A 72,089-nucleotide genomic window follows, 5' to 3' on the forward strand; every position below is an offset into this window, starting at 1 on the left:
ATTCACTTGTCCAAAGCCCCAGGGACCCGGGCTTCCCATAGACTTGTTTCCATAGCCACATTCATGCAGATTTGCTTAATTGGGGAGGTGGAACGGATGCCTGGTAAAGTACAGCAGACGCACCAGAGCTCAGCCAGAGCTCCCACACATTGGATGAACAACTAAGCAGAATTCAGCATGATGCTGGCATTAAACTGAGTTGTGTTTCAATACAGTAGGCCCAGATAATGTAAGGATGACAATAATGCATGACAAATATGCTGCTAGGACCGGGGCTTCCCCCAGACTGGTTTTTATAGCCGGGCTTATGCAGGTTTTCTTGAAAGTGGCAGGTAAGACGGGTGACTGGTAAAGTATAACAGATGCACCAGAGCTCAGCCAGAACTCCCACAAGCGGATTTAAGAAAGCTGGGCTTTCTTAATTTTAAGTTTTTTAAAAACTTACAGTGCATCCAAGACTAAGATTTGATCACTATTTATAATCCCTGAGAATCAAACTCGGAACCCTTTGCGCTTCTAGCACCTGAGCTACAGGTTTCATCAAAGGTACTCATTAGCCTCTTTCGCACGGTAATTTCGGTAAATCACAATGAATTTACCAATAAATACAAAAATGTGCTGTGAAGTTGCATCTTTTTAACAGTAAGATATCATTCACACAGCGAGTTCAGTGTTGTATTTGTAAACAATGGCGGGACATGACTTCATATCCACAGTCCATATTTTGTTGTTTTCACATTTGTAACAAGCGCTGACGGTGGCGAAGTTACTCGTAACAAAACAACATTTAATTAGGTGACGTTAAATGAAACCACAGTACTGTTTGCACATAAGGCTTCAAAGAGAATGTGCTATGGATGTCAGCAATTCGGCAAATAGATGGTAAGCTGTTTTATACAACTTTGGTGAAAGAAATGTGGACATTAAGCAGCGTGATGTTAAAGCAGCGTGTGTGGAAACGTCTGTAAACAGTGCAGGGGTAAACGTGTAAATGTTGTTAATATGTTATGTATGTTTGTATCATGTATGTACACATCTATGGTGGAAACAAATTTCCTCTTGAGGATAAATAAATTAATCGAATCATAAATCTTGTGTTAAAGTGCTGTTAAATCGTATGAATGGACGCTGTCATGTAAAAATGAGGCATGTTGAAGATGTTTTACTGTATATCTAGCTTTTATATAAAGCTTTTTTCTGAAAACAAAGGCAAGATACACACACTTGCCACAGGCAGCTCCCATTTTCTGTCTCATTAAAAGCTCAAACAACAGCAAGATGAAAAGTGTCTCGCCCACATATCTGAGTGACCTCAAAGTCCATCTCTTTGTGTTGATGGGCCACACTGTAACAGCTAAGAAAGCAGTTTTGTCCCATTCCAGAGTGAACTCCCCATCCAGGCCAGACCCTTTGTTTCAGATACACTAAAGACAGTCATTAGCCACACACATGCTAATGGATCTCTATTCTGACGGGAAAGGTGGAAAATGTTTTGCCTCCTTCTGCCGGTATGTTGTTCCCTAGCCGAACCAAAGGTATGAAAACGCTTTTTATTCTATTGAACAGCGAGCCCTATAAACGCCCTACATTTGATTAGAGGGCCTGCTGCTGTCCTGTCCCCAATGCACTCCAAAAGAGACACTTAATAGAGATACTCAATACAAGAATCTGTTCATGTTTTGTAGTCCACATCCTACAGTACATATTTTCACAGAAATTTGTTATTTTACATGTGGGGCACACAAAACATTGTTCATTGATTCTCTCTCTTACTTCTAGTTTTTGAATAAAGGTGAACATTTTTGGCTGACTGGTTCCTGCTGAGACATTGAACAGCAGGCTCTCTGCGAGGTGGTTGTTGTTGAAATGCTCTGATTATGTGCTGGGAGATTACCGGGAATTCTGATTTACTGTGTTTGTTTTAACATCCCACTATGCAGCAGCTCTGTGTGCATGGAAGATAAAACCATATAACATTTCTGAAGGACAAAAATCTTAAAGATAAAACTAAAGCTTGTTGAATTTTTATGTGCATTTAATTGGACAGGGTGCCGTAGAGAGACAGAAAATCAAAGGGTAAAATGTTTCAAAGTAGAAATGCACGGATATATCGGTGTCAGCCAGTAGTCATGCCGATGTATTCTGTCATTCAAAAGAGAAGAGGAAAATGCAATCAATTTTAGTTCTGTGTATAGAAAATGTAAAGCAAGTTTAATGTTGTTCAATATTAATGGTCATTATATGAAGGAATGCTATTCAAAATGTAGTTAACACAAGTTAATATACAGGTAACTATCGGTATTGGTATATTAGTGCATCTCAACTTTGAAGAGATCTTAACATGACAGGCTAGACTTGCAATAAAATGCCATTTACAGGTAAAAAACCCTAAAAAATGTGTAAACATTGCAATTTCTCAGAGTAGACGGAGCTTAGCTGGAGGCAAATAGAGGTGCGGACGCAATGCTGACAAGTGAAGCTAGCAAGTTTTAGGAGGGATTAATTAAAAATGGATGCAGAAGACGGTTCGGAACTGTCCAAATATGAACAGTCACTGACTCTGCGGGAGTTAATTGTAAACTAACTGTGAAGTATCTTGTTCTCATTGGAAACATTTTAACCAGGTTTTGGATATTTCCTCGACAACATATGAACTACTTTCAGCTGGTTTGGGGAATATTGTCAAGACTTATGTATAATGTATCCTATCGCTGGACTAACTATGATTAGCAATGTGGATTATTTTAGAAGACACATCTATTGCTGTTTGTTTAACATTTAAGCTAGCTAGTGCGCTGAAGGTTGGCGACTTATAACCTATAAAACAGAAACTTGCTAATTTGTACTAGATAAACCAACACAAAAGTACATATGCATAGATTATTTTACCTGATATGAATTGTGCACTGAAAACACGAGAACCCTTCTAAGGCCGGGAAGTGGCTATGAAGACCATAGGGTCAAAATCTATTTAAGTCCACATGGAGCAGATGTTCTGCTAAGGCAGGCGTTGAGCTTGGGGAAATGAAGACTCCACCCTCACGTGGGGGAGCAAGTCTGGCTCAGGTTCAGCCAAGCGAAAGCTGACCTGTTTGCAATTCAGAAGAAATCACATTGTACTCTTTGGTTTTCTCTCTTTCACCCAGTCCCACTCAGGCTGGATGCAAATGACACATGAAGGGCCTTAGGGACTCCGGTGTGTTTTTCACTAATCGCTCTGCTCCCTGGAGTTCTGCAGAAGGTCTGGCAGCACAGGTGCAGCTTTTGCTCGTAGCCTCTTGTGGGCCGACTGGAGAATGGTTTTCGGACCTGGTCTCCCTTCTAGACGGCTCCCCATTTCATGGGCTAATCTGGAATCTGGAGGGCCACTGTGTTTTACCCCTGCCTAGAGTTTTTGGGTCTGGCCCATGTATGTATGCTTGGGTTCGGCCCGGAATGGGTTCCCGGAACCCACCAAGCAGAGTTTAAACCGAATCTATCCCATGTGCTTATGAAGCCTCTTGACTGCCCTTTCCTTTAAATGTCAGGGCACATTCAATTCGAGGTATGGCAGCATATAGGGCCCTGTGGGCAGGGGCCTCGATCCAGGATATCTGTGATGCGGCAGGCAGGTCCTCACTGCTCACTTTTCTACACTTTTGAGTTGGATCTTAACTTTACTCTTGGGGATCGTGTGCTTTGGTCTCAGTTGTGCTTTCTACACACAGACAGTCACTTAGGTAGTCTGATGGATTGGGTATAACGTTCCCCATAGCGTCAGCTCTGATGCATCGTTGAAGTTCCCTCAAAAAGGAATGTCTCAGGTTACGTATGTAACCCTTGTTCCCTGAGAAGGGAATGAGACGCTGCGTCTTCCTGGTCATACTTTCAGCGTTCCTTCAGCATATGCCAGATAAAGTGGGCGTTCCTTTCTGCCATATTTATGATATCTGGCTTCCGTCTATGATGTCGTGCCCAACAATTGGTCAAATTTTATAAACATACTCAGACAGCATCATGCTGTAGGCATTCCCAATAGTGTCAGCTCTGATGCAGCGTTGAAGTTCCATTCTCAGGTAACAGTTTTTAAATGGTTGGTAGGGTACTCTGTTTAGTTGCTAGGGAGTGAAATGGCATCCATAAATAAGTATACTCTAAGCCACAAATGAAATGAGACCACCCCTGTGTCTCTACAGTGTTCTGATCTCTGTTTGCTTGCTAAGGAGTGAATTGGCATCTGACAATGATTATACTCCAAGCCACCGGGGAAATCACCCAACCTTGTTTCTTTACGATGAGAGAAAGAGAGAGAGAGAGAGAGAGAGAGAGAGAGAGAGAGAGAGAGAGAGAGAGAGAGAGAGAGAGAGAGAGAGAGAGAGAGAGAGAGAGAGAGAGAGAGAGAGAGAGAGAGAGAGGTGTATCTGAAGTGAACAAGTGGTTTATTGTAAGTGACTCGTGGACTCTGTATATAAATAGCTGTCACATCAAACAGAAATCATCAGATGATCTTCACCTGAAGTTTATCAGACTACACTCATTCAAGTAAGTGAACTTAATGAGCTATATTTCTGGTTTAATGTTATTTAGTTTTTGTTATGCATTTCTCTTTTATCATTCAATTTCTTGGCCATTTCTGATGTTAATTTGTGATTATATTTCTCAGATCTTTTCGCTTTGAAAATGTCAACAACTCTGTGTTTAATCGGTGGTCATGGAGGTCATGAGTTTTCCTTCACCGGTAAGAGTAATGGTGCCAGTTTAGAGAGGATCTGGGTATGGGTTGGAGGATCACAGGTGAAGGCGGTCAGGGCCTGGCTTACAGATGGCAGTGAAGAAACCTTTGGTAAACCGGAGGGATCGTATGAAGAGTATGTGTTTCAGACCGGTGAACTCATCACATCATTGTCTCTGTGGGGAAACGGAGCAGGAACGCGTCTCGGAGCCATCAAATTTGAAACCAATTATGGAGGAAAATTCTTTGTGAAAATGACAAGCTGGGGATTGAAGACAGAATATCCTATGAATGTCGGCTCTGGATTTTGTCTGGGAATTGTGGGAAGATGCGGATGGGACATCGACCAGATGGGTTTTTTGTTTCTCAAAAAAATACAATCAGTAGTTCTCACCAATGTCAAGTATCCCACTCTTTCCCAGATGACACCGTATGTCGCACTGGAAGAAATCAAATCTAGTACCTATAAGAATGAAACCTCCGTCAATCAAGAGCAAACCATTGAAAGCTCAAAGACAATAATCAAATCGTCCTCTTGGTCTACGAAAGAAAGTGTTACCAGAGCATTCTCTATGGAGGTGAAAGCCGGGGTTCCCGGGATTGTAGAAGTTTCTGCTGGATTCAGTTTTACAGTAGGAACAGAAAACACTTACAGTAGAGAACAGAAGGATGAAAGAACCCAAACCGAATCATTTAAAATAGATGTGCCACCGAAGAAGAAAGTGGATGTCCATATTACCATAGGCAGGTGTAGTTTTGATGTTCCTTACAGCGGGACAATAAAGGTCACGACTGATGATGGTGCAGTGTTAACATATGAAACCAAGGGAAAATACAGAGGAGTGACTTACACTAAAATAAGAGTAAACACCAAGGAATCTAATCTGTGATACGAAGACTACATACAGAAATTAATTTCTTCATTTGATTAATCAATCTTTCTTCGTGTCATTTCTTAGTGTTTCTTAGAGATTCATTTTGTTTGATTTGATGTTTTAATGTTTTCAAGTTCAAATTTAAAAGGGTGTTATTTTAACTTTCTGCTAGAATGCTTTTGATCAAATTATAAATGAATCACCTGTCATCTTTTGCTTTAAGTTGTGATTTTATTATGCAAAAAAAAACATGTAAATCAAATGTGTTTGATGATAATTCACTTCACTGTTAATGAGCTGTGTATTATGAAAACCTAACATGAATAAAGTTTTTTTTACATCAGTCGCTTGCTTCAGTTTCTCTTTTATTTTTGTGCCAATGAAGGCTAAACTTTAATTCAACATATTAAAGTGATAGTTCGGCCAAAAATTATAGTAAACCCATGATTTACTCACCCCCAAGCTGTCCGAGTTGCATATGTACAGCTTTTTTCAGACAAACACATTTTCGGATATTTTAGAAAATATTTTAGATCTTTCAGTTGATTAAATGTAATGTTACGGGGTCCACCCATAGTCCACGACCTTCAAGTCCAAAAAAAGTGCGTCCATCCTTCACAAATTAAATCCAAACGGCTCCAGGATGATAAACAAAGATCTTCTGAGGGTAATGTAGAAATATCCATATTTAAAACTTTATTAACGTAAATAAATACCTTCCGGTAGCGCCGCCATCTTATCGCGTCTGCATTCAGGATGAGAGCTTACGCAGCCTACGGAGGCTACTCTGCTGCTGCTCTGTGCCCCCGCAGTCCGAATTTGTCATACGTCACTAAGAAAAGTTCGTACACAACGCTAATACTCTCTCCTGAATGTGGACGCAACTAAGATGGCGGCGCTACCGGAAGGTATTTACTTTCGTAAATACAGTTTTAAATATGGATATTTCTACAACAACACCGCGCGGATTACCCTCAGAAGATCTTTGTTTATCATCCTGGAGCTGTTTGGATTTGATTTGTGAAGGATGGACGCACTTTTTTTGGACTTGAAGGTCGTGGACTATGGCTGGACCCCGTAACATTACATTTAATCAACTGAAAGATCTAAAATATTTTCTAAAAAATACGAAAATGTTTTTGTCTGAAAAACGATGGACATATGCAACTCGGACAGCTTGGGGGTGAGTAAATCATGGGTTTAATATCATTTTTGGCTGAACTATCCCTTTAACCTTGAAACCATAAACTGACAGCACTTATGTTGGGCAAGAGACATGCGTCTGCTCGCTTGATCCAGCATAAGCTTCAGTGCACACTACAATACAGAGCAGTGGGAGATGAGATGATGCAATGATTGACATGAGTCTGACAGAGAAAAAACTCAGCTTTCTAACAAAAAGGTTTTGTTAATAAACAATTATTTTGTGTTTCATATTAGCAAGTTTGTCATTGTAGGACTTTACTGGTTCTCTAAAAATATTTTTTTTACCCTGTAAGAAATCATTTATGCACAAATCATTTAAGCACGGTTATTAAACATGTTTTTCCCCCATTACTTTTCTATTTTTATCAAAGTTAACAAATGGATCATACTTATGTTCAAATTTAATTCTTCACCTGTTTGTCCTTGTTCCCTAGTTTAGTTCTCCCCTATTTAATGCCCTTGTGTCTACTGTCTTGTGCTGGATCATTGTTCTTCTTACGATGACGTTGTGTGTTCCTGTCTCGTCTCGTCCTCCACCGCTAAGTGTCACGTTATATTATTTGGGTCATTGTTTGCCCCCTCAAGGGTGTTTCTGTTAATAATAAAAGTCTTTTTGTTCAAGAGCTGTCTGCAAATGGGTTCTGTCTCCCCCCACATCATGTTTTTATGATCTGAAAACTAAAATAAAGTGTAGAGGACTTACAAGATATACAAACAGTTTGTTAACTTGATTATTTTGATAGTCAGCTCCCCACATGATGCTATCATGCACACCCATGCAAAGTGTCTGAACAGAATCAGCAGCCCTCAAGTTTGATCTGTTCTGAAATGACGTTGATACACAGAACAAAGTCAAGTTTATTATTACAATCACTTTAAAATTCATTTGCATGCCAGTTTCGCTAAGCTGAAAACATTGGACGTGATAGCCGCTGCAGAGTTTTGAGTGTTGTTCATCATATAGGCTAGGCTTCTTTGACTTCATGCGGCGCTGCAAGAACCAATAGGCAGATGACATCAAAGTACCACAAGAGAAGAACAATTCAAGAAATCATACAGAGAAGTCTGCTTATCAATCTATCTCACGGTACTTTGATGTCACCCGCCTGCGGTTCTTGCAGCAAACTCTCCTTATGACTTTGTCTATTAGCTGTCAGTAGTGTTTGGGGCTCAGCGCACATTGATTTAGCAGTTATTGAGGCCCCTAAGGGTGCTCCATTAAATCGTCCGACAGGGCCGTGCACAGGAGGGTGACCCAGTGGCTAGAGCCACTGCCCCTTGTTGTGTAAGATGCAAATTATCCAACCTTTATAAATCAAGTATTACACCCAAATTTAAATGAAATCCTTGGAAGCAATAAAATCCTGTGGTTTGTTATTTAATACTACCTTGGTTATGTTGAACTCCTTTTGTTATTTTATCCGCCAAGTGTTGTATCAATAAAATGATTAGAGGTAACAAAAACTTACTTGCTGTGACTTGAGAAAAATACTAAGATTAAAAGAAATAAAACAAATTAGGAGTAAGATACTAGGCTCTGAGCGGGGAAAAGACCAGCTGATCCAAATACTATACATTTAGGCAAATTATAAAATGCAAAATTTAATATGCACATGCCATTTTTGTTTATTTTTAAGTTTACAACCCCCCCCCCTTAACAGTTATATGACAGTGTGGATGTTGTTCTATTTAAATAAAATAAAAATGTCAAACGGTACTTTAATATTGCATTTTAACCAAATATATAATGATATAATGATCCAAAAACATATCTGTGAAATGTGTTGCATGGACACATAACAAACATTGTCCAAAAACAAACACAATAAATTAAAGCAATAAACCCCGAGAAGCAGTGGGTTACCAGTGCATTTTATAACAGCTAAGGGGCGTTGTTAGGCACGACGCGAAGCGGAGTGCCTAAACCCCCTTAGCTGTTATAAAATGCACTGGTAACCCAACGCTTCGAGGGGTTTATTGCGTTTATAAAACGGTTACTTCATATGCATAACGTTAGCGGGATTTTATAAAATAAAACACAAATAAGTTGTAATTATATTAGTACAAATATTACTCTTCCGCCAAACAAAGTAGTTCCGCAGAATCAAGTGTGACTGAAACAAAGACACAGCAAAGACACAATGAAAATATGTTTTAAGACTGTGGTGTTTATTTTATAAATCAACATTCATCTAATTTGATTTATACATTAACATTTATATCGTGCAACTGTTGAAGTGATGATCAAATATGCTTGGAAGCATGCTGAACTCTTTCCCCGTCAGCGTTTTTTTTTTTTTTAAGTTGTCACCCAGTTTTAGTTTAATGCCTTCCAGAAAATTATCTTCTTTATATAAACATAAAATATCAAATGAAAGAACAGACCATCCGCTTTGAAACAAAAACAAACAAAAAAACATTTCATCCTACCTTCATTTGATCTCTTATCACCTCTCAAATTTTTTTTATTAAAAGCGGAGATAATTCCATTTTTGTGAAGAACTTTAGTAAGAGATCAGATTCAGATGGAGCCATGAACAGTACTACACGGTGTTTTCAGTGAATGCGTCAGTGTTTAAGTTGGGTAAGATCGCCACCCAGTGGATAATAGCGGACGTGTGAACTTGAGTTATAAAATCCTCAGACAACGTTTTCTCTTTATCGACGAGATGACTCAACAATATTTATTGACATTCATCTGGATATCGCCATTAATTGTGCAATTGTAGACAAATTAAAAATATGATTTAAGACTGTGGTGTTTATTTTCATAAATCAATACGCAGTAACAGTGGCGCAGTGATACTTATGTAATGTGGTCTGAACCGTGAGGTTACCGGTGTATTTTATCACGGCTTAGAACGCGTTTCAACCAATCAGAATGAAGAACCAGAACTGCCCGTTTTATAAAATGTATTTACACAAGTTACATATGAGCATATCTTTGACATGACTCTACCATTCATTAAACTTATTAGTATACAAGTATAGGTTTTGTCTTTATTTCACTTAAAGACACTGGAATTGCATCCCTAAGTTGATGTTTTGTATTATAGTGCTGTCCACTATACGGGGCAGGTGTAGCCTAGTGTTTAGTTTCGGGCTTGTAACCCAAGCGTTGCTGGTTCGAGGCTCATAGTGGGTTGTGACTGTGGTGCCCTTGAGCAAGACACCTTAACCTCAACTGCTACCTGGGTGTTGCAGGGATAACTGCTCACTGGTCTGGGTGTTTGAGTGTTCACGACTTGCAGTGTTAACTATTCACTAGATGGGTAAAATGCAGAGTCACTTTCACCTCACAGATCTTTCATATAATGATGCTCCACAGGCTCTTAATAGGACTGATGTCAGAGGATGATGGTGGTCACACCTTGATTTCGTTCTTATTTTATGCCCATATAAATTAAAATAATTGCAGCATGGGATGGTGTATTATCCTACATGAAAGTTAATTTATTTCAGAAGACATGACTCCTTTCATATTTTCAAAACATTTTCTAGGAACTCTACATATTTTTCAGATGTTCTTTTGACAGCCTACCACCTGTCCCTAACGGTTACAATCTTGTTTGAACATAGTGGCTATTCACCAACAATAATAATAATAATTCAGATTACAATAATAAGGTAAAAAGTCATCACTCAGATCCAGTCTACTAAATTTTACAGTTAAATACTACTGCACAGTATTGTAATTTGATGTTATAACTCTGCCACCTGCTGGACAAAAAAGACAGATACAAACGTCATGTTCATTGAGAAGTCATGTGAAGTGAGTGAAAGTGACAAGCTTTGTCAAGTACTTGAAATGTGACCTCTGCATTTTACCCATCCCAGTGAGTAGTGAACACACAAAACCCAAACCCTAACCATCACAGAAAACGTTTTTGTACCTTAGATTTCCAAGAAACATCATTCTGTTTGATTTATAAGCTTTATTCCTCATGGGGATCTCAAAATGTCCCCACAATGTTACAAATTTACTGGTATTCCTATATTAACCTGATAATTACCAGGTAAACACACACACACACACACACACACACAAAATGTACAACAATAATAACATAATCTAGAGTAGTGGGCTGCAATGACACTGACTAATACTATAAGATATGAGTTAAATGTGATTAGGAAAAATTTTCTTGTAATTTAAAAAATTAAAGAGGTAAGGTGTGCAAAGTAAATGTGTCTATAGATTATGTGGATAAGAAGTTTTCATTTTAGGAAAAAATGTGTAATGTCCATCTAATTTCCATATGAATAAAAACAATTTGATTCAAGTATATGATTTCCCAGAGTATTGTAGTCTCAAAATATGCATGAGGAAAAATATGTGATAAAATATATAAAGAGATATGTAAAAATGTAGATGTTATTAAATAAAACTTAAATGTGACATTTACAGAGCATTGGTATTATAAATGCTGATATATGATTTTAGTAATAGGATATGCATTAACAATAAAATCTGCAATAATTGGTCAGCAACACTGTAAAAAATGATATCAAATCAACATAAATTTTTATATTACGTTAACTTAGTGTGGCACCCAAAGGTGTTATTCTAAATTTAATTGCGTTTACCAAAATAAATGGTCAGAACCTCTTAAAAATTACAATACATCTGAGTCTTTGTAACACAGACTACGCCACCCTGGGAATTTCACCCAAGGAAATAAGTATAGATAAGGGCACTAGGGGTGTCCTCGACTAAGGATTTACATATTCGAATCAGAATTTTCTAAACTTTCTATAGTCGACCGATAGTCGAATCATCTATGTGTGTGTGCATGGGTTGGGAGGGGGCCAGACCAGGTACAAATGGGTAACTTTTATTTTCTTTCACAAGCAGCACACATAAACAACTATCTGATAAAGTGACCAAAACAGTCTTTCAAGTGATAAACGAAGACAAAACTGACGATGCATTTAACTGATGAGTGTTGTGTGGGAAAAGAAGGAGATCATCATCCAACATCCTGGCGGAGAGCCGGAGGGATCCTCAATCCCAACGAATAGGACTCTGCAGAGGCAAGGCAGTTCCGACAGATCAGCCTTTTAAATGTGGAGAGAAAAATCTTGTTCAGCATGGTCGCTCACAGGCTGGCAGGATACCTACAAAGAAACAACTTGATTGACACGTCAATCCAGAAAGCAGGCATCTCAGGCTTCTCCGGTTGTGTAGAACACGCTAGTGTCATCTGGCATCAGATCCAGGTCGTCATAAAGGAGGGAACAGATCTTCACTCAGTGTTCCTGGATCTCGCAAATGCCTTTGGATCAGTCCCTCACAACCTCCTGTGGACAACCTTTGACTACTTTAGCATCCCAGCAGCTCTCACAACCCTTGTCACAAGGCCTATTTCAAGGACGTCCCACTCTGTGTAACAACAGTAGAATACACAACATCTTGGCAATACCTGGAAGTGGGAATCAAGGCCCGCTGCACCATCTCCCCACTGGCCTTCACCCTGGGAATGGAGGTCGTAATTTAGGCATCTAGATAGACACTTGGCAGACAGAGAATAAGCCCTGGGCTAAGGCTGCCGCCAGTCAGAGCCTACATGGATGACCTTACAACTCTCACCACCACCAAGGTTTGCACTGTTTTAAGTAATCTCCAGGAAAACATTGATCGAGCTCGCATGAAGATCAAGCCAAGCAAGTCCAGAAGTATTTACTTCATTAAAGGGAAGCTGTCAGACCACTGCTTTCACATTGGCAAGGAACCCATCCCAACTGCCAGTGAAGACCCTAGGTCGTTGGTATGATGCCTCCCTTAAAGACAAAGGGCAGGTACAGAAGCGTAGGAAGGAGGTAGCCAGTGGCCTGGAGAACATCTCAGAGACGCAAGATGGTAGTCCAGGAGTAAAGCAAGAAGGTGTGCCCAAGCTGTGGCACAGGCAAAGCAAGGGCATTGGATGGCAAGGGACAGAGTGGAGAAGATAAAGATATTCTGGAAAGATCTGTGGAAGATGGAGGCATTCAGGGCAAGCTTTACTATCAGGGCTGCCTACGATGTCCTGCCTTCTCCTACAAACCTAAGCCAATGGTATGACGAGGACCCCGCATGCCCTCTATACCAAAGTCTAGCAACACTGAAGCATATCTTAGTGGGATGTAAGATCAGCCCACCCAAGGCCGTTACACCTGGTGGCACAACCAGATACTGAAGTGTCTTGTGGCAGTGTTGGAAAGTTGACAGACAAGTGTTAATGCCCTTTCTCCCCCATCATCCCAGTGGCAGCCAACACCTTTGTTTTGGGAGGGTGAGGGTCAAGCCACCCTCACTACCATAAGATCAGACTCTGGTCAACTAGGCAGAGCATGGGACTGGAAGCTGTTGGCAGACTTAAACAAAAGACTTTGCTTCCCAGCTGAAATTGCAGCCACCAACCTGCGACCAGACCTTGTTCTGTGGTCAGCCTCGCGCAAACTTGTCTACATCGTTATGACCTTCAGTCATTTGTTTTATTTCTGTACTGCCCTCTTGTGTCTTCTCTCTGTATTTGACATTTGTTTTCAGGAAGTGGGTCCTTGAGTTAATGTGATGAAGGCTGTGATTGGTAATTATCTCACCTGTTCCAGATAAAAGGACTGCCTGGATCACTGATTGAGGCCTTTGTTGCCATTTTGATTACTTTGTTTGTGCTGTGCTTTTGTATTGGTTGTTCTTATGTCCTCTAAGTATTAATCCAATTTTCTTAACTGTTGAGTGTCATAGCAGAGAGAGAAAGAATTGTAAGTTTGTGTTCAGTGTGTGTTGAGCCTGTGATATTGTTTTATTTTGTTTTGTTTTGGTGGGAGCAGTCTTCTTAGATTTACGCAAGGCCTCAAGGACTTTACAGTCGATCATGAGGTACTAATACATAAATTGGACAAATATGATATCTCTTTAAATGTCCAAAATTTGATATAATCTTATTTGATAGATTGAAAACAAAGTGTTCAAATAAATAGCAAATTGTCTACGTCTCTTGTTTCTACTGTGGGCGTTCCACAGGGGTCGATTCTGGGGCCATTGTTGTTTTACTTATATATCAATGACCTGCCTTTGGTCTGCAAGGTTGTAAATATTGCTATGTATGCTGATGACACGGTATTATAAACCCATGGTAGAAATGCAACAGAAGTAGCGAAAGTTATCAAGTGTTATGAGCAAGGTCAGTAATTGGTTACAGGATTCATGTCTTATGCTAAATATTGAAAAAACTGTAACTATGTTTTTTACAAACCGGTCTATACTTAAGACTTATCCAGATGTTTTAGAAAATGGCCAATGTATTAAACATGTAGATAGGTTTAAATATTTAGGGGCAACTCTGGATCCAACACTTAGTTTTAAAGGACATGTTAAAAAAATATGTAATAAATAAAAATTTAATTTAGTAAATTTTAGATACATTAGAAACTCTCTTACCACTGAAGCATCTTGTATTTATTTAAATGCAATGATTATTCCTCACCTTACGTACTGCATTACATCTTGGTCTCAGGCATGCAAAACCGTTTTAAAACCATTAGAATCTGTGTTTAAAAACTGTCTCAATGTCCATGATAAGAAAACTCGTTCTTATCATCATTGTCAAATACTTGCTAAATATGACATACTTAGTATGAATAATTTAATAAAATACTCAAATGTGACCTTGCATCTCAAAATCATATATGGTGCTACTGCTCCTCCTTTGAAAAAGTTTGTTACATTTTGCTCTGAAAAATCAGTGCGAACAACTAGAAGTGTTTCAAGGAGGGAGTGTAGCTTTCCACAACTTAAACCCAAATTTGGGAGTTCCTCCTTCTCATGTGTGGCGACGAGACAGTGAAATAATTTTCCCACTGAATATATTTTATGTACAGATTCTCACACTTTCTCATCCATGACAAAGAGTTGGTTATTAAATGAACAAGTTTGTACACATTGCTGATGTGATTTATCTGTGTGGTGTTATGTAAGATGCTAATTATACAACCTTTATAAGCCAAATAATACACCTAATGTTATATGTAATTCTTCTGAGCAATATAAACAAACCTGTGATTTGTTATTTTATACTCCTTTTGCTTTGTTAAACTCTTATATATATATATATATATATATATATATATATATATATATATATATATATATATATATATATATATATATATATATATATATTGTGTGTGACCAAATATCACCTGCTCCCCACTCGTCACCCCTGGCAATACTAATTATGGGGAACACCTGGCAATCTCGGGTGTTGGGAATGAGACAATCACCCATCTACACTAATCCAGATATATTTTAAAACTGAGTGTTCGTCTAAAAACACTCTGCGTCCAGACTATCATTTTCAAATATATAACAAAGGTTGCTCGTCCACACTGCAACGTATATAAAGGCTTATGTCCCCCTACTGCGCATGAGTAAATCTTCGACCTGCGTCCTTTCCGCTAGGCGTTTATTTACTTCACGGCTCTTAGAAACTTTGCAGCAGTGTCAAGGAAAGGCACTGAGTTTTTTAAAATGGACCGACAGTGAGGTGGAGTTGTTGCTGCAAGTAGCACAGGAGTATAAAGTGGCCAATGCAAGTGAGAATGTAGACTGAAATATGCCAAAACAAATACGACGAGATACTAGACTGCTTCAAAGAGCAATATCCTGCGGATGACGTTGATTACCGCACAGTAAGGATGAGGTCACAAAACTCACACTAACTACAAAATTATCTACTTTGGAGAGTGTTCATTTTCGGTGACTTAAAACGCCGTCTCAGTGTAGACGGAAGGCCAAAGCGGAGATAAAAATATACGGTTTCAAAAAACGTGTTAATGTGGATATGGCCATGAACACAACCAGCAAAGATGAAGAGAGAGCCATGTGGACTCTCAGTGGGTGTGTTACTAACGTCTATGTCTTTTGTTTATCTAGAGCAGTGGTCACCAGCCCTGTTCCTGGAGATCTACCCTCCTGTCTACTTTAGATCCAACCCTGCTTCAGCACACCTGTCTCCAATTTTTGGGTAGCCGTGAAAAAATGATTGACAGGTTCAGGTGTGCTTGATTAGGGTTGAAAGTGAACTCTGCAGGAAAGTAAATATCTAGGTTGTTGACCACTGATTTAGAGAGTGATTGACTTCCCCAAGTGACTAACCGTGCCAGTTGACTAAACTACCCTTTCTAATCCGGGCAAGGAGGAACTGCTTGTCTTCCCCACTGAACACTTTACCTGCACGAAACACAGAGACTGAGTTTGATTGCACTTATTTCAGCACTGCTTGAAAAATTTAAGGCGCCCTTCACTGCCTTCCATGTCTGTTCTATTCTTTTCACCTAGTAGACAATACTGTATATATATATATATATATATATATATATTTAAATAATATGCTGCCATTGTTTATGGCAATTGGGGTGCTTCAGCCAATTATACACAAATTCTGTGACATATACTGTATAGTTACCGACATTAAAGAAGAACAAAACATATACGGTCTGAATCATGTTTATTCTGTACATCAATCATATCACACACGTATAAACAGTAAAAAAGTAAATAACGGAAAGCTTCAGGGTAACACTGCTTCATCACGCCATATAAACATTGTACCAAGATTACAGGAGAGTCATTATAGCCGCACGAATAGCTTGTGAATTAGGCCCTCCCACCCCTGAAGCATATCTTGTTCTGGCTCTTGCAAAACATCTTTAATGTTCCAGTCAGGCAAGAAATCTTCTTTGTTTAACTCGCAAGTATTGTGCAAAACACAACACACAGCAACAACATCCGACATCAAAACAGTGTCGACATCATTGCACTTTAGCAAGCACCTCCAACGACCTTTAAGGCGACCAAAGGCATTCTCCACAACCATCCGTGCTGAACTCAGTCGATAGTTATAATGCTGTTGTTGAGGGGTCAGCGTATTGAGGTTGAGTTCTTGAGAGGGTATGCAGCATTACCTATTAAATGGACAGGAACATTGAATCCGTCCACTGACATGGAGTTCTTTTAAAAAAAACGCAATCTTGTTAAATGCAGCTGTTAATGTCTTACATGATTTCAAGTATTTCTATTTGAATGTGAACCTAGAACCCCAACTCAGGCATAAGTTGCACGGTTATATTGCTGCCATTAGCAAACAATACATTGTATAGGTAAAAAATTTACCTTTTTGTATGTTATGACAAACATCATTACAATAATATTGCTCAATTTGAAGTGAATCAAAACATTTAATTCAAGTTGTCTAAAGAAAAGAATGTCTATTGATTAAAATAATATTTGGGGTTTGGATCCACTTCAATTGCTAATTGTGTAGTTTTTTTCTGCTAGATACCCGATAAATTCCATGTCAAAACATTATGAATGGTTTCTATTGCAGCGTCACAAGTAATGAATTATAACATATAAAACGTTTGAGTAAAACAAACATATCATACCTTATGAGAAAACATGGTTCTTATGCCATTTTGAAGATGGGAGAATTGGATAAAACTTGAGCATTCAATTCAATTCAATTCAATTTTATTTATATAGCGCTTTTCACAAAAGTCAATTGTTTCAAAGCAGCTTTACATAAATAGAAGCAGTGAAAAGCACAGAAAACGACAGATAGCACAACAGAATACATGATAGCATGAGCAGTTAAATTTGCTGCGGCTATGACTCAATATTATAATTGCACGTATTACTAAAGCAACGTATAGAAGAGGAAGCTAGGTAAAGCCCAAAAAGGCTGCCTCCCCGGGGTGAAAAACCCCCTAGGAGAAAAAAAACCCCGGGCTTTTATCCGAGGAAAAATAAGTCCTAGGAGGGAAAAACCCTTGGGAGAACGGAAATGGAGATTTAGCGGAGATTAAGCGGTTCTGCCGGTGATCGTTGGTCAGGTATCAGCTGGGCATAACGTTGAAGGACGGCCAGTAGATCAGAGGTGTGCCGACTTTCACATCTACCGGGACTGGGTCTGTTTGTCTCGTCCTCGGGTCGAGGACGAGACAGGGAGAGAAAAACAAAATCGTATTAGCGTAGCAGCCGTTCATATGTATTGAAGTGTCACACAGTGATGTGGTTTAACTCAGCTTAGTTCCAGACAGACTAAATATTGCGGCATAATTATGTTATCCACAGTTGAGGATTTAGCAAATTGGGGGCCCAATACGAGGGTATATATGGTAAATAAGGGTCACCTTCCCATCTTTAAGAGAAAATGAAACCTGACGACCCGTTTGACTAAGGCCTAAAGCCCCACTGTCGTCGTTAATGCAGGTTCAGTGGCAAACGGGTCTATATTGTATTCCATTTACAGGACCAGGAGAAGACGCCAAAAACATCGCAACCCGACCATACGTGTTAACCCGTTTGACTAAGCCCGGAAGCCCCACTGTCGTCGTTAATGCAGGTTCAGTGGCAAACGGGTCTGTATGGCATACTATTCATAAGATTTAGCAAATTGGGGGCCCAATGCGAGGGTATATATGGTAAATAAGGGTCACCTTCCGATCTTTAAGAGAAAATGAAACCTGACGACCCGTTTGACTAAGGCCTAAAGCCCCACTGTCGTCGTTAATGCAGGTTCAGTGGCAAACGGGTCTATATTGTATACCATTTACAGGACCAGGAGAAGACGCCAAAAACATCGCAACCCGACCATACGTGTTAACCCGTTTGACTAAGGCCGGAAGCCCCACTGTCGTCGTTAATGCAGGTTCAGTGGCAAACGGGTCTGTATGGCATACTATTCATAAGACTTACGATAGCGCCAAAATCGCAACCCGACCATACGTGCCAACCCGTTTGACTAAGGCTGGAGGCCCCACTGTCGTCGTTAATGCAGGTTCAGTGGCAAACGGGTCTGTATGGCATACTATTCACAAGACACACGAAAGCGCGAAAAACGCAACCCGACCATACATACCAACCCGTTTGACTAAGGCTGGAGGCCCCACTGTCGTCGTTAATGCTTGTTCAGTGGCAAACGGGTCTGTATGGCATACTATTCATAAGACTTACGATAGCGCCAAAATCGCAACCCGTGCCAACCCGTTTGACTAAGGCTGGAGGCCCCACTGTCGTCGTTAATGCAGGTTCAGTGGCAAACGGGTCTGTATGACATACTATTCACAAGACACACGAAAGCGCGAAAAACGCAACCCGACCATACATACCAACCCGTTTGACTAAGGCTGGAGGCCCCACTGTCGTCGTTAATGCAGGTTCAGTGGCAAACGGGTCTGTATGGCATACTATTCATAAGATTTAGCAAATTGGGGGCCCAATGCGAGGGTATATATGGTAAATAAGGGTCACCTTCCGATCTTTAAGAGAAAATGAAACCTGACGACCCGTTTGACTAAGGCCTAAAGCCCCACTGTCGTCGTTAATGCAGGTTCAGTGGCAAACGGGTCTATATTGTATACCATTTACAGGACCAGGAGAAGACGCCAAAAACATCGCAACCCGACCATACGTGTTAACCCGTTTGACTAAGGCCGGAAGCCCCACTGTCGTCGTTAATGCAGGTTCAGTGGCAAACGGGTCTGTATGGCATACTATTCATAAGACTTACGATAGCGCCAAAATCGCAACCCGACCATACGTGCCAACCCGTTTGACTAAGGCTGGAGGCCCCACTGTCGTCGTTAATGCAGGTTCAGTGGCAAACGGGTCTGTATGGCATACTATTCACAAGACACACGAAAGCGCGAAAAACGCAACCCGACCATACATACCAACCCGTTTGACTAAGGCTGGAGGCCCCACTGTCGTCGTTAATGCAGGTTCAGTGGCAAACGGGTCTGTATGGCATACTATTCATAAGACTTACGATAGCGCCAAAATTGCAACCCGACCATACGTGCCAACCCGTTTGACTAAGGCTGGAGGCCCCACTGTCGTCGTTAATGCAGGTTCAGTGGCAAACGGGTATGTATGGCATACTATTCACAAGACACACGAAAGCGCGAAAAACGCAACCCGACCATACATACCAACCCGTTTGACTAAGGCTGGAGGCCCCACTGTCGTCGTTAATGCAGGTTCAGTGGCAAACGGGTCTGTATGGCATACTATTCACAAGACACACGAAAGCACCAAAATCGCAACCCGACCATACGTGCCAAACCGTTTGACTAAGGCCGAAAGCCCCACTGTCGTCGTTAATGCAGGTTCAGTGGCAAACGGTGGCAAACTATTTAATGCAATTCATTTTAAGTGTTCATGTAGAAAAGGTTTTTATTTATTTATTCGGTTGGTCTGTGTTATGACCGTGAGTGCTTTGTTCCGTGAAAATAACTATTGCGAGTTAAGAACCTTTACTAGACAAATTATGCGAATGCTTTGTTGAAGAGAAAAGTTTTAAGTCTAGATTTAAAATGATCGACTGTGTCTGATTCTCGGACATCGGTTGGTAAATCATTCCAGAGCTTAGGGGCTAAGTAGGAAAAGGATCTTCCACTTTTAGACACTTTTGATAGTCTAGGGATAATCAATAGGCCAGAATTTTGCGACCGTAGTGTGCGTGATGGATTGTATTCTGATAGTAATTCTCTAAGATATGAGGGTGCTAAGCCATTTAAAGCTTTGTAGGTGATTAATGATATTTTAAATTGGATGCGATATTTAACTGGTAGCCAGTGTAAAGATGCCAGAATTGGGCTTATGTGGTCATACTTCTTAGATCGAGTAAGTACCCTTGCAGAAGCGTTTTGAACTAGCTGAAGCTTGTTGACCTGATTTGAATGGCATCCCCCGAGTAGCGAGTTACAATAGTCTATTCTAGAGGTCATAAAAGCATGAATAAGCTTCTCTGCGTCAGATGTAGACAGTATATGGCGTATTTTTGAGATATTTCTAAGATGGAAGAATGCTGTGCGGCAGACGTTGGCGATATGACTATCAAAGGATAAGTTGCTGTCGAACATCACACCTAAGTTCCTAACCGTGGAAGATGGCACCACAGTACAGCCATCTATGTGCAATTTGTAATCTGACATATTATGTTTGTAGCGATTTGGTTCAATAATAAGTACCTCTGTCTTATTGGAGTTGAGCTTAAGAAAGTTATGTGCCATCCAGTCACTAACATCGCTAATGCAGTCTTTTAGCTTAGAAAACGTGTGTGTTTCGCTTCATGCGTGCGACCAGGCCAGCCCACATATATATATCTATAAAACTAGTTCAAAACATATTGCGTTAAAATATATACACAAACAAAACATTGAGCAACTTTTTGTTATGATCATAACGAGTTATGAAATGTATTCTTAGGCAAGGCAAGGCAAGTTTATTTGTATAGCACATGTCATACCTAGAGGTCATTCAAAGTGCTTACATAGAAATGAGAAAACAATTGAGGTCCTAGTCCACTGAGTGATTTATATACCATTATTAATACTTTAAAATCAATCCTGGTAGCCAGTGTAGAGACCTGAGGACTGGTGTGATGTGTTCATATTTTCTGGTTCTGCTCAGAATCCTGGCAGCAGCGTTCTGAATAAGCTAGAGCTGTCTAATGGTCTTTTTGGGAAGGCCAGTGAGGAGGCCATTACAATAATCCACCCTGCTGGTGATGAAAGCATGCACAAGTTTCTCTAAGTCTTGTCTGGAAACAAAGCATCTAATTCTTGCGATATTTTTGAGATGATAGTATGCTGATTTAGTTATTGCTTTGACATGACTACTGAAACTAAGGTCAGACTCCAGAATCGCACCAAGATTCCTGACTTGATTTTTAGTTGTTTGACCACTAGCGTCAAGGTATGCATTCACCTTGAGAACTTCATCTTTGTTTCCAAACGCAATGACTTCAGTTTTCTCTTTGTTTAACTGAAGAAAGTTTTGGCACATTCAACTGTTAACTTCATCAATGCATTTGCACAGGGAGTCAATGGGGCTGTAGTCATTAGGGGATAGAGCTAAGTAGATCTGAGTGTCGTCTGCATAACTGTGGTAGGCAATTTGGTTCTCTCTCATTATTTGGCTTAGTGGGAGCATATACAGGTTGAACAGGAGTGGCGCAAGAATTGAGCCTTGCGGGACTCCATATGTCATGATGTCCACTCAGATTTATGGCCACCTATACTTACATAATAACCTCTCCTTTTTAAGTATGACCTGAACCATTTTAGGACCATCCCAGAAAGCCTGACCCAGTTTTCCAGCCTGTCAAGAAGTATGTTGTGATCGACAGTGTCAAAAGTAGCCCTGAGGTCGAGTAGCACCAGCACTGATAGTTTGCCTGTGTCTGTATTGAGGCGAATATCATTTATTATCTTTATGAGTGCCGTCTCTGTACTGTGGTGTGGTCGGAAACCAGATTGAAAAATGTCAGAATAACCATTAGAAATTAAGAATTTGTTCAGCTTTTTCTTATCCTTTTGAATGAAGGCAGCTGTGTTTTTCCTTCTGGAATGTAAGCTGATGGCGGTGGCAAGCTGGTCGGATAAAAATTTACACTTTTTGTAATCTTCCAGTCCCAAAAGTTTTTAATTTAACGTTGATGCCAAGCTTTGTTGTTTGAGCACTATGCTGATTTGCTGAAGTTAAAATTATAAGATAAAATATAAAAAGCGATAGAAAAAACAGCCTGAAGTACAATCAAAATGCCATCTCTTGCGAATGTAATACGCCGTCGCATCTTCTTGTGGAGCAATAATAGGGATGTGGCTGCCATCTATTGCACCAGCACACAACGGAGACCCACATGCAGCGAACCCATTTATTGTCTGTTGAAGAGCTTCCCCCTTGGGTTAGGCAATGAAACGTTTTAAAACCATTCTCTTTAATGTTGCGGTGACCTCGTAAACCAGTGTACAAACAGTGGACAGTCCGACACCAAAAAGACAACTGATCGTACTGTACTCGCCAGGGATTGCATACCACCACAAAACAATAGCCAATCGATGGTGTGGTCGTAAGGGCTTTCCCAGTTGGTAGACTTACGTGTCAGGCTTTGATCAACCTGTTGCAAAAAAAAGGTGTTCCTTGACATTTGAAAATGCTGTTGCCACTGGTCGACGTTAAAGTTCAGTCGACTCCCCAGATGGTTAATTAGTGTCAGATGTGAAGAGTCTCACCAGATTAAACCCTCACTCAGAGTTTACATGATTTAATGTCTGCATGTTCTTGCTCAAAAATGACAGTGGCTGTATCATTCTAGTGTACAGAATTGGACAAATATTAAAGATTCAAATGGATTTAAACATTGTTTGGCTAAAAAAAGAATTTATCCGTCTTTGAGGCTTAAATTTTTTTTTAATGTTATGTTGTTTAACCCTCATAAGCCCTGATTTTCCTGTATACGTTATAGTTTAGCGGGGGTAAAAATGACCCCAGAGATTACAGTTATTTTTATTTGCTTTGGTACTATTTTCACAAGTATGTGGTAAAACCTCACAACTGTTAGTACAAAACTCAATGCAGATCATCAAAAAGTCAGTTTTGCAAACATGTAATCACATTTTCAATTGACTAAGTAAAACACACAAAATTACAGTGCTGGGCAGTAGCTTCACTACAAGTAGCGAAGCTAGTAGTTTAACTACATTTTTCAGTAGCTTGGCGGTGCTACTGAAAAGTGTGTGTTATCTCAGTGAGGGTTGTGCATTGTGTTTGGCTGCACTGAGCTGTTTTGAGTCATGTGTTAAGAGTTGTGTTGTTTGGAGTGAGTTTTGCAGGTGATGTGAAGTGTTCAGCTCAGGTGACTGTTGGTAGTGCAAACTGTAGTTAGAGTTTTGCAGATGGAGCTCAAGTTGTGCTCACTGTCGTTTAGCAATCGAAAAAAACTGTGATTGATTTTAGATATTGATCTAGATGCTATGTGTTGAATTTAGCCATTTAGTGTTTAGAAAAAAAAACATAAAAGAAACATAGAAGTCATTTTACTGGATGTGGCCAAATGCTCAACATCACTACTTTAGTGATAAAAACATTTTGTGAATTTATGTTTATATAAACATTAGAAAGGACATTTAAAATAAATATGATTTCAAATAGTAGATTTTTTTGTAGTTTTTGATGCATGTTGAAATGTCTGTTTTTACAAAAAGCCACAGAAATTTGACTGAATGTAAGTGTGCATGTGCACGCATGTGTGTGTGTGTGTGTGTGTGTGTGTGTGTGTGTACCTGGTAATTATCAGGTACCAATTGTCTCCACAAAGATAGGAATACCAGTATTTTTGTGACCTTGTGGGGACATTTTGATGTCCCCATGAGGAAACAAGCTTGTAAATCAAAGAGAATGATGTTTCTTGAAAATGTGAAGTAGGAGAAGGGTTTTTGTGATGGTTGGGGTTAGGGAATGGGGTAGGTAAGGGGAATAGAATATACAGTTTGTATGGTATAAAATGCATTACATCTATGAAATGTCCCCAAAAAACATGGAAACCAGAGTGTGTGTGTGTGTGTGTGCGTGCGTGCGTGCGTGCGTGCGTGCGTGCGTGCGTGCGTGTGTGCGTGTGTGTGTGTGTGTGTGTGTGTACGTGTGTACGTGTGTGTCTATGTGTGCGCACATCTGTGTGAGTATTTTACATCTTTGTTTTGCATCTGTGGCTGCTTTTTTGCCAAATTCTATAAGAAATGCTCTCTGTGGTTACCACTATGTAAAATCAATTAGCAAGAGTATTTATCATGTGTGGTTACACATAATTTATATGTTCTTACAAACACACATTTTATTTATGTAGTTCTCAAAATCCATATACTGTATATTGCTGAAATGAAAATATATAGGTTTACCAAATGGTTTAGGGATTAACCAGATCAGTTGGATTTAGTGCTGGTCAAATGTATTTACACAAATCAGATGAGAAGCAAATCAAAAGTATTCTGAGCATTGCATTGTGAAAAACAATGACTTCATATGAAAGGTATTTCTGTGATGACACAATAATTAGGTGAGGTGAAAAGTGAATGTATTCTGTTGTGTGTTGTTGTGTTGCTATAATTGCTTCTATTGTTTACCTCATTTGTAAGTCGCTTTGGACAAAAGTGTCTGCTAAATGACTACATGTAAATGTTATTGATTGAATAATGACTAGTGTCATCAAAAAGTGTGACTTAGGTAGTCATGACCCATAGGCAGCTTGTAATAAAAAATACATTAAGATTAATTTACTATGCATTTATACATACAGGTATTAAATAGATTAGTAATAGTAATAAATTATCTCTGTGCCATAAACAAACAAATTTCTGCTGGCCTGGCCTATAGCTCATATGGGTTCAGACAGCTCTTCTATCCTGCCGTGATGAGCAACAGCTGTATCATGTAATGTAAGTGTGGACAGATATTAACGAGTGTGACATTACGTCTGCTTAACACTTATAAGTTAAGTATCAATACTATCTTTGCTATTGCATGATATATAATAATAATAATATGTAAAATTTTGTGATGTGAGCACAGTTTTACATCTCATTAGCTAGTGTATGTATCTGTAAACACTAGGGGTGTGACGAGACACTTAATCCATGAGACGAGACACGAGATTGGGTTCACAAAACAAGACAAGATTTTTACACTTTTTAAGAAATCATCAATGATAAAATAAATGAATGGGAAACTGAAATCACATTATTTTTTAAATCCAGGACTCTCCCTATCAATTGAATGTTGATTTCTGTTTCCCAACTTATTGTCATTGTTGATAATTATTGTGAGAAATCATTAACATGATCAGTGTCTTCACATAGATGAGTTTCATGAATCATCATTAATAATGTATAACTAAAGGCAAACTGAGCAAATTTATACGCTTTTTTGATTAAGGCGATTCTTAGAGGTTCTGATAGTTTGTGCAGATGTTAAGCCATAGTGCCATTGCCAATCTTTTACTCTCTCTAGTTATTTTCCATCCTTTCTCTCTCATCTATGTGTTGTTGTAAGGGGTTTGGTTGTCATGTTCATCATTGTTTCATTTTCTCTCATTGTGTTAGTTATCTTTAATAAGTCTCACCTGTGTTTAATCAATCACATAATCATGTTACAGCTGTTCCTTGTTTTGACTCACCTGTATATTCAGCCCACATGGGTTGGTCTATGTGGTTTACGAGGACATGAATAGTGTATAATGACATGTTTATTATGCTATAAACGTGGTTTACGGGGACACAGAGAGTGCCCCCAAAAACTGAAATGCTAAAAATCATACTAAATGGTAGTTTTTCATAGATTAAAGACTGGAAACAGGTTTTTGTGACATTGGGGTTAGGGATTGGGGTAGGTAAGGGGAATAGAATATAACAGTTTGGACAGTATAAAATGCATTGCATCTATGGAGATGTCCCCGTAAACTACATACAACAACATGTGTGTGTGTGTGTGTGTGTGTGTGTATGTGTGCGCGTGCGTGTTTAGTTAGTTGCTGTGTGTATTCTGTTTCGAGTTAATACACCTGTTTGCATTTTCACAATTGAAATATTCATTGAAGTGTTCAATGCTCAACGGAATCAATGTAACTTTATCTGCTTTTTAATCTGGCTACAAACTTTGAGTAAGTGCTGTATATCAGTAAGAAAGTGATTTTTCTAAAGGCCACAGAATTAAGATTTCTTAGAGTTAAATGTACAATTATGGATATATTCGGTGGACGAATGCATTAATTGTAATTATTAATTCTGCTACATCAGGTAAATAAATTTGTATAGTTAATTACAGCTAATTATATGTATTCGCTTTTGAGCTAAAATCTGCGTTTCCCTTAAAGGTAGGGTAACTGATTTGATCCTGAAACATTTTTAGTTATGCTGGTTAAAAGTCTCCTCACATCCTGATAGCAATCACTGTGTTAAGTTGTTTAAATGTATTTGTAGAAATTTATGTCATCCGTGAAAGGCGTAGGACCAAAAAATGTTCAACAAATCATAGATTTTGGTCCGAACGGACGTTTCCTTTTTTGTCTTTCATACGTAAACGTAATTTGAAATCCCACCGCGCAGCGAGTCCACACAGACACCATACGTCATCGGCCTGTCTGTAAACAGCGAGAATGGCAAACTTTTCTGCTGAATTGACAACCTGCACAGGAGCCACAAAACTAAAGACATCTTTTATAACAACAACAGCAAAAACTGCCTGGATCAGCAAGAACAAAAACTCAAATTAACATCGGTAACTTCACTGCTTTACCACGAGATGAAAACAGCTACAGGAGGCAAAGGGTCTGAAAGGGTCGTTGCACTGTTTATTTTGGTAAGGTAGGTACGCGATATGTTTGTATTGAGATGGATTCAGATATTCTACTTTGATGAAACGTTGTGTTGCTTATGAAATTTGTGTTCGTTTACAGATTAGCTTAACAATATAGTTACTACGTCTACACAATCGAACGTGTGCTTTAACTAATTCTGATGTAAACCAGTTGTTTATGTTGGTTATTTTGGAAGTGTTATTCACTTTGTACTGCAAAGTTTTCTCACTGCTGAATGAGACATGAGACGTGACCGTCTGATCTGTGCGTGTTCATGTGTTTGGAAAGAGGCGTGACTTTGGATGGCAATTTGACTTGAGGGTGGGATCGGGATTTCATTGCTAGGCGGCTACCGTTAGCATTTTTCAAAATGTGTTACCCTACCTTTAAATGGTAAATGGACTGCGTTTATATAGCGCTTTTCACGGACCTATGGCCATCCAAAGCGTTTAAAATTTTTGTCTAATTTTCACCCATCCACTCACTCATACACTGATGGTGGTGTCTGCCATGCAAGGCACCATCCAGCTCATCGGGAGCAGTTGGGGTTAGGTGTCTTGCTCAATGACAATGTTTATGTTTTCAGGCCAGGACACTTATGTGATGTTTGGGGCGGGTTGGTTATTTAAACCTGAACTAGAACAACTTTCTGTTTCATGTTGAAACACCTAAATTTGTCAGGCTGCCACAGACACACAAACAATTATTATAGGCATAGTTCACCCAAAAATGAAAATTCTGTCATAATTTACTTCCATAGTATTATTTTTTCCTACTATGGAAGTGAATGGGGTCCACAAACATTTTGATTACAAACATTTCTCAAAATATCTTCATTTGTGTTCATCAGACCAACAAAGACATTTATTCAGGTTTGTAACAACATCAGGGTGAGTAAATGATGACAGAATTTTGGGTGAACTATCCCTTTAATTCTAAGGGTTCACTTAATTTTTCCACTGCCATTTTGAATGTTGAATGAGTGTATTCAATAAAGACATAAAAGATAAGAATTTTTGTGTCATTATTTTTAGACACATTATGTTTGCAATACACTTGACTTAAAATCATGAAATTCCAAAACGTTCACATACTTTCTTGCCACAGGGTAAGTGATTTCGACAGAATTTCTGATCCTCTGGCACTGAAGATGTTGTGGGAGTTTCCTTTAACGTTACACAATGTTTAAAATGACTCATGAGCTTTCTATATAAACAGCTGTCAGGATAAACAGAAATCATCAGATCATCTGCTCTTCAAGTTTACTATCAGACTACAATAATTCAAGTAAGTGCACTTAACCCATATATTAAAAATCTATTTGTTTTGGACAATATATTTTACATTTATGCTAAAAATATTAAAAAACAGTGAAGATCAATTAAATATATTTGTGAATTTGATATATTCAGAAATATATATATATATATTTTAATACATTTAAAGTAAAGTTAAAGCTTTTCTTCCAATGTCACATGTGAATGTACTATTTCATTGGATTAGGGCTAAATACACACACACACACACACACACACACACACACACACACACACACACACACATATATATAATAAACATATTTAATGACCAAGAACTTTTTCACCTGGGTATAAAATTCGACCAATCGTGTCGACCAGGCGTGACGTCATAGATGGAAGCCAGAGAGCATAAATACGGCAGAAAGGAACGACCACTTTATCTTGCATAAGCCGAAGCGGGTATACAGGCACGCCAGAAGTATGGCCAGGAAGACGCAGCGTCTCGTTCCCTTCTCAGGGAACAAGGGTTACATACGTAACCTGAGACATTCCCTTTCGAGGGAACTTCAACGCTGCGTCAGAGCTGACGCTATGGGGAACATTATACCCAATCCGCCAGACTACAAGTGCCTGTCTGTGTGTAGACAGTACAACTAAGACCAAAGCACACGATCCCCAGGAATAAAGTTAAGATCCAATTCAAAAGTGTAGAAAAGTGAGCAGTGAGGACCTGCCTGCCGCATCACAGATATCCTGGATCAAGGCCGCTGCCCACAGTGCAAGCCTGCAATATTACGGGTGTGAAATATTATTCCGAACCTTATGCACGTAAACTGGCCTAGGGTGTAGAAACCCTTCACCATGCCTGGAGTGAACTTGAAGGCAGGTGAGTGAAACTGAGAGAGACATTAAATCTCCTACCCTCTTCAGGGAGGTAATAGCTAGGAGAAGTATAGTTTTACAGAGTAAGAAACTTTCTGAGATGATATCCAATGGCTCAAATGGTGCCCCTGATAAGTTCTCCAGGACCACAGACAGATCCCACGCAGGGATCCTAGAATGACTCGCAGGCCTTAGCCTCCTAGTGCCACACAGGAAACGCATGAAAAGATGGTCTCTACTTAATGAGGGGCCGACCACTAAGGTATGAAAGACAGATATAACTGCCACATAAGCCTTAATGGTCAAAGGAGATAGCCCTGCTGCAAACTGCTCCCATAAAACCTCCAGAACTGTACCATGGGGCAGTTAACTGGCTCATATAAGTACTCGTGGCACCATGTAATAAAAAGTCTTTCTTTAAATGCTTATCATTTCCTGGTGGAGGGAGCTCTGGAAGTAAAATAGTCTGCACAACCTCAGTTGAAAGACCCGTTTCTATGAGTCTGTTCTCCTCAGAGGCCAGACCCAAAAACTCTAGGCAGGGGTAAAACACAATGCCCCTCGCCTGAGATTATCGATCCCTACAGATCGGCCCCTGAAATGGGGAGCCGTCTGGGAGGGAGACCAGGTCTGAAAACCATTTTACAGTCAGCCAACATGAGGCTACGAGCAACAGCTCTGCCTGTGCTGCCGGACCTTCTGCAGAACTCCCGGTAGCAGAGCTACTGGGGAAAATCACACCAAAGGCTCTCAGTGGGACTGGGTGTGAGAGAGAAAACCAAAGAGTACAATGTGAATTCTCGTGAATTGCAAACAGGTCAGCTTTCGCTTGGCCAAAACCTGAGCCAGATTTGCTCCCCCATGTGTGGGTGGAGTCTTCATTCCCTGAGCTCAACGCCTGCCTCAGCAGAACGTCTGCTCCATGTGGACTTAGAACTAGATTTTTACCTTATGGCCTTCCATAGCCACTTTTAGGCCTTAGAGGGATGCATCCATCGTAAGCATGATGTGACGACCATGAGCCCCCAATATTGGCCTTCATTTACATTTACATTTACATTTAGTCATTTAGCAGACGCTTTTGTCCAAAGCGACTTACAAGTGAGGTAGACAATAGAAGCAATTATGGCAACATAAGAACAGCAATACATAAGTGCACTGGAAATAGTCTCATCAAGTCCAACACAATATACATAGCCAAGGGTATGTTAGTGGTTTTTTTTTTTTTTTTTTTTTTTTTTTTTTAGATAAAGAGGAAGGTAGATAGAGAAAGAGATAAAGAGAAGGGTAACTAAATAAAGATAGTAAATCTGTAATTAGGAAGTTAGGTAATGGTGGAAGAGATGGGTTTTTAGCCGAGTCTTAAAGACAGCTACAGTGTCAGCTGATCGTGTCACGACCGGCAGATCATTCCACAGTTGTGGGACAGTTCCTGAGAAGGTACGCGTTAGTGTTTTCTTCCCTTTTTGAGATGGTACCACAAGTCGTCGCTCGGTGGCAGAGCGCAGTGATCGAGAGGGTACATAAGGCTCTATAAGCAAGCGAAGGTAAGGGGGTGCTGACCCAGTGGTGGTTTTAAAGGCCAGGAGCAGAGCCTTAAATTTGATGCGGGCTGCTATAGGAAGCCAGTGTAACTTGACAAAGAGAGGAGTGACGTGCGCCCTCTTTGGCTCATTGAAGACCACTCTTGCCGCTGCGTTCTGAATCATCTGTAAGGGTTTGGTCGTGCAGGCTGGAAGTCCTGCCAGTAGCGCATTGCAGTAGTCCAGCCTGGACAGGACAAGAGCTTGGACCAGGACCTGCGTAGCATGCTCATCTAGGAAAGGTCTAATTTTCCTAATATTGTAGAGGATGAATCTACAAGAGCGAGCGGTGCTGGCAACATGCTCCGTGAAGCTAAGCCGATCATCAATGACCACTCCCAGGTTTTTGGCCGTCTTGGAAGGCGTGATGGTCGAGGAACCTAGCTGAATGGAAAAGTTGTGCTGAATCTTTGGTTCGGATGATATGACAAGCAGTTCTGTCTTCGCAAGGTTAAGCTGGAGATGGTGATCCTTCATCCAGAGTGAGATGTCCCTCAGGCATGCCGAGATGCGGGCAGAAACCGTAGGATCATCAGGGTGGAACGACAAGTGGAGTTGAGTGTCGTCTGCATAGCAGTGGTAGGAAAAGCCATGTTTCCGAATGACAGAGCCCAGGGATGTCATGTATATCGAAAAGAGCAGCGGTCCAAGCACAGAGCCTTGAGGGACCCCGGTATCTAGACGTTGGGGTTCGGAGACGTCACCTCTCCAGGATACCCGAAATGACCTATCTGAGAGGTACGACTTGAACCATAAAAGCGCTGTGTCAGTGACACCCATAGACATGAGAGTCGACAGGAGGATGCGGTGATTGACGGTGTCAAAAGCTGCAGATAGATCCAGTAAGATCAGCACAGATGATTTGGAGGCTGCCCTTGCCTGCCTTAGGGCCTCAATGACTGATAGCAGCGCAGTCTCAGTGGAGTGACCACTTTTGAATCCAGACTGATTGCTATCCAGGAGGTTATTTTGTGTGAAGAAAGTGGAGAGCTGGTTGAACACAATGCGTTCAAGAGTCTTGGAAATGAAGGGAAGAAGAGAAACGGGTCTGTAGTTCTCTAGCATAGCAGGATTGAGAGTGGGTTTCTTCAGCAACGGGGTTATCCGGGCCTCTTTAAATGCTACAGGGAAGGTGCCAGTGGAAAGGGATGAATTGATAATGTGAGTGAGAGCAGGGATAACAGACGGAGAGATGGCCTGGAGGAGATGGGTGGGTATGGGATCTAGCGGGCAGGTAGTCGGATGATTAGAAGCCAAGACCTTGGAAACATCTGCTTCGGATAGGAGAGAGAAGGAGGGAAGGGAGCATGTCTCAGGGATTTGAGAATGCGCAAGAAGCGGCGGCTCGGAGAACTGACTGCTAATAGTTTTCGTTTTCTTCACAAAGAAGGAAGCAAAATCATCAGCCGTTAGGTCGGATGAAGGTGGAGGGGCAGGGGGACAAAGAAGGGTAGAGAAGGTCTTGAAGAGAGTGTGAGAGTCAGGTGAGTTGTTAATCTTTGAATGGTAGTATAGGGTCTTTGCAGAGGAGACATCCTTGGAGAAGGAGGCAAGAAGAGACTGATAGAGGCAGAGATCAGAAGGATCATTCGATCTGCGCCACTTCCTCTCTGTAGCCCTGAGTGTGGAGCGATGCTCACGGAGAACCTCAGTTAGCCAAGGAGCAGAAGGTGTGACCCGGGCCGGTCCAGATGTCAGAGGGCATAATGTGTCTAAGCAGGATGTAAGAGTGGAACAAAGTGTGTCTGTGGCATTGTCAGTATCTAACAGAGAGAGTTGGCTGGGAGCGGGCAGCGTGGAAACAATCGCAGAGGATAAGCGGGAGGGAGAGAGCGTGCGCAGGTTGCGCCTGAACGTGACCAATGGGGGATCGTATGTAGCGACAGGGGGAGTCAGGTCGAGGTCGAGAGTAATTAGGAAGTGATCAGATGTGTGAAGTGGGGTGACCTGGGTGTGGTAGGTGGAACAACAGCGTGTGTAGATAAGATCTAAAAGATTACCAGACCTGTGTGTTGGTAAAGTAGGGACTCGCTTGAGGTCAAACGACGCAGTCAGGGTGTTGAAGTCAGCTGCCTGTGGTTTCTCCAGGTGGATATTGAAGTCACCAAGTACTACTAAAGGAGTACCATCCTCAGGGAATGAAGACAGAAGTACATCTAACTCCTCCAAGAAGTGTCCAAGTTGACCTGGGGGGCGATAGATAACTAAAAAATGCATTTTAGTAGGGTGGATGATAGTAACAATATGCGATTCGAAAGAGTTGCTGTCACATGAGGGGGTTTGCTGTTGGAATTTCCAGTCCTTTGGGATGAGCAGACCAGTTCCTCCACCCCTTCCTGTTGTGCGAGGACTGTGTGAGAAAGTGTAGTTGTTGGAGAGGGCAGCCGGAGTGGCCGTGTCCTCTGGTTTAATCCATGTCTCAGTAAGTGCTAAAACAGAAAGGCCAGAATGTGAGGCAATGGCAGTAATGAAATCTGCTTTGTTGACAGCAGATTGGCAGTTCCATAAGCCAATGGGAAGAGAGAGTGAGGCAATAGTGGAAGGTGGGAGAGTGCGGAGGTTATTAATATTTCTCCCACGGCGACGTGATACAACAGATTTACGAGTTGTAATGACAGTAGAGATTTGAAAGCACATAGTGAAATTATAAGAATAGGAAATGTAAAAGAGAGGAAAAAGAGTGCTATATAGATAAATAGAAAAATATAAAAAGTTAGTACAAAAAGTGCAATACTCAAGTGCCCAGTCGGTGTCCCTGCTCGGTGGAGTCGCGCAGGTAGAGTCGATGGTCTTTACACTCTTCGGTCTTCAGACAACGAGGGCTGCACGCGACCGCTGCCGAGGTGGACTGACTGTTTTGATAAGTTCTTCAAATGTGGGCTGAAACTCAGCAGGCCACGCCCGAAAACAATCAACAACACGTTAATGGCCGAAACTACTACTGTATTTACTGTAATACACTAAAGCACGCGAGGACACGCGAGAACAAACGCGGATTGCAGCACGTGAGACAAAGGTAAACAAGAGAGCGTTTCTTAGCAACGACACTGCGCTAAAACTTCACAAGTCTAAAATCAAATACACTTACACGTTTCTGTGGACTCCTGTTGATAACTGCTTCACCTGAAGACTGAACTGTTTACTGCTGTTTAAATACTCTCCTGGCGTTGGCCACGCCCGAAAACAATCAACAACACGTTAATGGCCGAAACTACTACTGTATTTACTGTAATACACTAAAGCACGCGAGGACACGCGAGAACAAACGCGGATTGCAGCACGTGAGACAAAGGTAAACAAGAGAGCGTTTCTTAGCAACGACACTGCGCTAAAACTTCACAAGTCTAAAATCAAATACACTTACACGTTTCTGTGGACTCCTGTTGATAACTGCTTCACCTGAAGACTGAACTGTTTACTGCTGTTTAAATACTCTCCTGGCGTTGGCCACGCCCGAAAACAATCAACAACACGTTAATGGCCGAAACTACTACTGTATTTACTGTAATACACTAAAGCACGCGAGGACACGCGAGAACAAACGCGGATTGCAGCACGTGAGACAAAGGTAAACAAGAGAGCGTTTCTTAGCAACGACACTGCGCTAAAACTTCACAAGTCTAAAATCAAATACACTTACACGTTTCTGTGGACTCCTGTTGATAACTGCTTCACCTGAAGACTGAACTGTTTACTGCTGTTTAAATACTCTCCTGGCGTTGGCCACGCCCGAAAACAATCAACAACACGTTAATGGCCGAAACTACTACTGTATTTACTGTAATACACTAAAGCACGCGAGGACACGCGAGAACAAACGCGGATTGCAGCACGTGAGACAAAGGTAAACAAGAGAGCGTTTCTTAGCAACGACACTGCGCTAAAACTTCACAAGTCTAAAATCAAATACACTTACACGTTTCTGTGGACTCCTGTTGATAACTGCTTCACCTTCATGGGAAAGGAACCATGGTTTCTTCCATAATACTAAGGCACAAAGCATCTGCGTGTGACCTTGATCATGAGAAACGATTGCCCCTCAGGATACCCCATGGTTAAAGGATGGATTTGAATATATCAACCCCCTCGGGGGAAGATTATACAAGATCGCGTCCCTCTCACTGAGGGTAAGTAACTACACACGTCACACTGCGGCATGAGCGTGCTCAGCTCCTAAACTTTCTGATTTCTTGGTTTCCTTCATTATCAGCCACACAGTTAAACTATTCAGTCACACAGTTAAAGCTATTCAAACACTCTTGATACACACACACACACATAGATAGCCGCTGAGGCAAAAAAGATAAAGTGGGCATTCCTTTCTGCCGTATTTATGCTCTCTGGCTTCCGTCTATGACGTCATGCCCAACCATTGGTCGAATTTGATATACATACATATACCATGTAGGCGTTCCCCATAGCGTCAGCTCTGACGCAGCGTTGAAGTTCCCTCGAAAGGGAACAGTATGTACCAGTGATGTTAAAATTAAAGCACTCTATGTTTATAATAAAAACTGCTATAATAGTAATTCAAAATATGAATAGTTTTTAGTCAAATAACAAAGACCAGACCCCTCCAAGCCTGTGAATCCCCCAAACAAGAAGAAGTGAGTGAACATGTATGCATCATTGTTTATATTTGTAGGTCAAAAGGTCATCAAATGACTAATTCTATTCACGGCTAAATTATTTTTGATTCATTTTATTAAAAGTTAGATCAGAGCAGGCCTTCACAAAAGAGCATTTAATTACAAAAAAATGCCTTGACAAAAAGGGCCTAACCCTAACACCCAAAGTAATAATGTGGCACTACACAAGCGGAGTTACACTGCGGTTGTGCATTATTATCAATAATTCAAAGGACCGGAGTCAATCATTCCTCTTATAATACAATTACAACAGACATTGCTCTGGTGGTTATTTTAAGACATTTGACAGGTCAGGTGTGGATTACTGAAATTAATCAACACCTGTGAAACATTTCTCAACCAATTAAAATAAAGCAATCAAAACAAGGTGTTTTGAAAAATATATCTCAGCAAATAGATTTTTGGTCACTTTTTGGGCTTTCTTTTTTTTCTTTTTTTTTAACTTTGGGAAGAGCCAACAGAGCCAACAACTTAGTTTTTTATCCATACAATCTTAATAAATAAAGGTTCACAGCAATGCCATCAAAGGACAATCTCTTTTTTTATAATTTAAAAAACATTTTTCAACAACAAAAAAAACAACAACAGAAAAGTGTTTTTGAAGTTGAAGTTTTTTATAAAACCAAAAGTGGTTATTTTGTGAAATCGTAAAGCAATTTTATTTTAAAATAAAATTTCTAATGTTTAGTCACTGATGGATTGTTAAGTCATTTCTGGTGTTGATTTGTGATTCAATTTTCAGATCTCGTTTCGAAAATGGCAACAACTGTGGGTTTAATCGGTGGTAATGGAGGTAATCCGTTTTCCTTCACTGGTGAGAGTAATGGTGCCAGTTTAGAGAAGATCTGGGTTTGGGTTGTAGACTCAAGGGTGAAGGCGGTCAGGGCCTGGCTTACAGACGGAAGCGACAAAACCTTTGGTAATCCGGACGGATCGCATCATGAGTATACGTTTCAGCCCGGTGAGCTCATCACATCATTGTCTCTGTGGGGAAACGGAATGGGAACGCGTCTTGGAGCCATCAAATTCAAAACCAACCGTGGAGGAGAATTCTTTGCAAAAATGACAAGCTGGGGTTTGAAGACAGAATATCCTATGAATGTCGGCTCTGGATTTTGTCTGGGCATTCAGGGAAACTGTGGATCAGACATCGACAACATGGGTTTTGTGTTTCTCAATAAAGTACAATCAATACTTCTTACCAATGTCAAGTATCCCACTCTTTCTGAGATGACACCGCAGGTAGTAGTGGAAGAAATTACATCTAGTACCTTTGAGAATGAAACCTCCACCAGTCAAGAGCAAACCATTGAAAGCTCGAAGAAAATAACCAAAACATGCTCATGGTCTAATACAACAAGCGTTTCTGCAACATTCTCTATGGAGGTGAAGGCTGGGATTGCTAAGACTGCAGAAGTTACCACCGGATTCAGTTTTACAGTAGGAACAGAAAACACTTACAGTAAAGAAGAGACGGATGAAAGAACCCAAACTAAATCCTTTAAAATAGCTGTTCCCCCACGGAAAAAAGTGTATGTCCTTGTCACCATAGGCAGGTGTAGTTTTGATGTTCCTTACACCGGGACAATGAAGGTCACGACTAATGATGGTGCTGTGTTAACATATGAAACCAGAGGACAACACAAAGGAGTCACTTACACTGAAATAAGAGTAAGCACCAAAGAATCTGATATCTAATAAATTTCTTAATTTGATTAATCAATCTTTCTACATTTAATTGCAGGGTTTCTAAGGTTTGATTTCAAAATTAATATTTTCAAGTTTAAATGACTTAAGTTTTCCACTTTAAATGAAAGAATAAATAAATCACCTGTATAATCATTTATTGCTTTTTGTCATGTGATTTCTTTATTTTAAGATGATTAATCACTTTATTGCAGGGTTTCTAAGGTTTGATTTTAAAATGAATATTTTCAAGTTAAAATTACTAAAGTTTTCTACTTTAAATGAAAGAATAAATAAATCACCTGTATAATCATTTATTGCTTTTTTATGTGATTTCTTTATTTTAAGATGATTAATCACTTTATTGCAGGGTTTCTAAGGTTTGATTTTAAAATGAATATTTTCAAGTTAAAATGACTAAAGTTTTCTACTTTAAATGAAAGAATAAATAAATCACCTGTATAATCATTTATTGCTTTTTTATGTGATTTCCTTATTTTAAGATGATTAATCACTTTATTGCAGGGTTTCTGAGGTTTGATTTCAAAATGAATATTTTCAAGTTTAAATTACTTAAGTTTTCTACTTTAAAGCAACACTATGTAGTTTCCATGTAAAAATGACTTACAGCTCCTCCATGTGGTTGAAAAGCGCAACAGTGCCTGGTATCAGACACTCTTCTGCAGGCAGGGAGAGGGGCGGGGCTGTGTTTCCTACCCTCCACCTCCACTTTCAGAGTGTGCTTGTAGCAGCTAGGAGGCTGCTCAGGTTGTAGCAACAGTACAGTTTGTCCAGTTAAAAGTTGTTTTATCACTGAAATAATTTTAGAGACATTATTTAAAGGTAAAAAAACTATATAGTGTTGCTTTAAATGAAAGAATAAATAAATCACCTGTATAATCATTTATTGCTTTTTGTTATGTGATTTCTTTATTTTAACATGATTTATCACTTTACTGTTAATGAGCTGTGTATAATGAAAACTCAGCATTAATAAAGTTTTGTTAACATCAGTTGCTTGCCTCAGGTTTTTTTACTTTAATCCAACACATAAACCCTGAAACCATAAACTGAAGAACAAACATGACAAAAACCTTTATATCAGAAATAAAGCATTACATAGATTAAATAAAAATCAACTAAAGATTTTCTGAAAAATTGTAAAAAATAAATTTATTAAAAAATAATATTTAGATCTTTTTACAGGATTTTATTTTATTTTATTGTGGATTATGTATTTGACAGATTAGTAACAGCTCAGTCCACAATCCACACTGCTGTATAATGAGAAAATAGCTGAGATTTTACTTTAATCTCAAGTCATTTAGTATTTTTACGTATGTCATCATCATCAGTTTGAAACCACAAAGAAATGATGATGCATTGACTTTTAATGCTTCAAATCCTATGGTGCTTAGAGAACAGAATTCATCTTAACATAAACACAGAAACAACATCCTGAGAAGATAAATGAATCCATCTGAATGTTTGCATTTCATTCCTATAACCTTTGCACAGCATAGACTGATATCAGAATGTAAGAATGTGAGTGTGTCAAACTCAACAGAAATAACCTGAACTCAACTCATTTTAGCTGATAAGAATATAAGCCGCCAAAAACTGTAACTTATTTTGTTTTCAGAGTTCGAGTCTATTTTAACAATAATCAAATGAAAAATATTGTTCACCAACTTTTTACAACCCCTTTAAACATAAATTGTGAGTTAAACATTTACATGTCATGAAATAAATTGGAACTCAAAGCAATGCAGTGTTTGAAATAGAAAGTAGGGTAATGCTGTTTGATAAAGACTTAAACATACTTTACATGCAGTGTTTATCTTTAATAAAATAATGAATAAATGAATGATGATGTTCACGTCTCTCTGTTCTCTCAGACTTCATTCTGTTTCCTTTAATCTGTCATATAATGATAAAAAATATTTCCCCAGGTCTTAAACTTCAAAACATATTCAAATGATTGAATGTTTATTTAGGACTGTTGTCATGTTTATAGTTTGATCTCCTCAGTAAAGGTGTATAGCGCCCTCCTGTGTCTGAAAGATGAAGGTCTGTGATGCTCTTTTAACAAACTTCCTTCTTCTCCAAAGTGACGCGCCAGCACACTGGCAGCCTCCTGAAACCTCTGGGGTTCAATCCTCACCTCGGCTCTGACCGGACACTTGAGTGATGCATCTTCTGTCGAATGTTCATCATCATCATCATCATCAGGATCCTGTAGAGATCCATCTAATGTGCTGCTCACTGTAGGAGAGATAGATGAGCTCTCCTGCACTACCATTTCTTCCTCCTCATCACAGTTTTTACTGAAGAGACTTTGTGTCCCGATAAATGTCTCTGGCCAATATATTAGGCAACATATTTCCATATATGGGATTTAATATTTATATTTTCCAATATATTGAAATATATGCATAAACCATACATGTATATATTATACAAGATATATTGCAATCGAGAACATAATTGTTTTACATGTAATAGTTTGTCTTTATATGCTTTGATATATTGCAATATATGCATAGACCATACATGCATATTGATACAAAATATATAGCTAACAAGATCATATTTATAGGCGTCAGAGCATGTAGCTCGCAATGCTCGAGCAGGAAGCTGATTTCAGGCGCGAAGAGTGTAACAGACACCAGCAACAAGGAGGCTGATAGATAGGTCCTGACCTATGATCCTGACCCACACTCCTAATCAGTAGGTGGCGGTAATGCACTTAAAACTTGTTTGCCAACTGCCAGTAAAACTCAAGAAGAAGAAGGCTGATGTCAGCAGGTTAGCCAAGGAAAATTCAAGCTGGTGCTTTAAAGTTTTTATTGCATCTCTGCTAGGAAAGATTTTTGTGAACAAGAGGGGCAGCAGGAGGAGGAAGAGAGTAATCCTTGTTGTTCTGCTCCACAGATGCTGTCTTACAACATTTTCCTACGGCCATGGAAGCTGATGTCAGGAAATTCAAATAGTAGAATCTGCGAGCTAAGACACCAGGTAAAGAGCAAAAGCATGGTTATATAAGTCGTTTAAATCAGTGAAGAACCAAGATAAACTCCTAACCAGGATAACAGACTGTTCTTTTGACAATTTTTTATTTGCTTTTCCACGGGTCCCAAAACTTCTTGAAAGTTTGTTTATTATTTATTTATTCATTATTGTCTGTGCATTTTGTTTTTAGATATTGTCTTTATATTGAATAACGGCACTGGTGAAAGTTTGAAATGGACATTGATAATTTGAGTTGCTTTAATTTTTATTTTGTATATTTTTTGTTTAATGACACTCTTTTAAATGTAATTTATGTAAATGCAATGCAACACATTTATGTAATGTAATGTAAAGCCAATCACATTTCCTTTGACTGACCATATGCAAAACTTCTTGTGGTTTTAATGGGCCTATGTAGCTCTGTACCTCAAATTGGGTTTAGTATCTGTGCCTGATTAAAAGAAAATAAAGGTAGCTTTTGATAGATTACCCATCAGTCTGTGTTAATATGTTGTGTAAATGTTTGTATATTTATTTACATATTTAAGTATTTATATATTTCATGTACATATACTGTATATATCCCCATATATGTTCATACATTGTATGTGCATGTTCCCATATATGCACATATGTTTCACATATTTCCCAATCTAATTTTACATATATTTAAAATTTATTCCACAATATATCGAACACATATCTACATATATTTCATGTATTTTCCATATAATTTTACATATATTTGAAATATATTCTACCATATAGTAAACATACATGTGTCACTATATCTGTACATATATTGTTAATACATGTTCCCATATATGTACATATATTTCACATATTGCCCATCTAATTTTACATATTTAAAATGTATTCCACAATATATCGAACACACATCTACATATATTTAATGTATTTTCCATATAATTTTACATATATTTGAAATATATTCTACCATATAGTAAACATACATGTGACATTATATCTATACATATATTGTTAATACATTTTTGCATATAAATCGAAATACAATATTGCGGATATTTATAAATATAATATTGCTGTAACGTGGTTCCCCTGTGTATATTTGTGTTTTGATTTATACTCATGTCTCTGTGTACCTGTGTTTACTTGTGTGCATGTATACCCTTGTTCCTAGTTGTATCTCCCTGTGTTAATTAGTGTCTCCGCCCCCTTGTTTGTAACCATGGTTATTCATTGTGTTCATGCCTCTCCCCTTGTGTGTTGTCCTGGTTACTCATTGTTCCTGCTTTGTCATTGGTTATTGTCATGCATATATACTCTGCCTGTTCAGTCCTTGTTTTGTGGTTTGTTAAATGATGTCGCTTGTCCCTTGTGTTTCCCTGGATTATGTTTTTTGTCATTTTTACACTTTCTTATTTGGAATAAACTGCACTTGGATCCGCTCCCCGCTTCATCGTGTCTTACCTGGTTCTCAGTCGTGACAGAACAAACCACCAACATTAAGGATCCAGCAGCACTTCCTCACTCCCCTGTGTGTTTTCCCTCATGGTTCCCAAGATTTCCCTGTGTTTGGTCCGACCCCGCTCACAAGATGACTTCCGCCGTGTCTGAGCCGGTGCACAAGTCACCAGGTTATCCGGTTCATCCTGAAAAAGCCTGGGTCGGCCGCTTGATCTCCAGTGTGTTGGATTACCCGCTGATCACTGTCCGAGCGACCAGAATCCCTGGTCCGCTCGTTCTCTCGAGTGAATCTTCGCCGAATTAATCTTTCCCGAGTGAATCTTCCCTGTGTAAATCTCCGAGTGAATCGTCCCCGAGTGAATCATCGGCCAGCAGGTGTGTTACATCACATGAGACAGCTACAGAGCTCTTGAAACTGTTTGTGCCCATTGATTCACTGAAGGCCTCGGAGCTCCCAGAACTTTTTAATCTTTGTGAATCATCCCTGTTAGCACTGGCAATGTGCTATGTTTTCTCAGTTTGTGGCTCACCAGTACGACGGCAGGTCAACCAGACTCATGAGCACAATTCCCCCGAACACCCTCGAAGGGCTGGAAGATTCGAACCTGAACCATCTGAGTCTACTGAGACTACTGAGTCAACTGAGTCCCCTGAGTCCCCTGAACTGAGTGATTCCCCCGAGTCCCCTGAACTGAGTGATTCCCCCGAGTCCCCTGAGCCGAGTGAATCTCCCGAGTCCTCTTGAGCCGAGTGAATCTCCCGAGTCCTCTTGAGCCGAGTGAATCTCCCGAGTCCTCTTGAGCCGAGTGAATCTCCCGAGTCCTCTTGAGCCGAGTGAATCTCCCGAGTCCTCTTGAGCCGAGTGAATCTCCCGAGTCCTCTTGAGCCGAGTGAATCTCCCGAGTCCTCTTGAGCCGAGTGAATCTCCCGAGTCCTCTTGAGCCGAGTGAATCTCCCGAGTCCTCTTGAGCCGAGTGAATCTCCCGAGTCCTCTTGAGCCGAGTGAATCTCCCGAGTCCTCTTGAGCCGAGTGAATCTCCCGAGTCCTCTTGAGCCGAGTGAATCTCCCGAGTCCTCTTGAGCCGAGTGAATCTCCCGAGTCCTCTTGAGCCGAGTGAATCTCCCGAGTCCTCTTGAGCCGAGTGAATCTCCCGAGTCCTCTTGAGCCGAGTGAATCTCCCGAGTCCTCCGAGCCGAGTGAATCTCCCGAGTCCTCCGAGCCGAGTGAATCTCCCGAGTCCTCCGAGCCGAGTGAATCTCCCGAGTCCTCCGAGCCGAGTGAATCTCCCGAGTCCTCCGAGCCGAGTGAATCTCCTGAGCCGAGTGAGTCATCTGAGCCCACTGAGTCATCTGAGCCCACTGAGTCATCTGAGCCACATTGGTCAGCTAGTGTGGTCATCGCGATGCCCCAGAGACTCGTTATTGTCACTAAGACTATGGCCAGTACTGAACTCTCGGTCTTTCCCAAGATGGCTGTCCCCAAGCTCCTTGCCCTCACTGTCTGGTCCGGGATGACAATTTTGGAGCTTACTGCCCTGTCTAACCAGGTCCAGAGGGCCTCTCTCTGTTCTCCTCTACCCAGGTTCCTGATACCACCAGCACCACCCTGGTATCCAGTCCCTCTCTGGCCTCCGGCTCCTCCCTGGGCTCCTGCTCTGCCGGCTCCTCCCTGGGCTCCTGCTCTGCCGGCTCCGCCCTGGCTTCCTGCTCTGCCGGCTTCGCCCTGGCTTCCTGCTCTGCCGGCTCCGCCCTGGCTTCCTGACCTGCCCTGGGTTCCTGCTCTGCCGGCTCTGCCCTGGCTTCCTGCTCTGCCGGCTCTGCCCTGGGTTCCTGCTCTGCCGGCTCCGCCCTGGTTGCCAGGTCTGCCGGCTCCTCCCTGGTCCCAGTCTCCGCCCTGGCTGCCTGCTCTGCCCGCGGCTCCTCCTTGGTCCCTGTCTCCGCCTGCGGCTCCTCCTTGGTCCCTGTCTCCGCCTGCGGCTCCTCCTTGGTCCCTGTCTCCGCCTGCGGCTCCTCCTTGGTCCCTGTTTCCGCCTGCGGCTCTGCCTTGGTCTCTGTCTCCGCCCGCGGCTCCGTCCTGGTCCCAGTCTCCGCCTGCGACTCCGCCCTGGTCCCAGTCTCCGCCTGCGACTCCGCCCTGGTCCCTGTCTCCACCTGCGGCTCCGCCCTGGTCCCTGTCTCCGCCTGCGGCTCCGCCCTGGTCCCTGCCTCCGCCCGCGGCTCCGCCTTGGTCCCTGCCTCCGCCCGCGGCTCCGCCTTGGCCCTTGCCCCTGGGATTTCATGGCCCTGGCCCACCATCCCTCCCCCGGGTCCACCTCCATGCCACCGCCCACCTAGACTGTTGGACTTTGGGGTTTTCTGGGGGGCGTCTGGAAGCCGCCCCTTTGAGGGGGGGCTATGTAACGTGGTTCCCCTGTGTCCCTGTGTTCATTTGTGTTTTGATTTATACTCATGTCTCTGTGTACCTGTGTTTACTTGTGTGCATGTATACCATTGTTCCTAGTTGTATCTCCCTGTGTTAATTAGTGTCTCCGCCCCCTTGTTTGTAACCATGGTTATTCATTGTGTTCATGCCTCTCCCCTTGTGTGTTGTCCTGGTTACTCATTGTTCCTGCTTTGTCATTGGTTATTGTCATGCATATATACTCTGCCTGTTCAGTCCTTGTTTTGTGGTTTTTTAAATGATGTCGCTTGTCCCTTGTGTTTCCCTGGATTATGTTTTTTGTCATTTTTACACTTTCTTATTTGGAATAAACTGCACTTGGATCCGCTCCCCGCTTCATCGTGTCTTACCTGGTTCTCAGTCGTGACAATTGCATATATTTTAAAATATATAAACACATATATTATATTTAATGTACAATATATTGAAAGCGGCAATAATTTGTATATTTTGCAATATACTTAAATATTTTACACATGTATAGAATATATGTACCATCAATATATTATTCCATGTATTGCCAATATATTGGAAAATTGAAAGTAAAATAATATATTGCAATATATTACAACATATTTCAAGTAATATATTGGTAAATATATTTTCCTTTCATAAAGGATTGCTGCTGTCGGTTTGTTTTTTCTTCATTTGTGAGCTGTTGCTACTTTGCTACCATACATTGTCAGAAATGTCATGTCGCAGGCGGGGGTGGGGTGGTGTGCAATGGGGTGGAGACGGGAGCACAAGGTGGAGTTTCAAGTGCAGCGGGGCTTGGATGTCCGGCTGGACAGCTTACATTGGTCAACTTCTCTTCCCCTGTACACCCAATAGAGTGAATGGATTTTTTTCATTCTTTTTTCTCTTCATATTGTTAGGATTTTACTGTAGAACGATAACCAGCATCTAAACAAGGTTATTAATGATGAACAATCTTTGAAATCTTAGACCATAGCTATATATATAATTATTAATATAATTGTAAAATATTTATAAATACACTAGTAAGGCATCTAAGGTCGTGTTTGTAAGGAAATTTTTTTATAAATTGGGTAAGTGCCATCTAGTGGATAAACACGGTATTACAAAGAATAATTATGTCTTTAACTGCGTGTCCTTTGTGTTTGGGTTTCCAATAATGATCGTTTTGGAACTTGTATAAAGTCTGAAATGCTTTGTGATCATCTGTTAACCCTGTGGGGTTTAAGAGGTTTTTAGGGCCATGGAGAAATTTGCCCTGACATTTGTGCTTTTCTCAGTTGCTTAAAAACATAATAATGGCAAAAGTCTTATAACACTGTGTTCAGCACAGACTGGGCTACTATATTATATGATAAACATGTATATACATGTTTGTATTTTTAAGAGAAAAATGTTTATGCACGGTTTTTGAAAAAGCACAATTTTTAAGACACTGATATAAGTCCACAAAACTCTTTCTTAACATGTTTTTCCAAGACTTTTCAAAACAGGATCTAGTAGTCTAGAGTTTTTTCTTCAAAATGATGTGAAAATCATTCAGCTTACTCATTAACATAAAACAATAACTTGATTTACAATTTCAAAGGCACTTTTTGTTTAGGAAGGAAATATGCAAGGAGGCTGGAAGCTCTGGAATAATCTGTGATTGACAGCTGAGGGAACAAAAGGTTTGCATAATGAGCTGCATAATGATCCTTTAGGCAGGAATGTAAGACGATGCCATTTTTCATCACGTGTTTGTTTGTGAAAGCAACACAAAATAAATGCTTTCCCATGCGTGATCCTGTTTTAAAAAAACGTACTGTACAGAAATATACGCTGTTTGCAGTCGTCTTTTATAAGAATCCCACAAAAAGCGTCAAATATGAGGCATTGTGTGTTTGTGTTTGGCTGTCGATCGCGTCACACTGTCTGACGAAGCACACACACGTCTGGAGAGAACTTTTACAAAATAAGTACAAAATAAGTGCGCAAAAATAGAGCACGTTAAGTATACTTTGGAAGCTTTTTTGTTTTTCACCTGGGTTCAAGAACATTGTTCAGGATAGCAGGCGCTTACAGAAAGACTAACATTACTGGTCACACTGTAAACAAGACAATTATTTTCCTCTAATGTAAGCTCCACAGTACACTTATACAATAAAGTGTTTTCAATACCTATTTGATTTGAAGTGGCCCGGAGAGTTTACATCCAGTACTAAAATACAATACTATTGTGCATCTTAGACAAAGTTATGATACTGATACATGAGTAAGGTATATTTCAAATAAGGCATCTTAAACATACATTTTATTTAGTGTCTGGTATAAGTTCAGTCCAAGTACACTTTCACAATACAAAATATAATATGCTGCAATTGTTTATGGCAATTGGGGTGCTTCAGCCAATTATACACAAATTCTGTGACATATACTGTATAGTTACCGACATTAAAGAAGAACAAAACATATACGTTCTCAATCATGTTTATTCTGTACATCAATCATATCACACACGTATAAACAGTAAAAAAGTAAATAACGGAAAGCTTCAGGGTAACACTGCTTCATCACGCCATATAAAAATTGTACCAAGATTACAGGAGAGTCATTATAGCCGCACGAATAGCTTGTGAATTAGGCCCTCCCACCCCTGAAGCATATCTTGTTCTGGCTCTTGCAAAACATCTGTAATGTTCCAGTCAGGCAAGAAATCTTCTTTGTTTAACTCGCAAGTATTGTGCAAAACACAACACACAGCAACAACATCCGACATCAAAACTGTGTCAAGATCATTGCGCTTTAGCAAGCACCTCCAACGACCTTTAAGGCAACCAAAGGCATTCTCCACAACCATCCGTGCTGAACTCAGTCGATAGTTATAATGCCGTTGTTGAGGGGTCAGCATATTGAGGTTGAGTTCTTGAGAGGGTATGCAGCATTACCTATTAAATGGACAGGAACATCAAATCCGTTCACTGACATGGAGTTCTGTAAAAAAATGCAATCTTGTTAAATGCAGCTGTTAATGTCTTACATGATTTCAAGTACTTCTATATGAATGTGAACCTAGAACCCCAACTCAGGCATAAGTTGCACGGTTATATTGCTGCCATTAGCAAACAATAAATTTACTTGTTTGTATGTTATGACAAACATCATTACAATAGTATTGCTCAATTTGAAGTGAATCAAAACATTTAATTCAAGTTGTCCAAAGAAAAGAATGTCTATTGATTAAAATAATATTTGGGGTTTGGATCCACTTCAATTGCTAATTGTGTAGTTTTTTTCTGCTAGATACCCGATAAATTCCATGTCAAAACATTATGAATGGTTTCTATTGCAGAGTCACAAGTACTGAATTATAACACATAAAACGTTTGAGTAAAAGAAACATATCATACGTCATGAGGAAACAGGTATCCGCCTTGTTCTTCTGCCATTTTGAAGATGGGAGAATTGGATAAAACTTGAGCATCATGCGTGCGACCAGGCCAGCCCACATATCTATAAAACTAGTTCAAAACATATTGCGTTAAAATATATACACAAACAAAACATTGAGCAAGTTTTTGTTATGATCATTACGAGTTATGAAATGTATTCTTAGGCAAGGCAAGGCAAGTTTATTTGTATAGAACATTTCATACACAGAGGTCATTCAAAGTGCTTTACATAGATAAGAGAAACAATGTATAAGAGAGAAAAGGGTATGTAGAAATAAAAGACACAAAAATCAAAGATACATGAGAATTTAAAAAAAAGAAAATACATGTGATTTTAATAAAAACTGTTTAAATGTGTGAAAAAGAATAAAACAGGAATTAAAGTATTAAACAGTTAAAAATAAGAATAAAAACAAGAGAAATAATAAGGAATTAAAATAGTGCATATAAAGTATAGTGCAATCCTGGCAGCAGCGTTCTGAATAAGCTAGAGCTGTCTAATGGTCTTTTTGGGAAGGCCAGTGAGGAGGCCATTACAATAATCCACCCTGCTGGTGATGAAAGCATGCACAAGTTTCTCTAAGTCTTGTCTGGAAACAAAGCATCTAATTCTTGCGATATTTTTGAGATGATAATTTTACTGATTTAGTTATTGCTCTGACATGACTACTGAAACTAAGGTCAGACTCCAGAATCATACCAAGATTCCTGACTTGATTTTTAGTTGTTTGGCCCCTAGCATCAAGGTATGCATTCACCTTAAGAACTTCATCTTTGTTTCCAAACGCAATGACTTCAGTTTTCTCTTTGTTTAACTGAAGAAAGTTTTTGCACATCCAACTGTTAACTTCATCAATGCATTTGCACAGGGAGTCAATGGGGCTGTAGTCATTAGGGGATAGAGCTAAGTAGATCTGAGTGTCATCTGCATAACTGTGGTAGGCAATTTGGTTCTCTCTCATTATTTGGCTCAGTGGGAGCATATACAGGTTGAACAGCAGTGGCACAAGAATGGATGTCATGGATATCCACTCAGATTTATGGCCACCTACACTCACATAATAACCTCTCCCTTCTAAGTATGGCCTGAACCATTTTAGGACCATCCCAGAAAACCAGACACAGTTTTCCAGCCTGTCAAGAAGTATGTTGTGATCGACAGTGTCAAAAGCAGCACTGAGGTCGAGTAGCACCAGCAATGATAGTTTGCCTGTGTCTGTATTAAGGCGAATATCATTTATTATCTTTATGAGTGCTGTCTCTGTACTGTGGTGTGGTCTGAAACCAGATTGAAAAATGTCAAAAGTCCCAGAGATAAGGGATGAATTTACCACTTCTAGGAGATCTGCTTCTAAACAGTTAAAGACACTTCTGAAAAAAGACGTGGGGAGTGTGTCAAGGGCGCAGATTGATGTTTTAAGATGCTGTACTGTTTCTTCCAGAATTTTACCATCAACTGCTTCGAAATCAGACATGGTAACTACTTTCTGATGTTGTGGTCTGATTTGTCTGACCCCAGCACAGCTCAAGGATGTGCTGATCACCTTTCTGATATTATTGATTTTCTCAGAGAAGAAGTTAGCAAACTCACTACATTTGCTGTCTGAGAGCATTTCACTTAGAATGTGACTTGGGGAATTTGTTATTCTCTCTATAGTAGCAAAAAGAGTGCATGTGTTATTTATGTTGTTGTTTATAATATTTGAAAAGAAAGTCTGTCTAGATTTGCCTAGTTCCACATTGAAAGCACAAAGGCTGTCTTTATTGATATTATAATCAACTACAAGTTTTTTCTTCCGCTACATGCGCTCGGCTTTTCTGCATTGTCCTTTCACATTCTGCAATGATGTTGAGTTTCTCCAGGATGATTTTTGCCTGCCATTCTTCTTTCTGACTTTTACAGGAGCAATATCATCGATTGCACTCTTAACTTTCAAATTGAAGGAATCAAGGAGAAAATCAACAGAGTCTGCAGATATGCTTGGTGTTAAAGATATAGCCTTCATAAATAGCACACTGGTGTTCTCATTTAAGCATCTCTTTTGACAGACAGAGATCTAGTTTCAATAGTAGGAGAGATCAATATATCAAAGAAAATACAGAAATGATCAGACAGTGCTACATCCTTACTGATAATTAAATCCAGAGTGTGTCCACGATTGTGTGTGGGTCCATGTACATGTTGAGTCAGATCAAAAGTATTTAAAACAGCTGTGATATCTTTTGCCATAATGCTTTCTGGCTTATCAATGTAAATGTTAAAGTCTCCAGCAATAGTAAAACAGTCAAACTCTGAGGAAATTGTTGATAACAGTTTTGTAAAGTCCTCAACAAATGCTGGAGAGTATTTTGGGGGCCTGTAAATAATGATAAGTAGAATGCGTGGAGTACCTTTTAACACAATACCTAGATATTCAAAAGACGGGTATTTCCCAAATGACACTTGCTTACATTGATAGACATCTTTAAAAAGAGCAGCTACACCTCCACCTCTCCTAGCAGTTCTGCAGACACTCATAAAAGTAAAGTTAGGAGGGGCTGTTTCATTAAGGACTGTTGCACTGTAGCTTTCTTCTAGCCATGTTTCAACCCTAAAAATACAAGCATGTATATACATGTTGATCATATAATATAGTAGCCCAGTTTGTGCTGAACGCAGTGTTATGAGATTTTTGAACTTCCTCAAGGAGCGCGTTTCTTCACCAAATTAGACCTGAGCAATACCTATCATTTGGTGCGCATCAGAGAGGGCGATGAGTGGAAGATGGCATTTAATACACCTTCTGGACATTTTGAATATTCCGTTTTACCGTTCGGGCTAACGAACGCTCCGTCCATCTTCCAGGCTCTGGTTAATGACATGCTGAGAGACATGATTAATATGTTTGTCTTTGTGTACCTGGATGACATTCTCATCTTTTCCCCCTTTATGCAGGCACACACTCAGCATGTTCGCAGAGTTTTACGATGTTTGTTGGAGAATCAATTATTTGTTAAGGTGGAGAAGTGCGAGTTTCATAGGAAGTTGGTTTCGTTCCTGGGTTTTGTCATTGCCGTGGGGGAGATTCGTTCTGATCCTGGTAAGATCAAAGCGGTCGCCAAGTGGCCAATCCCCGACTCTCGTAAGAAGGTGCAACGATTTCTGGGTTTTGCTAATTTCTATCGCCGATTCATCAGAAATTTCGGTCAGATTGCTAAACCTCTTACAGGAGAGGCTCAGGAAGCCTTTGATATGTTAAAGTCCGGTTTTATCTCTGCTCCTGTGCTTTCTATTCCAGATCCTACGGCTCAGTTTATTGTTGAGATTGATGTATCAAATGTCGGGGTAGGCGCCGTTCTGTCCAAGCAGTCCACCAAGGACGGGAAGGTGCATCCTTGTGCCTTTTTCTCCCACCGGTTAAACCCAGCCGAATGCGATTACGACGTAGGTAATCGGGAGTTGCTGGCCGTCAGACTGGCTTTGGGCAAATGGCGTCACTGGCTGGAGGGTGCCTCGGAACCTTTCCTGGTCTGGACGGATCATAAGAATCTCGAGTACATCCATTCAACCAGGAGACTGACCTCGCGACAGTCTTGCATGTTTGATAGCCCTTAGCAGTAAGAGGACCGAAACCATCCTCCCCGAGGGGTGGGTGGTGGGTGCCCTCCGCTGGGGAATGGAGCAGCGGGTGAGGGAAGCTGGTCGAGAGGGGGAAGTGGGTTGTGGGTTCCCGCTGCGCTCCGTTCCGAGGTCATCCAGTGGGTCATGAATCCAAGTTTGTTTGTCATCCTGGAGTTCTGAGATTGTTGGCTACCGTCCGCCAATGGTTTTCGTGGCCCTCTATGGCGTCAGATGTCAGACAGTTTGTATTAGCCTGTCAGTTATGCGCTCGCAATAAGACTTCTCATCCCCTTTCTGTTCCCTCCCGCCCCTGGTCACATCTAGCCGTAGATTTTGTTATTGGCCTACCTAATTCTAAAGGCAACACCGCTGTCTGACATCTCAATTTCCGAGCTCCTGGTGCCAACAGCTTCCCTGGGTTGAATATGAGCACAACTCTCTTCATGTTTCTGCCACCAATATGTCCCCTTTCGAGGCTTTGATGGGTTTTCAGCCACCTCTGTTCCCATCACAAGAATTTGATGCGGTGGTTCCGTCTGCTCTAGCCTTGTTCAATGCTGCTAGGACTTTTTTTACTTCCCCGGCTTAAAAACTGGGGGTTTTTTTCTCCTAGGGGCTTTTTCAACCCGGGGAGGCAGCCTTTTTGGGCTTAACTTCTATACGTTACATTAGTAATATGTTTGCTTATAATGTTGATTTATAGCCGCAGCAAATTTAGCTGCTTGTGCTATCGTGTATTACGTTGTTCTATCTGTCGATCTTCTGTGCTTTTCACTGCATCTATTATGTAAAGCTGCTTTGATACAATTACCAAATTGTGAAAAGCGCAATATAAATAAAATTGAATTGAATTGAATTGAATTTTTATGAATTAAAATTTTTTGAAACATGCTGTGGAAAGAGACGCATTATGTCAAGAATTATAAAAAATCGTCAATAAGCTCATAATTTGTGTTAAAATAGTGTAAATGTTTAGTTTTAAAACCATTTTAAAAAGCTGGTTATATTTTGATGTTTCTGCGCAAGTTCAGCAGACAGTGAGGTTCGGGTTTTTTTCCAATCAAAGCTCGTGAGCGGAGAGCGCATTTCTGAATATTAGAAATATTTTAATTTGAAATATTTATAAAAAATAATAATAATATTGTAATTTTTGTTAGGTCGGACAATGAATACAAAATTTCTCTCTCATATTGCTCTTTATAACCACTGAAAACAGTCAAAAAAGTTAAAACTAGTGGTGGGTACAAAATGACTCATGACGAAATATTGACGAGTACCCACCGTCACCGAAATCGATGCCTATGAAACCCCCCCATCTGTTTTTTTTCACAAATCGCACCCCTATTATCTCTATGGAATGTCCAAAACATGAAAACCAGAATGTGCGTGCGTGCATGCGTGTGTGTGTGCGTGCGTGCGTGTTTAGTTAGTTGCTGTGTGTATTTCGTTTGTAGTTAATAAACCTGTTTGCTTTTCACAATTAAAATATTTTAGTGTTCAATGCTCAACGTAATCAATGTCACTTTATCTGCTTTTTAATCTGGCTACAAACTTTGAGTAGTACTGTATATCAGTAAGAAAGTGATTTTTCCAAAGGCCACAGAATTAAGATTTCTTAGAGTTAAATGTACAATTATGGATATATTTGGTGGACGAATGCATTAATTGTAATTATTAATTCTGCTACATCAGGTAAATAAATTTGTATAGTTAATTACAGCTAATTATATGTATTCCCTTTTTAGCTAAAATCTGCGTTTCCCTTAAATGGTAAATGGACTGCATTATATATAGCACTTTTCACGGACCTATGGCCATCCAAAGCACTTAAAAATTTTGTCTAATTTTCACCCATCCACTCACTCATACACTGATGGTGGTGTCTGCCATGCAAGGCACCATCCAGCTCATCGGGAGCAGTTGGGGTTAGGTGTCTTGCTCAATGACAATGTTTATGTGTTCAGGCCAGGACACTTATGTGATGTTTGGGGCGGGTTGGTTATTTAAACCTGAACTAGAACAACTTTCTGTTTCATGTTGAAACCCCTAAATTTGTCAGGCTGCCACCGACACACAAACAATTATTATAGGGATAGTTCACCCCAAAATGAAAATTCTGTCATCATTTACTTCCATAGTATTATTTTTTTCTACTATGGAAGTGAATGGGGTCCACAAACATTTTAATTACAAACATTTCTCAAAATATCTTCATTTGTGTTCATCAGACCAACAAAGACATTTATTCAGGTTCGTAACAACATCAGGGTGAGTAAATGAAACAGAATTTTGGGTGAACTATCCCTTTAATTCTAAGGGTTCACTTAATTTTTCCACTGCCATTTTGAATGTTGAATGAGTGTATTCAATAAAGACATAAAAGATAAGAATTTTTGTGTCATTATTTTTAGACACATTATGTTTGCAATACACTTGACTTAAAATCATGAAATTCCAAAAGGTTCCCACACTTTCTTGCCACAGGGTAAGTGATTTCGACAGAATTTCTGATCCTCTGGCACTGAAGATGTTGTGGGAGTTTAGTTTAAGGTTACACAATGTTTAAAATGACTCATGAGCTTTCTATATAAACAGCTGTTAGGATAAACAGAAATCATCAGATCATCTGCTCTTCAAGTTTACTATCAGACTACAATAATTCAAGTAAGTGCACTTAACCCATATATTAAAAATCTATTTGTTTTGGACAAAATATATTTTACATTTATGTATGCTAAAATATTAAAACAACAGTGAAGCTCAATTAAATATATTTGTGAATTTGATTAATTAAAATAAAGTTGAAGATTTTCTTCCAAAGTCACATGTGAATGGATTAGGGCTATATATATATTTAATTGCTTTAAAGGTTTGTTTAGTTTTTAATATGTATTTCAAAAATATTCTGACAATCTCCAAAAACATAAAAAGTGCATTACCAGTCAAAGGTCTTAAGACAATTAGGAAATATGTTGTGACTAAAAGCATTAAAAATGAATCAAACCTTTGTTATATATTTAATCATCTGAAGTGTCATCCGTCACCCTTTGCCTAGAATTTGCCAAATCATGCAAATCGTACATCTCCCTGAGATGCATTTTAAACAATATTTTTGACTCCCATTGGCTGCTGCATTTTAAATATTCAGTCTTAATCATACTGTAATAAAGGCTGAGACAAGGGCTGATCTAAGTGCAGTTTATTAAGAGGAATTCACAAACAGGCACAGGTCATAAAACCACGAATCAACAGCAACATTAAAGGCAAAGGCATGCTCATTCAAAATAAGGGGGACGTGCTCCTTTGGATTATTGAGCCAAGTGGATTTAGCATGCAACTTTAAAATCAGTGAAGCATCTTTTCATCTTGTGTTATAGGCAAAATATGAGTAATTCTTGACTTTACTTTGAGATTTTCTGTGTTTTAATCACATGCTTTATTCTGAACGCAATGAATTATTAATGAATTATACAAACCCCGACCCAAAAGAACAGTGCTGGTGCCATCATTGTGTAAGGTCGCCGACACGTTTGTTATCTGATTAAAATAAAAATGCCATCACAAACACTTGCAACACTTTAAAATGCAGCAGCTACCACAATATTTATTTTACCCTATACTTGTGTACATAGATGACGGTTCAAAGTCCATTTCTTAAAGTTTATATTGAGATTGACACCTAGAGGTTGTTTTAAAATTAAATTGTAATGTATATATAATAATACAGCTTTACAATAAGATCTATTTATACTTTGCATCAAAGGTTTCTTTTTATTTCCTGCTTTTGACGTGTTGATCATTACAGCCTATCACAGACGTGACTGATGAGCACATCATGTGACATCAATGTAACTTTTAAATGAGTTGTCAGTATTTTTTGCTTAGTTTTTCATTAATGTGAAAAATATCAATTAAATGAACTCCTAAACACTTTTAAAATTTTTGTCTGTGTAGTCCATGAGAATATTGCCTATAAAACGTTTTCTATTAATAGACATAATAATATGAATAATTATGATTACAGTATGAGGTGTGCACACTGTGCCCCCTTAAAAATGGTGTATGGTGCCCCTGATCAAAGGTAATCCAAAAACAGAGTAATAATCCAAGCAAAGGGTCAGTACACAGAAACAGGAAAAATAGAAACAGCTTGGGGTGTAGCCAGAACCAACAATATTTCGCAGTGGGTGTGAGCATAGTTTAAATAGTCCCGGTAATATTTGGCAACAATCAGTGTAGTGCAAGAAATTGTGGGCAAGGGAGACGTGAGGTGAGGTGGAGTAAAGCCTCTGGTGACCAGCAAAGAGAGCCCCCGGAAGTGCCAGAAGTGTAGTTTTGCCTAAGCAAGTAATTTCAAACATTTAAACATACACCTTCATATTGGGAAACAGTTCAGTCAAGTGTTTCAAACTTTTTACTGGTAGTGTATATTTAATAATTGACGACACACCCCAAGGCCATGCAGAGACCTTTGGAGGGACAGGTGCTCAGAGTATAAAAAGGGCACATTCCTCACCAACACGCATGCACACAATGGAAACAAATAAAAAGGCAAAACAGAATAGAAAAGACCATTTTAAGTCTAATATTTTTCTTAATGTTCCTTCATTTACTTATCCTCATGTTGTTCTAAACCTGTATGAATTTCTTTTTTCTGATGAACAGAGAAGAAGTTGCAGATAGTGACCATAGACTTCCATAGTAGGAAAAAATATTTTGGAAGTATTGTGATAAATGATGAAGATATTTTGATCTTGATGTTATCAAAATAGCACACAGTTAACGGTACCCATTAAATTCCATCATATTTTTTATTTCTACTATGGAAGTCTATGGTCACTATCTGCTGTGTGTTTACCATCATTTCTCAAAATATCTTCTTTTGTGTTCATCAGAAAAAAAAGAAATTCATACAGGTTTCGAAGAACATGAGGATGAGTAAACAATGAGAGAATTTTCATTTTAAAGTGAACTATCCCTTTAATATAATATTAGGTTTAAAGGCTTTTTTGTCATATTTAAAATATAATTCTATTCTAATTCTGTTCTGAATAAAAAAATAAAAAAACAGCAATTATGAAGATAAATCAGAGAATTATAAACGTCTCAGGTTACGTATGTATGTAACCCTTGTTCCCTGAGAAGGGAACGAGACGCTGTGTCAGAGCTGACGCTATGGGGAATGCCTACGGCGTGATGGCATCTGAGTATGTATACCCAGGTGAAAAGTAGTACACTTCAATAATATACTTAAAGTGCTCCATTTTCGCACACTAATTTTGTACTTAAAGGTATAGCGGAAGATTTTCCCGAATTATTTAAAAGAACCGCCCCTCGATATTTTTTAAAAAATGCTCCCGAGACGGAACGCCTGTTAAACGCGTTCACGAGACAGAGAGAGATCGTGCAGGAGCTCAATTCTTCTCATCTCTCTGTTTACAGGTTTCTGTCGGCATGTTTCCCGTGTCTGTGTGGTTCGTGATGACATCGGGATGACCAATAACAGTGGTGATCCACCCGGAAAACGAAAATCTTCCGCTATACCTTTAATATACTAAAAATTCATCTTTAAGATGTTCTTAAGATTATCTAAGTGTACTTATTAGTGCTATTCTGAGACACCATGAATATGAACTAAAATGCACTTTTAACATACTATCTCTGTATTAAAAAATTTATTTAGTTAACACTTAAACTTGAACACATCTTTGTATGAAAATTGGGTTCAAGTTTACTACAGGTGGTACCTAAATAAATTTTTAAAATACATTTTTAGCACATTTTAGTTCATATTTATGGTGTCTCGAAATAGCACAGTGAAGTACACTTAGATGATCTTAGGATTATCGTAAGGAGTACTAAAGAAGAATTTTTAGTATATTAAGGACAAAATTAGTGTGCGAAAATAAAGCACTTTAAGTACACTATGAAAGTGTACTTCTTTTTCACCTGGGTATTTAATTTAACTAATGGTTGGGTGTTACATCATAGACGGAAGCCAGAGAGCATAAATACGGCAGAAAGGAATGCCCACTTTATCTGGCATAAGCCGAAGCGGGTATACAGGCACGCCGGAAGTATGGCCAGGAAGACGCAGCGTCTCGTTCCCTTCTCAGGGAACAAGGGTTACATACGTAACCTGAGACATTCCCTTTCGAGGGAACTTCAATGCTGCGTCAGAGCAGACGCTATGGAGAACATTATACCCAATCTGCCAGACTACAAGTGCCTGTCTGTGTGTAGAAAGTACAACTGAGACCAAAGCACACGATCCCCAGTTAAGATCCAACTCAAAAGTGTAGAAAAGTGAGCGGTGAGGACCTGCTTGCCGCATCACAGATATCCTGGATCGAGGCCTCTGCCCACAGGGCCCTATATGCTGCCATACCTCGAGTTGAATGCGCTCTGACGGTTAAAGAAAAGGGCCGTCAAGAGGCTTCATAAGCACATGGGATAGCCTCAGCTATCCATCTACTTAAAGGCTGCTTGGTGGCCAGGACCCCATTCCAGGCCAAACCCAAGCATACATACATGTCCGAACCTTATGCACGTAACCTGGCCTAGGGTGTAGAAACCCTTCACCATGCCTGGAGCGAACTTGAAGGCAGGTGAGTGAAACTGAGAGAGACATTAAATCTCCTACCCTCTTTAGGGAGGTAATAGCTAGGAGAAGTATAGTTTTCAGAGTAAGAAACTTTCTGAGATGATATCCAATGGCTCAAATGGTGCCCCTGATAAGTCCTCCAGGACCACAGACAGATCCCATGCAGGGATCCTAGAATGACTCGCAGGCCTTAGTCTCCGAGTGCCACACAGGAAACGCATGAAAAGATGGTCTCTACTTAATGAGGGACCAACCACTAAGGTATGAAAGACAGATATAACTGCCACATAAGCCTTAATGGTCAAAGGAGGCAGCCATGCTGCGCACTGCTCCTATAAAATCTCCAGAACTGTACCATGGGGCAGTTAACTGGCTCATCTAAGTACTCGTGGCACCATGTAATAAATTTTTTTTTAAATGCGTATGATTTCCTGGTGGAGGGAGCTCTGGAAGTAAAATAGTCTGCACAACCTCAGTTGAGAGACCCATTTCTATGAGTCTGTCCTCTTCAGAGGCCAGACCCAAAAACTCTAGGCAGGGGTAAAACATAGTGCCCCTCGCCTGAGACTATCGATCCCTACAGATCGGCCCCTGAAATGGGAAGCCGTCTAGGAGGGAGACCAGGTCCGAAAACCATTTTACGGTCGGCCAACATGAGGCTACAAGCAACAGCTCTGCCTGTGCTGCCGGACCTTCTGCAGAACTCCCAGGAGCAGAGCAATCGGGGAAAATCACATCGGAGGCCGTCAGGCTCTACCTGTGTCATGGCAACCAGTCCGAGTGGGACTGGGTGTGAGAGAGAAAACCAAAGAGTACAATGTGAATTCTCGTGAATTGCAAACAGGTCAGCTTTCGCTTGGCCAAAACCTGAGCCAGATTTGCTCCCCCATGTGTGGGTGGAATCTTCATTTCCTGAGCTCAACGCCTGCATCAGCAGAACGTCTGCTCCATGTGGACTTAGAACTAGATTTTTACCTTATGGCCTTCCATAGCCACTTTTAGGCCTTAGAGGGATGCATTCATCTTAAGCCTGATGTGACGACCCTGAGCCCCCAATATTGGCCCTCATGGGAAAGGAAGGTTTCTTTCATAATACTAAGGCACAAAGCATCTGCATGTGCCCTTGATCATGAGAAACGGGTTGCCCCTCAGGAAACCCCATGGTTAAAGGATGAATTCTATACGAGCATGAAACATCCGTGCTTGCAGTCATTGAAATCCATACTAGACCCAGAAAAGAGGCCCTCTGTACTGGAGAAGCATACTTTTCCTGGCTTTTAGTTTATGGGACATTTTTGTCTCTTTTGGCTTTCCATAACTGATCCCAGCTAGAAAGAGATGCGTCTGTCATTAACGTTATGCGGCGACAGATTGCACCTAACTTCGAGCCTGTAAACAAATACCCAACATTTTTTCCATATTCTTAGGGCACAAAGACATATGTGTGTAACCCTGAATATGTGAAAAAGCCAACACTGGCCTTTTTGAGAAAGGAACCGTGGTTTCTGCCATAATACTAGGGCACAAAGCATTCGTGTGTGACCTTGATTATGCAAAACGGGTTGCCCCTTAGGGAACACCCATGGTTAAAGGATGGATTCTATACGAGCAGGAGACAACCGTGCCTGCAGTCGTTGAAATCCATACTACACCCAGAAAAGAGGTCCTCTATACTTGAGAAGCACACTTTTCCTGGCGTTTAGCTGATTGGACATTTTTGCTCTTTTGGCTTTCCATAGCCGACCCTCAACTTAATAGAGATTCATCTGTCATTAATGTCATCCGACAACAGACTGCACCTAACCCCAGGCCTCAAGACAGAAACCCGAAATCTTTCCATATTCTAGAGAATAAAGACATGTGTGCGTAACCCTGAACATGCAAAAAGGGGTTGCCCCTCGGGGAAAAACCTTGATTTTAAAACCACCACTTGGTGTGCAATTGACCGTCAACATCATGGACCATAATTTTGTGATGGTTTTGTGTAGCCTTTGAATAAAAGGAATTCCAATTCCTGCTCTAAAATTAGGGATGAAGCTTAATTTTTGGTGCATAACACCCATCGAGATATGTTTGGAATGTTTTTCCATGCTGTTATAATTTTTTACCAAGGGAACCTGATTTACTGTGCTCTGTACTACGAGAGGCAGAGTGTTCACAGTTAATACATGAGGGCATTGGAGGTGTGGGAACCCGTAAATGGCGGATAAAACCCACACTGCCCAGGAGGGCATACCCTGATAGGGCTTTATACATATATTTGACAATGTTGGAGGCTTTAGGGATAAAGCCACTCATGGCAACATAAAAACATTCTCTAAATATCTCAGCCTATTATGTTTAAAAGCTAGCTGAAGTGCTCAGGAATGAAATGAAGCCTCTGGTGTTAAGATTGCACTCATTTTGTAAGAAATCTCTCATCTAATTTGCTGGATGATATAGTTTCTTTCTTATCTGCTGGTTCATATATATATTGAAACTAGCAGTGTCATGAGAAGGATAAAAGATGGGAGGATAGCAGTGCGTCCTCACTACCATGTACTCGAATATATTAACCCCTTCAGGGGAAGATTACACGAGATTGCGTCCCTCTCACTGAGGGGAAGTAGCTGCAGCGCATTTTGAAAGGTAAGTTATCATAATGAACACGCATCACACCACTCCCTCAAGAGCGGCGTGAGCGTGCTCAGCTCCTAAACTTTCTGATTTCTTGGTTTCCTTCATTATCAGCCACACAGTTAAACTATTCAGACACACCGTTAAAGCTATTCAAACACTCTTGATACACACACACACACACATAGATAGCCGCTGAGGCAAAAAAGATAAAGTGGACGTTCCTTTCTGCCGTATTTATGCTCTCTGGCTTCCGTCTATGACGTCACGCCCAACCATTGGTCAAATTTGATATACATACATACTGTAGGCGTTCCCCATAGCGTCAGCTCTGACGCAGCATTGAAGTTCCCTCGAAAGGGAACAGTATGTACCAGTGATGTTAAAATTAAAGCTCTCTACGTTAAAAATAAAAACTGCTATAATAGTCATTCAAAATATGAATAGTTTTTAGTCAAATAGCAAAGACCAGACCCCTCCAAGCCTGTGAATCCCCCAAACAAGAAGAAGTGAGTGAACATGTATGCATCATTTTTTATATTTGTAGGTCAAAAGGTCATCAAATGACTAATTCTATTCACGGCTAAATTATTTTTGATTCATTTTATTAAAAGTTAGATCAGAGCAGGCCTTCACAAAAGAGCATTTAATTACAAAAAAAATGCCTTGACAAAAAGGGGCCTAACCCTAACACCCAAAGTAATAATGTGGCACTACACAAGCGGAGTTACACTGCGGATGTGCATTATTATCAATAATTCAAAGGACCGGAGTCGATTATTCCTCTTATAATACAATTACAACAGACATTGCTCTGGTGGTTATTTTAAGACATTTGACAGGTCAGGTGTGGATTACTGAAATTAATTAACACCTGTGAAACATTTCTCAATCAATTAAAATAAAGCAATCAAAACAAGGTGTTTTATATATCTCAGCAAATAGATTTTTGGTCACTTTTGGGCTTTCTCTTTTCCATTTTTTATCTTTGGGAAGAGACAACAGAGCCAACAACTTAGTTTTTTATCAATACAATCTTAACAAATAAAGGTTCACAGCAATGCCATCAAAGGACAATTTATAATTTAAACAACATTTAAAAAAAAAAAAAAAAGAAATGTGTTGAAATTGAAGTTTGTGTTTTTTTATAGAACCAAAAGTGGTTATTTTGTGAAATCGTAAAGCAATTTTATTTTAAAATAAAATTTCTAATGTTTAGTCACTGTTTGATTGTTAAGTCATTTCTGGTGTTGATTTGTGATTCAATTTTCAGATCTCGTTTCGAAAATGGCAACAACTGTGGGTTTAATCGGTGGTAATGGAGGTAATCCATTTTCCTTCACTGGTGAGAGTAATGGTGCCAGTTTAGAGAAGATCTGGGTTTGGGTTGTAGACTCAAGGGTGAAGGCGGTCAGGGCCTGGCTTACAGACGGAAGCGACAAAACCTTTGGTAATCCGGACGGATCTTATCATGAGTATACGTTTCAGCCCGGTGAGCTCATCACATCATTGTCTCTGTGGGGAAACGGAATGGGAACGCGTCTCGGAGCCATCAAATTCAAAACCAACCGTGGAGGAGAATTCTTTGCAAAAATGACAAGCTGGGGATTGAAGACAGAATATCCTATGAATGTCGGCTCTGGATTTTGTCTGGGAATTCAGGGAAACTGTGGATCAGACATCGACAACATGGGTTTTGTGTTTCTCAATAAAGTACAATCAATACTTCTTACCAATGTCAAGTATCCCACTCTTTCTGAGATGACACCGCAGGTAGTAGTGGAAGAAATTACATCTAGTTCCTATAAGAATGAAACCTCCACCAGTCAAGAGCAAACCATTGAAAGCTCGAAGAAAATAACCAAAACATGCTCATGGTCTAATACAACAAGCGTTTCTGCAACATTCTCTATGGAGGTGACGGCCGGGATTCTCGGGACTGCAGAAGTTACCACCGGATTCAGTTTTACAGTAGGAACAGAAAACACTTACAGTAAAGAAGAGACGGAGGAAAGAACCGAAACAAAATCGTTTAAAATAGTTATTCCACCGCAGAAGAAAGTGGATGTCCTTGTCACCATAGGCAGGTGTAGTTTTGATGTTCCTTACACCGGGACAATGAAGGTCACGACTAATGATGGTGCAGTGTTAACATATGAAACCAGAGGACAACACAAAGGAGTCACTTACACTGAAATAAGAGTAAGCACCAAAGAATATGATATCCAATAAATTTCTTAATTTGATTAATCAATCTTTCTACATTCAGTTGCAGGGTTTCTGAGGTTTGATTTCAAAATGAATATTTTCAAGTTAAAATTACTAAAGTTTTCTACTTTAAATGAAAGAATAAATAAATCACCCGTATAATCATTTATTGCTTTTTGTTATGTGATTTCTTTATTTTAAGATGATTTATCACTTTATTGCAGGGTTTCTGAGGTTTGATTTCAAAAGGAATATTTTTTAAGTTAAAATTACTAAAGTTTTCTACTTTAAATGAAAGAATAAATAAATCACCTGTATAATAATTTATTGCTTTTTGTTATGTGATTTCTTTATTTTAAGATGATTAATCACTTTATTGCAGGGTTTCTGAGGTTTGATTTCAAAATGAATATTTTCAAGTTAAAATTACTTAAGTTTTCTACTTTAAATGAAAGAATAAATAAATCACCTGTATAATCATTTATTGCTTTTTGTTATGTGATTTCTTTATTTTATTTTATTGATTTATCACTTTACTGTTAATGAGCTGTGTATAATGAAAACTCAACATTAATAAAGTTTCGTTAACATCAGTTGCTTTTGGCTCAGTTTTTTTGTAGCCACTGAAGATTAAACTTTAATCCAACACATAAACCCTGAAACCATAAACTGAAGAACAAACAAGACAAAAACCTTACTAAAGATTTTCTGAAAAATATTATTTAGATCTTTTTACATTGCTTACATTACTTTTTTATTGTGGATTATGTATTTGACAGATTAGTAACAGCTCAGTCCACAATCCACACTGCTGTATAATGAGAAAATAGCTGAGTTTTTACTTTAATCTCAAGTCACTTTGTATTTTTACGTATGTCATCATCAGTCTGAAACCACAAAGAAATGATGATGCGTGGACTTTTAATGCTTCAAATCCTATGGTGCTTAGAGAACAGAATTCATCTTAACATAAACACAGAAACAACAACCTGAGAAGATAAATGAATCCATCTGAATGTTTGCATTTCATTCCTATAACTTTTGCACAGCATAGACTGATATCAGAATGTAAGAATGTGAGTGTGTCAAACTCTACAGAAATAACCTGAACTCAACTCATTTAAGCTGATAACAATATAAGCCGGCAAAAACTATCACTGTAAAACCTAACAGTGTAAGTCACTAAATGAAATGAGTTTATTTAAGTTATTGTTTTTAAAAAAGTTAATTTCACTTAATAAAAACTGTGATATGAACTCCAAAACTGCAAAAAATTAACCATAACTTAAACCGAATAAGATCTACATTAAAAATGAACTTAAACTGAATAAGTACTGAATAACTGAATCACACATTCTCCCTCACACACACCTGAAGACTTCAGGTGAAACTCCGCTACAGTATTACAATGAAGAGTAACGACAAACAACATGTTTTTAAAGTTTAAAGATGCTTTAAAAAGGTTAAAAGAGTTTGCAGTGCTTACATGTTAGCTCTGTCTGTCGTCCTGGCTGTTGCTGCTCTGTGGAACTCCGTGACAGATGTGGGGGAGGGGTGTGTGTCAAAATTAAAGCGTAACTAAACCCCTGGTCAGAGCCTGACTCCACCCACTGGCAATATTTGAAAAATGCAAGAAAAGTGGGCAGATCCCAAGGAGATGATGAACTAAGGAGGAGGGGACGAACTAAGTGTGTGGTGAGATCGTAACAAGGGCGTGGTGAGCTTGAACCTGCTTACGTCACGAGTCATTTTTTGGACCCACCATCCAATAGGAAAATTCAACTGCAGTAGCCACCGTTCAACCTGAAGAGGGCAGCACTCAGACGTTTTTACACCATATATTGCAGTATTGAAACACTTTACATCCAAATGTCAAAAAACTTACTAAAATCAATGAACAGCACTAATAAAGCCCCATTCTTACAGTTCATTAACTAAAAAAAGTTGGTTTAGGGTTTAGTTACTCTTTAAAGCGCATTATTTACTGAATTCAGGCTGAAGTAAATAATGCGTTTTAATTTTGACACACACCCCTCCCCCACATCTCTCACAGAGTTTCACAGGTAAATAATGCGCTTTAATTTTGGCACACGCCCCTCCCCCACATCTCTCACGGAGTTTCACAAACCAGCAACAGCCAGGACGACAGACAGAGCTAGATTTTAAAGGAGGGGCTTATGATAATTAATAATACAAATTATTAATATTTAAATAACATTCTCCACCATCCCAATTAAGGTAAACAAACATAAGCTCAAATGTAAAGTACTTACAACAGATTGTAATAAATTATAAGTATGTGGATCAAATAAAGGTCTTGGGTGTCCGGCCAAAACTCGTCCAGCGAATGTTTAGTCAGACACTATAGACTATATTAGGATATAGCTCTCTTGGCTAAGGAGATGAATATCCTAAAATTGATCCAACAGCTTTAAAAGCAGGTAGCGATACCTTTAATGATTAGTGACTCCAGATTATGAGCATGAACTACAAACAACATCATGTGTGATACAAATCAAACTTTATTGACTAACTAAACACATACTACTCTAAACATACAAACACGCACACACACATACAGGTCAGCATTGGAAGAAGGTAAAGGTTGAAGTAGAGAAAAGAAGAAAGCATGAAGTTATGGCAGTATTTGTAATTCAGCAGGTCAAAGCCTAAAACGAGCCATCAGTGACTTAATGCGAATGCACCTTAGTTAAAAGGGGATAATGATGTGTGATGCATCAGTGGAGAAGACTAAGTCTGATACTTGCATGTCTTGCCCATTAAAAGAAAGTGTCCTGAAGGAGTTTGATAAGGCTTCAGTTGATCTTGGCTGAAAGGATTGATGAGAGAAAAAACAGCTTGATGCAGATGATCCTTCGTAAATGAAACAGACAAGGCCGAGGCCTGGCACAAACTTAGAGGTACGCTGGAAACGTCTAGATTCGTATCCTCATCCTGATGAGAGTCCTGAAAGGACTCAAATTTATCCAGAAAGAAAAACTTAAGAAATGTGTGTGCTTCACACACAAACTTAGATAAGAACTCAGATAACAACTCCCACTTCAGAACTCCATCTCGGATAATAAAACCACAGAACTCCATTGAACTCCTGGGGCCCTATTTTGCACCCAGCGCAATTGACTTTGTCAGTGACGCATGTATCATTCGTATTTTGCGCCGGCGCACAGCGGGTTTTTCCCTCCACAGATGCACGTCAGCAAACTAGGGAATGAACTTGCGCTCCCTGGGCGGTTCAGCGCAAAAAGGAGGCGTGTTGCGGCGCAAACCATCTCTTATGCTATTTTGCAGTTTCAAAAAACAATTGCGCTACTAACCAAAAAAAACTAGTCTAAAGTCAGTGGCGCGTTGCGCGTGGTTCATTATGCTATTTTAAGGGCGCATGCTTGACCATAATGTATAAAGTGCACAACGCGCATACACTTTGCTTATCTAATCTACACAGATGCAACAGTTATTTTTGCAAATCATAAATTGTTACACTTAAAAATATTAATACACGAGATAAGGGGAATCATAGTGGTGAGCATTGTGGTGATAGTTTTTATTTATTCTCATGCAAATAACGATTAAAATATTTTCATAACTTTGTTGTGTGGCTGTATACGTTTAATTTATGTAAATAATAGTTAAAATGTTTTCATAAGAAACCTTAATGTATATGAACTTGATTTGTAAGAGTACTTTGGGGTTGGACCTTGCTTGCGTTTCTTGGGTCCGATTTCAAAGCCCCCAAACCCTTTCAGGGGTGAGGGTGGACGCAGCGATGTTCTCTGCTGGCGTCAAGTCCTGAGGCAGATCCACCTCCCGTTACACGGCGTGCCCGATTTATGCTGGCAAGCGTGGGATTCCCCCGTACAAGGACGTCGGTCTCCTCAGCTGTGAACCGCTCCTGGCGTGCGCCTGGTAAATCCGTCATAATAATAGCAACCCACCATGGAACTTGCGCCCTTGCGTTTAAAGGGAATGTTGGATAGCGTTCTGATTGGTTTATTTGACGTAATGCCCAAACCACACCTATGAATAATGAACCTACTTCAGACCAACCCCTTATTGATTTGCGCCCGGCGCAAGAGTTATTTCTCACGCCGGGAAAATAGCAACAGCGCCCAAGATCCGCCCACAAACTCACTTGCGCGTTGCGCTTCGCACTTGCGTTTCAGATCGTTAAAATAGAGCCCCTGGTGTGTTCTTAGGTAGGGGTTTTTAAGCTGTGAAGAGGTCACACCTTTAAGATGTGTCTGATTCTTCCAACATGCTGTTTTGTATATGGAATTGGATTTGATGTTAAGGTGGAAATGTTGAAGAGTTTCATAGTATTTTTATGAAGAAGAGTTTCCTAAACATAATGCATATTATCATTCAGGAAATCCAAATGGATCACATAGATACCAAACAAGGACTAGATATGATTTGGATTAAGTAAGTAATACTAAACATTCATTTAAACTAGTTTGGGTTAATATACTAATATAACATAAACACCAAGAACATAATCCATGATGAGATTAGAAGTAGTTGATTAAGACATTTCCCTTATACATTTATAAGTGAATTCATGCATGACTAAATAGAAAGTTTCTTTGTCTGTCCCAAAATCTCCCACATTCTTTTGTGGTCGTAAAACTCGTAATCTTGATGTGTTGCCATAGTCACGAGAGATCTGTTCTGCTTTGAAGTGTTAAAGCAGTTTGGGGGGTAGTGTTACAGACCCCTGGGCTTGGCCTGCTTTTTGAGTGAGGGTCTGCACTTATATTTATGAAATATAAGAAGTTATTGTGTGTGTGATCTGGCTCAGTTGTTACAATACTGTCTCAGTTAAGGTAATTTGTGTAATGTTACCAAGAGAGAACGCGACATTGCCACAGCAATATTACCTCAGACTCCTTTATTTAAACTTTAAAAACGTGTTGTTTGTCGTGACTCTTCATTTTAATACTGACTTGGTTACAGTAATTTGTGTAATGTTGGACATACGACGAAACAACGCATCATTGACACAGTAAAATTGCCTCAGACTCATTTTATCAGCAGATTAATGTGCATTGAGTACACCACAGTTCTGTAACGTTAAGTGGAAAATGTATTCATATATTATGTGTTTTCTCTCTCAGTAAGGGCTAAAGTTAACTTACTGTCTGTCTGTGTGTCTGTCTGTTCATTCTCAACCAAACAGTCATTCAAGACCTTTTAAAGTTATCACGTTTATTCATTCATTTATTATGTTGTGAGTACACCACAGGTCTGTAAGTGAAAAATTAATTAATATATTATATGTTTCTCACTCAGTAAAGACTAACGTTAACTGTCTGTCTGTCTGTTCTCAACCAGTCATTCAAGACCTTTTAAAGGTAACGTTATTACGTTTATTCATTCATTATTATGTTGTGAGTACACCACAGTTCTATAAGTGAAAAATTAATTAATATATTATGTGTTTTCTCTCTCAGTAAGGACTAACGTTAAATGTCTGTCTGTCTGTCTGTCTGTCTGTCTGTCTGTCTGTCTGTCTGTCTGTCTGTCTGTCTGTCTCTTCTCAACCAAACAGTCATTCAAGACCTTTTAAAGGTAACGTTACCACGTTTATTCATTCATTTATGATGTTGTGAGTACACCACAGTTCTGTAAGTGTAAAATTAATTCATATTTGTGTGTTTCTCTCTCAGTAAGGACTAATGTTAACTGACTGTCTGTCTGTCTCTTCTCAACCAAACAGTCATTCAAGACCTTTTAAAGGTAACGTTACCACATTTATTAATTAATTTATTATGTTGTGAGTACACCACAGTTCTTTAATTGGAAAAATTATTCATATTTATGTGTGTGTTTTCTTACTGTTTAGCACAAGCATTTCCCGCACAAGTTTGAATTTCTCTCAGTAAGGACTGACGGACAGCCATTGACTCATAAAACCTTTTAAGGTTATGCTACCACATTTATTATGTTGTGATTATACTTCATATTTGTGTGTTTTCTCCCAGGTTGGCACAGATGCGTCCAGCATAATTTTGGATCTTTACCATTGAGAAGACTGGCTGACTGTTCTCGGGCAACCATCATTCACACGCAAAAACTTTAAAGGTACCACATTTGTTTATTATGTTGTTAGTATACCACAGTTCTCTTAGTGGAACATTTATTCATATTTTTGTGTTTTCTCACAGCTAAGTACGAACGTGTCTTTACCATTGAGGAGGCTGACTGACTTTCATCTACCAACCGTCATTAACACAACAAAAACTAAAGAAATGTAACTACAAGTGGACCTATTTATTTAGTCATCATGCTGTGAGAACACCACAATTTTGTCAGTGAAAAAAACAAATATTTGAGTTTCTCACTGCTTGGCGTATATGTGACCCTGTGTAATTTGGAAATTTCATGGAAAAGGTGTATGTGTTAATGTTTAAATGTCGTTTGAATTAAGAGACAGTACACTGATTTTGTTTTAAAATATTCCTGTTTGGACAGTCTATTAAAGTCATAAAGGAATACTTGATTTATTTCATAAGTATGGGTAAATCTAACCTTAGTTTTAATGTGAATTTGGACTGAACAGCACACCTTTCTTTTATGTCTAAAACTATGTTTGTAAAATAAATGATTGTTCAATAAACTGTAATAATTTCACCCTTTTCTGTCATTATTTTTTATACTAATGTTTTTCTGATCCTATGTAACTTAATTAATTTGAGTTAAATCAACTTAAACCATTTAAGGCAATGGGTTTCCTCAAACCATTTGAGTAGCTATATAGTTCTGTGGACTTATTCATTTGAGTTAAGTCAACTTAAACCATTTAAGGCAATCGGTTTCCTCAAACCATTTGAGTAGCTATATGTAATGACACGAACTGAGCGGAAGCAGTTGCAGGTGAAATAACAATGTTTATTTATAAAACACAGAGAGAGAGAAAACACAAGCAGGGAATGTCCGGTGTTGTTGGCAATGGTGACGAGGACTACGGTGGTAGGTGGTTATTGAGTGCGGCGTTGGTGGAGTGGTGAGCAGTGGTAAATCCAATCTGTGCACGGAACATCCACACGGAGACGAAGACGACAATAAACAATCCACAATACAACTCGTAATCCAAGACAGAGACAAAGAACCACACAACACCAAACAGAAAGTGATCATCTGGCAGGGAACAGAGAGTCATGTGAGTATTTATGGAGGAGATGTAATGATGAGCAGCTGGAGCGAGACAATCAACACACAGGTGAGCGGCATCAGCCTAATGAGCACATTGCAGACCTGTGAGTAACATACACACACACAAACATGACACGGAGGAAACAGTGGATTTCCTACCGTGACAGTACCCCCTCCCCTAGGAACGCCCCTTGACGTTCCCAGCCTGCTTTACCTGTTGATTGTAAACATCGATAAGGCGGTGATCCAGTATGTCCCGAGCAGGAACCCACCTTCTCTCCTCCGGAACGTAACCTTCCCAATCCACCAAGTACTGAAATCCGCGTCCGCTCCGTCTAGAGTCCAGAATATGATTAACCGAATAAGTCGGTTCCCCATTAACAAGACGAGGCGGGGGGGAACCGGGGCAGGCGGATTAAGACGAGAAAAAATCACCGGTTTAATTTTGGAGACGTGGAACACTGGGTGAACCCTCCTGTACACCGGAGGAAGGCTCCGACGCACTGTTACCGGATTAATGATTTTGGTAACAGAAAACGGGCCAATAAATTTGGGAGCAAGTTTATTCGAGACGGAACGCATCGGAATGTTCTGGGTAGAAAGCCACACTATTTGACCGACGACGTAACGTCGTAACACCCTCTCGACATCCTGATTGGCTCGCTCGGTTTGACCATTGCTCTGGGGATGGAACCCTGAAGAAAGACTAACAGTCGCTCCTAGCAATTTGCAAAACTCACGCCAAAATTTGGATACGAATTGGGGACCTCTGTCAGAGACCACGTCTGTCGGGAGGCCATGTATACGGAAGACGTGGTCAATGACAGTTACCGCTGTTTCCTTGGCTGAAGGTAATTTGGGCAAGGGAATAAAGTGAGTCGCCTTCGAGAACCGGTCAACTACGGTTAAAATCACCGTATTACCCTGGGAGGGTGGGAGGGCGGTAATAAAGTCTAGCGAGATGTGGGACCAGGGTCTCGAAGGGACTGACAGCGGTAAAAGTAACCCATCTGGAGGTCGATTGGAAGTCTTACCAGTGGCACAAACCGAGCAAGCCAAGACGAAATCGTGAGTGTCACGAGCCATACCTGGCCACCAGAATCGTTGCTTGACTAGGAATCTAGTCCTACTAACCCCTGGATAACAGGCAACACTGGAACCATGACCCCACTGAAGGACGTCTGACCGTAACTCCTCCAGCACAAATAAGCGGTTCGGTGGGCAACGGGCCGGGGGCGTTACCCTTCTAAGGCTGTCAACACCTTCGATTCGACCTCCCATCTGAGCGGGGAGATAATGATGGTCTCCGGTAAAATTCGCTCGGGAGTGGCAGTACGATCGGAACGCTCAAAAAGTCGGGTTTGATGTTCTTGGAACCCGGTCGGTAAGAAAGAGTAAAATCGAAACGACCAAAAAACAAAACCCACCGAGCCTGCCTGGAGTTAAGTCTTTTGGCGGTTCTAATGTATTCGAGATTCTTATAGTCCGTCCATACAATAAAGGGTACCCCTGACCCTTCAAGCCAGTGACGCCATTCTTCCAGTGCTAACTTGACTGCCAACGACTCTCGATTGCCAATGTCATAATTAACTTCCACAGGAGATAAGCGATGAGAAAAATACGCGCAAGGATGAACCTTTCCGTCTGAGGATGCGCACTGGGAAAGCACTGCTCCTACCCCCACCTCTATCGCATCGACCTCCACTATGAATTGACGTGTGCGATCAGGTGTGACGAGAATGGGAGCTGAAACAAAGCAGCTTTTCAGTTTGGCAAACGCAGCCTCGGCTGCGTCTGACCACCTGAACATCAAACTAGGGGAGGTCAAGGCGGTCAGAGGTGCGGCTAGTTGGCTGAAATTGCGAATGAAACGCCGGTAAAAATTGGCGAACCCCAGAAATCTCTGCAGGGCCTTGCGAGACTCTGGGGATGGCCAATCAACCACAGCCTTAACCTTCTCAGGATCCATGCGAACACCCTCAGTCGAAATGATGTGTCCTAGAAAAGAAACAGACTGTGCATGAAAAACGCATTTTTCCGCCTTGACAAAAAGCCCATTGTCTAGCAACCGCAGAAGCACTCGTCGTACGTGTTGCAAATGTTCCTGGAGAGACGAAGAAAAAATCAGTATGTCATCCAGGTAAACATAAATAAACTGATCTACCATGTCTCGCAACACGTCATTAACGAGTGCTTGGAAGACTGCTGGCGAGTTCGTGAGACCGAAAGGCATCACACAGTACTCAAAATGGCCACGAGGGGTGTTAAAAGCAGTCTTCCATTCATCCCCCTTCCTAATGCGGACCAAATGATATGCGTTACGTAAGTCCAATTTAGTGAAGAGAGACGCTCCCTGCAACCTCTCGAAGGCTGAAGACATCAACGGCAAAGGATAAGTATTCTTTACCGTTATGTTATTCAGCCCTCGGTAATCAATACAAGGTCGCAAGGATCCGTCCTTCTTCACCACAAAAAAGAACCCCGCCCCCGCTGGAGAAGAGGAAGGACGAATGAACCCCGTTGCCAGAGAATCAGAAATGTATTTCTCCATGGC

General features: G+C 40.0%; 3 protein-coding genes and 1 long non-coding RNA gene across 4 annotated transcripts; 3 read left to right on the plus strand and 1 right to left on the minus strand.

The window, feature by feature from the left end:
• The first annotated feature begins 4,387 nt into the window (after positions 1-4,387).
• On the plus strand, positions 4,388-5,899 carry LOC135768435 (aerolysin-like protein). Its single transcript, XM_065277661.1, has 2 exons — positions 4,388-4,521; positions 4,643-5,899. Exon 2 carries the CDS (start codon positions 4,660-4,662, stop codon positions 5,599-5,601), a length of 942 nt encoding a protein of 313 aa, XP_065133733.1. The 5' UTR covers positions 4,388-4,521; positions 4,643-4,659; the 3' UTR covers positions 5,602-5,899.
• Positions 5,900-28,106: 22,207 nt separating this feature from the next.
• LOC135769088 (aerolysin-like protein) lies at positions 28,107-38,041 on the plus strand. The gene is made up of 2 exons (XM_065278442.1): positions 28,107-28,256; positions 36,085-38,041. Exon 2 carries the CDS (start codon positions 36,099-36,101, stop codon positions 37,038-37,040), a length of 942 nt encoding a protein of 313 aa, XP_065134514.1. The 5' UTR covers positions 28,107-28,256; positions 36,085-36,098; the 3' UTR covers positions 37,041-38,041.
• On the minus strand, positions 28,468-36,078 carry LOC135769089 (uncharacterized). Its single transcript, XR_010542367.1, has 2 exons — positions 34,645-36,078; positions 28,468-30,146 (listed from the first exon to the last, which is right to left on the minus strand). It is a non-coding gene; the product is annotated as an uncharacterized lncRNA (long non-coding RNA).
• Positions 38,042-53,457: 15,416 nt separating the features above from the next.
• LOC135769090 (aerolysin-like protein) lies at positions 53,458-62,958 on the plus strand. The gene is made up of 2 exons (XM_065278443.1): positions 53,458-53,601; positions 61,431-62,958. Exon 2 carries the CDS (start codon positions 61,445-61,447, stop codon positions 62,387-62,389), a length of 945 nt encoding a protein of 314 aa, XP_065134515.1. The 5' UTR covers positions 53,458-53,601; positions 61,431-61,444; the 3' UTR covers positions 62,390-62,958.
• Positions 62,959-72,089: the final 9,131 nt, after the last annotated feature.

Source organism: Paramisgurnus dabryanus, chromosome 3 (genome assembly GCF_030506205.2).
Source record: "Paramisgurnus dabryanus chromosome 3, PD_genome_1.1, whole genome shotgun sequence".
Taxonomy (NCBI): Eukaryota; Metazoa; Chordata; class Actinopteri; order Cypriniformes; family Cobitidae; genus Paramisgurnus; species Paramisgurnus dabryanus.

Coding starts and splice junctions, on each gene's coding strand:
- LOC135769090 (XM_065278443.1), top strand. CDS start 61,445: ATGGCAACAACTGTGGGTTTAATCGGTGGTAATGGAGGTAATCCATTT.
- LOC135769088 (XM_065278442.1), top strand. CDS start 36,099: ATGGCAACAACTGTGGGTTTAATCGGTGGTAATGGAGGTAATCCGTTT.
- LOC135768435 (XM_065277661.1), top strand. CDS start 4,660: ATGTCAACAACTCTGTGTTTAATCGGTGGTCATGGAGGTCATGAGTTT.